Here is a 71134-nt window from a genome sequence, read left to right as displayed (position 1 = left end):
AAACCACACTCAAATAATTAAAATTATGCACCAGCATGAATGCAACACCAAAGTTTTTAACCTTAGACAAAATTTTAATTACTTAAGGAACAAAATTGAATTAAATGCCATACTAAACACAATAAACCTTAGAAATTTAAATAAAGCCAATTAAATTTATTAATAAATGCTGAAATTTAAATTAGGGTGTTACATACCCTACCCCCTTAAAGAAATCTCATCCTCGAGATTTAGCTGGGCTGGCTAGCAAAGAGATCTGGATATGTCTTCTTCAGCTCATCTTCTCACTCCCAAGTAGCCTCAGCTTCACTGTGATGACTCCACTGAACTCTGCACATCCTGATGCGCTTGTTCCGAGTAACCCTCCCTGACGTCTCCAGAATCTTCACCGGATGCTCAGTATAAGTCAGATCCTCCTGGACATCTACTCCATCCAGGGGTGCCTGCTCCTCGGGTACTCGCAGACACCTCTTCAGCTGAGATATATGGAAGACATCATGAACTCCCGAGAGGCTGAGAGGTAACTCCAGGCGATAAGCAACTTCGCCTTTCCGCTCTAGCACCTTGAATGGCCCCACATAACGAGGTGCTAACTTCCCTTTGACATTGAATCTGCGGATTCCTCTCATCGGAGACACCTTCAGATACACATAATCACCGACACTGAAAGTCAGGTCTCTCCGTTTGCCATCAGCATAGCTCTTCTGCCTGCTCTGTGCAATCCTCAGATTTTCTCGCACAGACTGAACCATCTGCTCTGCATCATCTATGATCTCAGGGCCAAAGAGCTGCTTCTCACCAATCTGATCCCTATAGAGAGGAGTCCTGCACTTTCTGCCATACAATGCCTCGAAGGGAGACTTCTTCAGACTGGCCTGATAGCTGTTGTTATATGAGAACTCAGCATATGACAGGCACTTATCCCAACTAGTACCGTACTGAATAGCACAAGCTCTCAGCATATCCTCCAACACTTGGTTGGTTCTCTCTGTCTGCCCATCTGTCTGAGGGTGATAAGCCGTACTGAAGCACAGCTTCGTATCTAATGAGTCATGGAGCTGCTCCCAGAACCGAGAAGTGAACTAAGACCCTCTGTCAGATATGATCTTCTTGGGCACACCATGCAAGCAGACAATCCGAGAAATGTACAACTCTGCAAGTCTAGCACCGGAGTAAGTAGTGTTCACCGGAATGAAGTGAGCAACCTTCGTCAATCGGTCCACTACTACCCAAATGGAGTTGTACCCTTTCTGAGTACGAGGCAATCCAACAATGAAGTCCATAGTGATTTCCTCCCATTTCCACTCTGGAATCTTCAAAGGCTGTAACAGACCTGCTGGCCTCTGATGCTCAGCCTTGACACGCTGACAGGTGTCACAAATAGCCACGTACTCTGCCACTGAACGCTTCATCCCATACCACCAGAAACGTTCCTTCAGATCATAGTACATCTTCGTGCTGCCCGGATGAATAGAGTATGCTGTATCATGGGCCTCACTCAGAATCAACTTCCGGAGATCATGCACATCAGGCACGCAGATCCGGTTCTTGTACCACAAAGTACCCTGATCATCCTCTCTGAAATGAGGAGCCTTGCCCTTCTTGAGCAACTCACGAATCTCCTGCAGCTTCTCATCATCTTTCTGATGCTGCCTGATCTCTGACTCTAGAGTCGGTACTGCCTCAAATGCTGCACTGGAGGTATGATGCAAGAAGCCCAGACTCAACTGCTCGAACTCCTCGCATAACTCTGGAGGCATCTGGAAAGCCACGGCCATGTTGACATAACTTCTTCTGCTCAGAGCATCCGCTACAACATTGGCCTTGCCCGGATGATAGTGAATCTCCAGATCATAATCCTTGACCAACTCTAGCCATCTTCTCTGCCGCATGTTTAGCTCATTCTGCGTGAAAATGTACTTGAGGCTCTTGTGATCAGTGTAGATATCACACCGCTGCCCGTACAAGTAATGCCTCCAAATCTTCAGAGCATGCACAACTGCGGCTAACTCAAGATCATGAGTGGGATAATTCAGCTCATGCCGACATAACTGCCGTGAAGCATAAGCAATCACTCTGCCCTCCTGCATCAGAACACACCCAAGACCATCCTTCGAAGCATCACAATATACCATGAACCTCTTCGTCTGGTCTGGCAGAGTCAGGACTGGCGCCGTAGTCAACCTCTTCTTCAGCTCATCAAAGGCCTTCTGACGCTCATCAGTCCATACAAAAGCCACATTCTTCTCCAGCAAAGAAGTCAAAGGCTTCGCGATCTTGGAGAAATTCTCAATGAACCTCCGATAATATCCTGCTAAGCCCAAGAAAGACCTGACTTCCTTTACTGTCTGCGGTGTCTCCCACTCTAGCACATCCTTCACCTTACTCGGATCAACAGCAATGCCTCCCTGAGAGATAACATGACCGAGGAATGGAACCTCGTCAATCCAGAACTCGCACTTGCTGAACTTGGCATACAACTGATGCTCTCTCAATCTCTGCAATACGAGTCTCAGATGCTCCTCATGCTCTTCTTCTGTCTTGGAGAAGATCAGAATATCATCAATGAAAATCACCACGAAGACATCCAGATAGTCCATGAAGACCATGTTCATCAGATGCATGAAGAAAGCCGGGGCATTAGTCAGGCCGAAGGACATGACTGTATACTCATATAGCCCGTACTTGCAGGTGAATGCCGTCTTCGGAATATCCCCAGGACGGATCCTCAGCTGAAAATATCCCGAACGAAGATCAATCTTCGAGAATATACGAGCACCTCGAAGCAGATCGAAGAGATCCTCAATACGGGGCAGTGGATGCTTGTTCTTGATAGTGACTGCATTCAGCTCACGATAATCCACACACATCCTCTTCGAGCCATCCTTCTTATCTACCAGCAACAATGGAAAAGCCCAAGGAGAGAAACTGCGACGGATATAGCCCTTGGCTAGCAACTCATCAATAGTCTTCTTAACTTCTTCATGCTCTATAGGTACCATACGGTAGGGCCGCTTTGCAATAGGAGCTGTGCCAGGCAAGAGATCAATACAAAACTCAATGGCGCGTTCAGGCGGCATACCTGGCAGATCATCCGGAAAGACATCCGGGAATTCGGACACCACGCAAATACCATCCGTGGGTCTAGCCTCCATCTGATGAAGAAATCCCGAAGGCTCTACTGCACTGATAACAACCTCTTGGCCACTGGAAGCTGATAGCAAGACTGTCCTCTGAGCACAATCTATCCGAACTCCCCACTTGGCCAGAGTCTCCATTCCCAGAATGACATCAATGCCCTTGGTGTCTAGCACCATCAGATCAGTACAGAACTCTACTCCCCTCAAGGAAATACTGACTCTCGGGCAGTAAGTGTGAGACCTCAACTGTCCTCCCGGTGAAGATACTAACAGGCACCTCTTTAATGTGCTAGTATGAATACCATGATGCTCGACAAAAGACTGAGTAATGAAGGAATGCGTAGCACCAGTATCAAAAAGCACTGTAGCTGGATATGAATTAACCATGAACGTACCAATAACCACGTTGGGAGCCTCGGCCGCTGACTCGGCCGTCACGTGGTTCACTCTGCCCTGAAGTGGCGCCCTGGGCTGAGCTGGGCGCCCCTGCTGTCCCGCCTGCGCCTTCCGGGGGCAAGCGTTGGCGTAGTGCCCCGGCTGGCCGCAGTGAAAGCAGGTGCGAGGAGGTCCCTGAGCCTGCTGTCCGGTAGGAGCTCCCGGACGTGGAGCCTGCGGTGCTGGCGGAGCTGGTGGAGCAGCACGAGCCGGAGTTGCCGGTAACCTCGGGCCCTGACCTGCCTGCTGCTGTCGAGGCGGGTACTGCTGCGGTGGCCTCTGCTGGTACTGCTGAGGAGGCCGGTACTGCTGCTGGTACGGCTGAGGCTGCTGGAGTCGTGGACGAGTGTTGCTGCCGGAAGCAACGGGGACAACCTTCCTCTTCTTGTCCTCCATCTCCAGGTGCTTACGCTCAGTGTTGAGCGCGCTGTCAACCAGATGGTTGAAGTCGTCGAAGCGGAGGTTGAGCAGCGCGTACTGGAGGTAGTCCTCAAGACCCTCCATGAAGTGCTCCTGCTTCTTGCGGTCATCCGCAACCTCGGCAGGGGCGTAGCGAGCCAGCTGAAGAAAGCGATCACGATACTCCGTGACCGACATAGTCCCCTGAATTCACAAAGACAGATAGATATCGGAAGATTAACTCAAGATTCATAAGGATAGAACAAGGGGCATTAGCTCAAAAGAAACCGCTGAATGATTATATTTAAGATTACCTGCTTCAGTGCAAGGAACTGCTTCTGTTTCATCTTCATAACGCCCACGGGGACGTTGTGGCTGCGGAAACGCTCCCTGAACTGGAGCCAAGTGAGAGACTCGCGGTCATGGACTGGGTGGGACTCCCACCAGTCCAAAGCTGCCCCTCGCAGCTGTCCTGCTGCGTACAAGACGCGTTCACGATCATCGCACTGGGCGATGTCCAGCTGACGCTCCACTGCACGGAGCCAGTCGTCGGCCTGAAGAGGGTCGGACGTGTGAGAGAACGTCGGCGGGTGACCCCTCAGGAACTCAGCACGCCTGTCGCGAGGCTGCGGCGGTGGAGGAGGCGGAGGCTGAGTGTGAGCCTGCTGAAGAGCCTGAACCGTGTTGTTCAGGGTAGCCATCATCTGCATCTGGAGCTGGAAGTACTGCTCCGGAGTCAAAGGTGGAGGCATCGGGATCCCGGTACCCTGGTTGTTCTGACCCTGCTGCTGGCCAGAACCGGAACCGGTGCTCCTGGTGTTCACCATCTGATTTGAACAAAAGATTTCACGAGTAAGGATATTGCAGGAATAAATTCAAATGGATATGATAACTCTTTGCGGAAAAAGACTCAGCCATGATAAAGTAGACAGGATAGAGTTGATTGTTTTACCCCCAACGATCTAACTCATTTTATTAATTAGTTAACTTTACATCTGAGTGATTTTCTTTTCACAAAATTAAACTACTAAGCTATGCAATCATTCAAAAATCCAAATCAACCATGTAGCATAATAACAAGCAGACAATTTTCACGACTTAGCCGAGTTTAACAAAAGACTCGACTAACACAACGCGTCGCAGAACGTGCTATCGTGTTATTATAAAAAGGTCACCTAGCTAACTCATGGTGGTCAGATGACTGATTCAGGCCAAATCTACGAAAACCATTCTTCAGAGAGAGAAATCAAGGCAAGAAGGGTAAAAGTCATAGAAGTCAAGGGGTATAATAGTAAAATAGTTTCAGCAGTCAAGGATTGGCGAGAAGAAGTCCTAAAACTCGACCAGTTCTATCTAGGCTTCGTCCTACAGTCGATACGGCTCTGATACCACTCTGTAACACCCGGTTTATAAAAGAACATAAACCGAGCAATCATATACGTGCCAGGATCAAGTCACACGTATATACAACAGAATGAATAGTATATCATAGCACATATCACGTAAAAAGACATAATAAAGCGAATACGAATGTTATTTATTACAATAATGACAAAATGTCTGATACAGCGGAAGCGAAGTACAAAATACGATAAAGCTCTCCGAAGATGAAGCAGGGCGCCACAGGGACGTCGACTGGGAGACGAACGCCTAAAAGTCCTCGTAGTCCTGGTAGCGCTGGACAAACTCCCTCGTGTCGGCAGGAACTGAGCAGCAGTAGCGTAGCCAAGAGGAAAAAGTAGAGAAGAGGCAAGAGTGAGTACACAACTTGTACTCAACAAGTATAACACAAACTATGAGGCTCTAGGCTGGCTGACTCAACTGCATTAGCTTTTAAGTGTTGGCAAAATTTTATTAAAACTATTTACTACGAGTTGATGAATTACCATTAACCCAGTTACATAGTAATTAATCAGGATTAATTAAGAAACTACTGGGAACCAAACCGAAACCAAGCCACCAAGGTAACCCCGAGAAGCACCTCCCTCGTCGGAAGGAGATAACTTCACTAATCAAAAGGAGGATCTGGGCCGCTCATAACCGTGAGCACGGCTAGTATACCAGTTTTACACTCTGCAGAGGTTGCACATCTTTACCCACAAGTCGTGAGCTATGCCAGTTGTTCATCACACTTCCTTAGGTGAGATGGCCAGCGACTCACTACGAGGCCTTTACAAAGAATCTCGTTGGTAAGGCGTAACCGCGAGAGTTAGGTCGGCGACGATGGGGCCCACCTCCGGGGGTACAAGCACAAGAGCGCAATCCAAGCACAGACCAAGCCGGAGGAGCAGGGACCATTGAAGCTTACTACTCTTGCCCCGCAGGTAAGTTACTCCAAACCAAAAAGATCTAATTATTACGCCAAGTCTATCCCATTCTAGCCTTGTGGTAGCGCTGTTGTCCCAGGTTGTCGCTCTATGAACCGGTCCTTATGGAGAGTGGCCAACCAGGCAGTAAGCACCATGCTGGCCCCCTAAACCATGTTTCTACAAAAACCATCTTTTAACGAGACGTGAGCCACTCAAGCCACACAGAGTGCCACTCTCAGAATTAAGTTCAAGTAAACCATTAATCAATTTAATTAAAAAGGACCAAAGTGTGTTATAGCACAGCAACCTAGCACAACTAACCAAAATGCAACCCAAAGGTATACTTAAAGGATATAAACTGGCTAGGAAATCCTTAAAGGCATACAGTATTAAAATGCAGTATGAAATTGTAATTAAAGTGATAGGTTGTTCATGTTATACTTGTCTTCCTCGTACTGCTCCTGCTGCTGCTCAAAGTGGTCAGAAGACGGGTGCTCCGGGTACTGGTACTGGGGCTCCTCAACTGGATCAGCGTCTACTCACGAACACATGGCCGAAACAATGCACAACAATAAGCATACAAGCAAACTCTAACAAAAAGCTAAAGAACAGTACATCAATACATAAAAACAGCAAGAAAAAACTAAGCTAAAACTATTCTACTCGTTACAACGATCGCGTGGATATAAAGAACGCTAAAAACGGAGCTAAAACGCGTTTTCTAGGCTAAAAACAAGTTCTAGGGGCTTATTTGTAAGAAAAACTAAGTTCCAGGGACTTTTCTGCTAAAACCGAGGGCCTAAACGTAATTAAACTAAAGCTTCAGGGTCTAGCTCGCAAATCTACCAGAGCAGGATGGCGGGTTCTATTTTAAAGAAGCTCAGGGTCTAAATCATAAAAGGAAGGGCAGATTTGGAATTATTTTTCAACTGAGGTGGACTGCGGGTTAAATAAAGAAAAACTGAGGGCCTCTTTAACAAAAGTAACGCGCGAAGGGGTATGCTTGAATCTGGGCGCTTGGATCTGGATCGGATGGCTAAGAACAGATTGGATCTGGCTCTAATCGTGGCCGTCCATCCGAGATCGGGCGGCCAGGGGGGTTTCGGGCGCGTGGGGGCGGCGGCGTGCCACCGCCGGCGACCCTGTTTGCGGCAGCGGGGCGCTAGGCTCGCCGGAGCACGCGAATCCGGCGTTCCCGGGCTCCAATTGGCACGCGGTCTGGCCTAGGATGGACTACGCGCCATGCGTAGTCCACCTGGGGTCTTCTTGGATCTCGGGAAGCCCCGGAGTGGGGAAGGCAAGGGCGACGGTGGCCCTGCGCACGGCGGCGCTGCGCCGTTCGGCGTTCTGGGCTCGGAAAGGACCGAAGGGTCTCGACAACCAGCGCAAAAGGAGGAGAAGAGGGCACTGATGCTCACCTAGGGGGTCTGGGCGAGCAGGGAGGCCGTGAAGGGCGTCGGCATTGCGGACCGGCGGCGAGGTCCGGGCGGCGCTCGGGGTGGTCGTTGCAGTGGAGTCCCGGGCATCAGGTCCCCGCGGATCGATTCGTTGTGGTTCTGCAGAGGTGGAAGGAGGTCAGGGGGACTAGAGCTGGGCCGGAGGCGAGGAATTTCAGTGAGGAGCAACTCACCGGCGGTGGACTTTGGGTCAAAATCCGGCGAGGGCGTGACTTGGACCGGGGCGAGCGAGCTCGAGAAAGCTCCCTGGGTGCACGGCGGTGCTCCTGCGAGGGTCTGCCGGGTTGGAGAGGTAGCGGGGTGGCGTGAGCGCGGCGGAGCAGAGCCTCCGCGCGGCGGAGCAAAGGGAGGCGGCGGCTAGGGTTTGGGGCGACTCTGGTGGCGGCGGATGGGAGGAAAGATGGAGGCTCAGGTCTCTTTTGTAGGGCGGCGGCTACCTTGGCGTGCGTGCCCGGTTTGGAAGGCCGGCGAGATCTCAGGCGAGGATCGCGGGCGGGCGTTGCGGGAGGAGGGAGACGGACCTGGCGAGCGGGCCCGGGCTGGCAGCGAGCGGGTGGAGCTGGCGTGTGGGGCCGGGCTGCAGCGGGGCGGGGAGGCGTCGCGCGATGCGGGCGACGCGCTGGCGTGCGGGCCCAGGGGAGCAGGCCGGCGCGAGCGCGTGCTGGGCCGCGCGTGAGGGAGAGAGGGCGCGCGCGACTGGGCTTGGGAAAGAGTGTGGGCGCGGGCTGGCTGAGGCGCTGGCTTGGGCTCGGGCCGGACTGGGCCGCGGGAAAGGAAATGGGCCGAGTTCTGGGGTTTTAGCTGGGTTTTGGGTTTTCTTTTCTATTTCTATTTTAAACAAAGTTTGAATTCAAAACAAAGTTTGAATTCAAACCACACTCAAATAATTAAAATTATGCACCAGCATGAATGCAACACCAAAGTTTTTAACCTTAGACAAAATTTTAATTACTTAAGGAACAAAATTGAATTAAATGCCATACTAAACACAATAAACCTTAGAAATTTAAATAAAGCCAATTAAATTTATTAATAAATGCTGAAATTTAAATTAGGGTGTTACATGCAAGCACGTTCGCGCTACCAATGTCGGTGTGGTCACGAGAACGCCTTTGTCGGCGACGCAGAGGGGAAGCGGCCCCGGAGTCTGGAGGAGCATCCTGAGGTGCCTGCACAAAAATATATAATATGGAGGAGTGTTGAAGACCGAAAATGTGTACAAAATCACGTTTTCTTTATAATGATGCAGTATCACCTCTAAGTTAAAACATTTCAATTAGACATGGTTACCTGGCTTGATTTGCCCTGAGTCTGCGTTCCTAGGGGAACATCAAATAACTGAGACATCCTGAGTACCTGAAAGGTTGGGTCTTCATCTTCTGAGTTGTCCTGGCGGTCGGACTCTCCACTAATTTCTGGTGACTGGATAGCTTTCCCCCTAGACATGGCACGTGATGCCGTCCTCGAAGTGGACCGCGAACGACTTCTGGAACCGGAGGGCAAAGGAGTTGTAGCGGTCACAGCACCGTAGTGAATTGGTGTACGGTTGCTTGAGGTGGGGCCACGTGCACTAGAAGCTCCCGCACCAGGGGCCAGTGGACCAAAGTCCTCATCAGGGCGAGCCATGCAATTAAGCTTCGCGGCCATCCGCCTGTAACTCCTGCGTACCCTCTGTGTGCAGCCATAAAATGTTAGGCAAATACCGTAAGGAAGCATTACAAAGATGGTGACAGTATAACTAAAAATAAATATGGTTACCTCGACAAATACCCTAAAGTGGCCCCCTCCATTATCTCCTTCGCTTGCATGGGCCATTGCCTCGCCTGCCTCGTTAGCGAGACGGCCGAGTTGTTGTGCCTGATAAGATTGAGTTAGTCCTAACATAATTGAATTTGTGAGTTTATTTCTAAGGACACAACATTCAGAAAGCGTTGATTACCATGTAGTTCTGTAAAGGGCCCCTCTCGGGTTGCACTCCTCCGCGTGCGATGTGATCGTACTCGTCGACGATGTCATCATCATCATCCGTGTCTGGATGGTCTTTTATAGGCTCAGTTGACCGTGGCGGCTTGATTGAAACTCTAGTGACTGAATGGAACCAATGAAGGTATTCCTTGTAATGGTTGTGCCTATGTGCTGGTCCAAGTTCCGGATCCATCCTTTGCCTCTGGTCCCACTGCGCTAGAGGCACTGCGTGTTTGACACGCCAATCATTCTCAGTGTAGCGTTTCTTCCTGTCAATTCTGACATATGAGCGTTATGTTAGTGACATTATATTCGCTAGGACTAATAAAATTCAAATTAAATACAACGTACCGATGCAATGCCTGGGAAGTAGAAATAGCCTCCGGAGGGAAGTCTTGCAGTCTTGAGAACTGTCTCTTAACACGGTGCGGTAAGTGGAGCTCGACTACGAAGTAGAAAATCAAAGGAACACACGTCCTCCACAGTTCTGCATCTCTTCTACAAATCTGACTAAGTCCCAACTCCTCCAGCTTGTCTCGACTATACGGTGTCCAGAAAATCTATGTAACGCGCAAGCATTAGTTATTGTGAGGACAGAAACATTTATTTAAAAACCCCGGATGCATATATTACCTGATTTTGTGTGAGGCAGTCTAAGTCGTCCATGTAACGCATGTACCGGCGCAAAGGATCCCCTCTAACAGCTCCAATGTTCTTCCAGCAGTAAGCAACGGTGGGCCTCGACTCAGGATCATGGTGCGGCCACGCCTGCAAAGGGAGGCATATTAGGGTTAACAACAACAAATAATGTGCACTAAACTCAAAATTTAATTATAAGCCAAGAATTACCTCAGTTCACCATGGTATGGCCGGCCGATTGGAAACCGCTCCCAAATCCAGATTTGCAAGAGGTATGCACAACCTCCTAGGTTCGAGTCATTGCCAGCACGCCTACATGCGTCACAAAGCTGCCGGTAAAGCCAACCTAGTGCTGCCGACCCCCAGCTATACTGAGCGATGTTCTCCCACTGCTGCCAAGAATTGGAAGGACCACCCATGAGATGGTGTTTCCAGAACCATCGGGAAACAGGAAGCCCCCTAACATGTGCCACAACCACACGCGAGCATACCGCTCTACAGCCTCCTGAGGTGCTCCCTGAGGACAATGGTTGAAATTCTGCTTCCACCAAGCCGAGCTAACCCCTGAGGTCTTCCTGTTGTTGACTCCCTCAGGTGGTTCTTGAGGTCGAATCCCAATGTGTGCCTCCACCATATCCCTCCATCCATCAGTCTGAATCATGCCGATCACTGCATTGCCCTCTAAAGGTAGCCCGAGAATCATCGCCACATCTTGCATATTGATGCTGACCTCCCCGCAAGGTAAATGGAATGAATGTGTTTCCGGCCTCCATCGGTCCACAAAAGCAGTCAAAAGAGGTGCATCCATAACTGGGAGCCCCGCACAGACAACACGCGCCAGAGGAAGCATCCCGGCCCGCGCGAAGGTACGGCACGTACCACTCATCCCACCGAAGTGGGGAGTGGGTACGTGGGCGGAGGGGCTGAAGCGCATGATATCATAGCAAACGAGTCGTTACAGGTCAGGAAAATTTTTTATAAATGAAGGTGTGCTCGGTAAAACAAATACAAACCTTGCCACGGTCAACTAGGATGTGTGCTCGGTGGTTGGAGTTGTAGAACGTCTCCAGTAGGGGGAACCTGGGGTGTGCCATCCTGCAGTGACAAATCAAAACATGATCAGTTAGAACCAACAGAAAAATGAACCAAAAAAGTATTTACAATGATCATGGTAATTAAAACAATAAGTATAGATGATCAATAATTAATATTGCAACAACGATTGCTGAGTAATAATGAACTCTATATAAACTTGTATTGCTAATTATTATTCATACTAAGCACAAACCTGTGTGCTATGTCTTTTTCTCTTTCTCGGGTTAGGTTGGGCCATTCTTTTTCGTTTAGATTTCTTTTTCTTCTTATATTTGCACTGAGAACAAAATCTATGGCACTTGGAACAACGGTTTTGGCTCTTGTCCTCATCAAAGTCACCGGTTCCATAGTCTGCACTAGCCCGACCTTGCGCCTCATCAATATCACCTTTGAGCCTTTTCTTTCGCCTCCTTCCTTTCTTAGGTTTCAACAGTGACGCATCCGGCACGTACTCTACTCCCTCGTACTCCGGCCATTGAGATGGATTCAGGTAAGGTTCAAAACTAGCCTCCCATATTTTAATCGTGTTTGACCGAGCGTAGTACGGACTCAAGTAAGTGGGGCTTTTGAAACAAAAACCGCGGGCCCTACATGCCGTTATTAGGTGCGAGCATGGAAGGTGTAACAATTGTGGAGTCATGCAAGTACAGTTTCCAGATTTGAGGTCCACTTTGTAATGGCATCCTCCATGACTCTCACCTCCTATATTTGTACCACCTGCTCCTCTAACACCATAAATCATTCTTTCAGGCCCGTAAGTAGGGCTGGAAAAAAAGCTCGTTAAGCTGGCTCGGTGGCTCGTTTCAAAATTGCTCCGATTACGTTCGTTCTTTTTTTTAAAATAAAGATTAGTCGATTTGGAACAAAAGTCAATTTTGGCAGGCTCGGCTCGGCTCGGCTCGTTATGCTCGATTTGAAGTTGCATATCAAACAACGCGGGAGACTATAATAAATATGAATATATTGATTTCGAAGAAAGCTCGAAAAAAGTCGAGGCTCGGCTCGATTCCACCCCTACCCGTAAGGCGCTGCAAGTTGGTTCACCGATCTATTCTCGGCATCCCCAAGGTGTTCATGCGCTATTACTCCCCACTGTTGACACTTGTCCAACAAACTCCGAGCTTTCCCCCATCTATCGACGAAGTACTCGTTCAACTTTTCGAAAGAGAACTCTACAATGCCAGCAACAGGTCTTGATCGAATACCTTTGAATATATTGTTCACTAACTCAGCGTTGTTTGTGGTCATGATACCGTACCGCCACCCCCCGTCATCATAAGCAAGAGCCCATTTGTCCTTGTTCACCATTTCACCTTTCAACCACTCCTTGGCCCTCTCATTCATGTCCTTTTCTAAATCAGCAAGTTTTTCTTCAAAAGCTTTCTCTGTGCGCACTGAACACAACAACTTTAGTTTCCCAATTAGTTCTTTCTTTTTCTGACGCCTCCACATATTTGCTGCAAAGTGTCGCATGCACCACCTATGCACAAGAGGTGGAAATCCATCCATGTGCTCTTTAACACAGTTTAGGAGACCATGGTGCCGGTCAGATATCATACAAACTTGCCTCAAGGGACCCAACACATACAGCCGCACCAGCTTCATAAACCAAGACCAGCTGTCATTGTTTTCTCCTTCGGTCAAAGCAAATGCTAGAGGGACTAGTTGCCTATCAAGGTCCACGGCAACGCCCATCATTAGTGCCCCCTTATATTTAACCGTCAGGAATGTGGCATCCACGAGAATCACAGGTCGGCAATGCTGGAATGCTTCAGCACATTGGGGAAAACACCAGAACACCCTTTGTAAAACATGCTTGTACACTCCGTTATGAGGGAGCATCATGTTTCCCGTGTACGTGAACCATCTTATGCTTGGATTGAAGAGAGACATGCCCGTCAACACCTTGGGCACCCTGGCATATGACTCTAACCGATCTCCCCACAACAGAGCTATAGCATGTTGCTTTGCACACCACGCTTGGAGTACTTCACCCGGTAAGAACTTAAAGCGAAAATAGACTCCATAAGCGATGGAACTGAGGTATCGTTGTCCTTCTGAACAATACCAAGGATCCGATGAGCAAGGTAACGTGCGGTGCACTGTGCATGAACTTGCTTCGGCTTCGACGATGCACATGTGTGAGGCTATTTTACATTGGTGATCTTCCACTGACCAGTGCCACTAACGATACATGCCCAAACACCCCAAAGGCATCCCTGCTTGCATAGCACATCGTAGCGTACCCTCTTGTCTGAATGAACCACATAAAATGGTCGGTGGTGACGCACTGCATAATCAGCCAAGAAAAACTGCAACTCTGGAAGGGAATTGAACTTCATGCCCTTTCGAATCTCCGGACAGTCACTATCAATTACACACTCACTTTCAAAAATAGTTGAGTCACAAATGGCTCTATCGATCCTGCTAAGGTCCTTAGCATTTGATACCGCAGGGACTTCAACATGGGCTAACTTCAACATGCGCAACTCCTTGGCGGTATAAATAAATCGTTGATCATCATCAATTGCATTGGCTCCATCGCCGGCATCATTTTCCTGCTCTACTTGGGCCTCTACACCGTTACCCTCCCATTCTTCTACCCCGGTGTCTTCACCATCGTCGTCCTCATCACTACTATCGTATTCACTGTCCTCCGAACCTAAAGAAATATCGTCATCATCTGCAGCATCCATGTCATCTTGTGCCTCGAAGCTATCTGGCCCCAAATGATCGGAAGCGACTGCCATATCGTAATCCGAAGCACAAGTGGGATTTGGGACATCTTCTACAAAGGTTGACTCTTGAGTCATATTCTCAATAGGAAATGGAATTTCATCTACTCTCCTAACTGGTTCTTCTAATCTTGTTCTACGGGTTAATTCAACAACCACCTCCAAACAAATCACATTTGCACGAGCTACTATATCCTTGTACTTTCTCCAATGCATCTCAGATTCCAATATCATCAAAACATAATGTGCTCTAGCTTTACCGTAATCAAATATACCCCTCAGAGATATTTCATCAATTCCACATGAATGTTTTGAAACCACCCGGTCTACCAAATCCTTTAACAATGGAGGACTATCGAACAGTTCGATATTCTCTACCATATTCTCAAACTCTCCATTTTCCTTAACCATACCACCATGAAAAACCCGAACTAATTTGTCCATCTACAACAAAAAAGAAATCGGAGTACCTTCATCACTTATACAAAGAAATCAACTACAAAAACAATTCTTCACGGTGCCTAGTATCCATGAGTGAAACCCATATTAACATCCCCACTACTCAATCCTAGAAATAATATTAATCGATGCATGCACATACTACCTCACGTCCAAATCGAGAGCAGAGTACCATCTACGCATCATCTAAAGCACTAATCATGACAAAACTATCAACTACGACATTATTTTTCAAATTAAGAACCAAACCCTAATCACCAAGAATCGCTAATATCTACAAATGTGCATGGTTAAAGGAGGAAAAAATGGGAGCAATACCTTCGGGGAAGGGTGGGGAACGTTTCCCCCCACTTTCCCCCCCTCAAAACGCCGGATTTGGGGGGATCTGGGGAGGGGGGGGGGGCGGCGACCCTGGACACGCTGTGGTCGGGGTGGAGTGAGGGAAGGAAAGGGAGGGTGGGGGAGAAGGGGCTGGCGCGGGCCCAGGACATTGGCCTTGTCACGCCAGCCCCGCCTGGCGCGACAAGATTGTCGCGCCAGTGCATGTGGCGCGACAAGGTGGCCACGCTGGCGTCGGCGATGACGTGGCCCTCCCTGTCGCGCCACATGCACTGGCGCGACAGAGGCTATCTGTCGCGCCGGGGCAAGTGGCGCGACCAAACGGGCTACTCCCTGCAAATAAAACCCAATACGGGTTGAAATTAAAATAATATTAAAAAAAGGTTAAAAAAAATTCTAGAACTTTAGACACCCTACTTATAGTAGCGGGTCAATTTGGAACTGAATTGTACTGTGCACTCCAAATTTGTATTTTGCTCTCATTTGTTTGTAAGTACTCTTGTGATGGATATGTGTAATTCAGATGTATAAAACGCTTGATTACAGTTCAACTATTCAACTTTATGTGTAGTGTGGTCTACTATAAAGTGAATATGAGACCTCTCAGGAATTACTACACCTGGTGGCAAAATTTATCTACAATTTTCCAGTCACCTCACATTCCATGACCTTATTGACATAAAAACATGCCATTGGTTTATAGGGGTCACTATGCATTCTGTACGCGCACATATTATCACTTATTTGCAAATGTGTGTTATTCTAGTCTCAGCACTACGAATTATGACAGGACGGTTGGTACAAATTGCATTTCAAAATTTTCCCAATGTCATGCAACTCAGTAAAAAAAACACACGGCAGGTAGTTTCAGATATGCATGCATGCTAGTCAGGCATGCACGATGCCTGATTTCTACTCAGGGCGACCTATACGCCTTAGATGTGGTTGCATTGAAACGGCTAGATAGACTAGGGGTGGCCAGCGAGCCGGCTCGGCTCGGCTTGGATCCCAGCTCGAGCTGGCTCGTTGAGACGATGGCCGACAATGGCTACCTGGCCAGCGACGACAAGCACAGGCGGTCTTGCCTCTCCCTGCGTGGATCCACTAAGCAACAGCATTGGTGGCGGTGGCGGCGCGCGACCGAGGTGGGAAGTGGCGCAGCCGAAGCGGGTGGTGGCGACGAAGGTCCCGACAGAGGCCGATGCGGTGGTGGCAGTGGCCGTTCAGGGTGAGGATGGTGCATGCAGCCGCGGTCCGAGTAGAGGACGCTGGGTGGTCGGTGGTAGCGGCGGTCCAAGGGGAGGCCGATGGCGAGCGACCGTCCAGGCTTCGACTTGTGTGGGCGGCAACGGCAGGGGCTGAGCAAGGTGTCGGAGTCGGGGAGCGGGGCCACGGTCACCAGCAGCGGTCGATGCTTGCTTGGTGGCCTTGCGGCTAGTAGCTAGCCGGATTCGTTTGAGCACTGCGAGACATACACACACGTACCGTACAGCCAGGCGTCAAATTTGCAAGTCCTCTACTAGGCGTGCAAGGCTGCAACTGCAAGCTATGTTAGATTCTGAAATTCTGAGATCGACTAGGCATACAAGACCAGAGGGGATCGGTTCTTTAATTGAGAGTAAAACATGTGTTCATCCTTGGGTACATCAACTAGAGGGAGAGGAGAGGTAGAAATCCAGACCATCAAAGTTGGAGAAGGAAGAGCCGTCTGTGGCGAGGTCGGGTTGGTGACGACGTGGATCCGGCGGTGGAGTATGGGCGGCGGCGGCCAAGGGCTCCGACGCGGCGGAGCAGGTGCAGAGGGCGGTGGAGTACCGAGCGACGTAGTCGTAGACGGGCGGCAGTGGTGAGCTTCCCGTCGGCCAAGCGCACCCCTCTCAGATCGGGTTAGGGTTGAAGGTAGGGTACTGTAGTGGCGGCGGTAAACCTCGTATCCTGTGCCACGGCCCCCACCTGTTCTTTATAGCACTGGCGACATAGGCCCACCAGCCACTGTTGGGCTGGGCGCCCCCGATCAGGGCGCGGACCATGGCCTGGCCCGGTCGTTGGATTGGGCCAGGGAGAGATCATTCTAACAATCTCCCCCATGATCTCTCCATGTAACTTGTTCTTATATTCTTAATTTTTCTAAAACTTCCATTCCATTACAGATCAGTATATGGAGCGTGCCTCGTCATGACGGTTCGTACTATCAAATTAACAGCCACAATACACCTCTCCGTTCTGGAATTAATTCTCCTTTTGGGCCCTCTTAGTCCAGGAATCATAGGCTTTCCCTTAAACCCATGCCGGCTAAGTGTTCTCTGAACACATTGGGTGGTAGGCCTTTTGTAAGCGGATCCGCTAACATTTTCTTTATACTGATGTGTTCTAAACAAATAGTGTGATCCTGGACTTGCTCTTTAACAACATAGAACTTGATGTCAATGTGTTTGGCAGCACCACTTGACTTGTTGTTATGAGCATAAAATACTGCCGGTTCATTATCGTAGTATAACTTCAGTGGTCTTTCTATGCTGTCGACCACTCTTAATCCGGGTACAAATTTCTTAAGCCATGTAACCTGCCCCGAGGCTTCATAACATGCCACAAACTCAGCATACATCGTGGAGGATGCTGTGAGTGTCTGCTTGGAGCTTTTCCACGATATTGCTCCTTTTGCAAGAGTGAAGATGTATCCTGGCGTGGATTTTCTTTCATCTACATCTCCTGCAAAATCGGAATCTGAATATCCTTCTATTTCTAGAGATTCTGATCTTCTATATGTTAGCATGGGGCCAGTTGTTCCTCTCACATAGCGTAAGGCTTTCTTTATCATTTTCTAGTGCTCTATGCTTGGATTGCTCTGATATCTGCCAAGTACCACAGTAACAAAACTCAAGTTAGGGCGTGTGCACACTTGTGCATACTGTAAGCTTTTGATAGCTGAAGCATAAGGAACCGCTTTCATTTGCTCAAGCTCATACTCATTTCTGGGACACTGAAATTTCCCAAAACTGTCGCCCTTGACTATAGGGGCAGGCGTTGCCTTGCTTTCATGCATACTATACTTCTTTAGTACTTTCTGAAGGTATGTCTTCTGTGATAATCCTAATACCCCTTTTCTTCTATCTCGAAGAATCTCAATTCCTAAGACAAATGAAGCCTTACCGAGATCTTTCATGTCAAACTTTGAGGACAAGAATTTCTTAGTCTCCAGCAGTAGATTGACATAACTGCTTGCTAGCAGAATGTCATCCACATACAGGATGAGGAAAATAAATTTCCCATTCTTAAATTGCATAAATGCAGTTGTCCTCTTCATTTTCTTTAAATCCAAACTTTCTGATGGTTTCATCAAACTTCAAGTACCACTATCTCGAAGCTTGCTTTAAGCCATAAATGGACTTCTTTAGATGGCATCCCAACTTTTCTTTTCCTTCCACAGCAAAACCCTTGGGATGTGCCATGTACACATTTTCATATAGATCCCCATTTAAGAATACCGTCTTTACATCTACTGATGCAATTCTAAATCATAATGCGTCACTAATGCCATTATTATTCTGAAAGAGTCTTTACATGAGACTGGGGAAAAAGTCTCATTGTAATCTATTCCCTCTCTTTGGGTGAATCCTTTCGCCACAAGTCGCGCTTTATATCTGTCAAAATTCTCTTTGGAGTCACATTTCGTCTTGTAGACCCATTTGCAGCCTACTGTTTTGGCTCCATTAGGAATTTCTTCTAAGTCCCAAACTTTATTGGTACTCATGGATTTTAATTCATCTTCCATGGCTTCCAACAACTTGGATGAATTAGCGCTTCTCATGGCTTCTTCATATGATGTGGGATCACCCTCCATCTCAGATTATTCGCTATTGTAGACTACATAGTCTTTTGAAATAGCAGATTTTCTTGCTCTTTGAGATCTTCTGAGTGTCTCAGCTGGTGGCGCAGTTTCTTCTTGGGGCTGCTGTTGCTCTCCCTCATCTGTGACCACAGGTTCTATAGGATCCTGAGGAACATGTTCCTCATTCTCACTTGCTGTCACATTGGGAGGACTAACAGCAGGTGTAGGCACTGCAGTGTCCTACTCTGTTGCGGTATGCTGCTCTATAGGTGCCGCAAACACAGGCAACGAGAAAAATGGCTCCTGAATCATCGGAGTGGGCACGAATACCCGCTTCTCTTCGAGATCAATTTTTCTCGGTGTCGTGCTCCCCCTGATCATTTGATCTTCTAAAAGGATGGCGTGTCTCATTTCTACAAACTTGGTGTGTCTATCTGGACAGTAGAAACAGTGGCCCTTAGATTTTTCTGGATAGCCAATATATTGGCAACTCACTGTCTTGGGATCTAATTTCCCAATGTTTGGATTAAATACTTTAGCCTCAGCTGGACAGCCTCGTACGCAAAAATAATTAAGCGAGGGTTCTCTGCCTGTCCATAGTTCATACGGTGTTTTCGGCACCGACTTGCTTGGCACGCGATTAAGAATATGAATGGCGGTTTCTAAGGCCTCCATCCACAACTTGATCGGTAGCGTGGAGTAGCTCATCATGCTTCTGACCATGTCCATTAAGGTACGGTTTCTTCTTTCAGCCACTCCATTCTGTTGAGGCTCGCCCAGTGTAGAATACTGGGCTACTATACCATTTTCCTATAGAAACCTTGCAAAAGGTCCAGGAACTTGGCCATACAGGGTATACCGACCGTAGTACTCTCCTCCATGATCGGATTTTACTATTTTAATCTTTAAATCATGCTGTTTTTCTACCTGAGCCTTAAATATATTGAATTTATCCAACGCTTCTTATCATTCTTTAATTGGATAAATGTAGCCATAATGCGAATAATCGTCTGTAAATGTTATGAATGAATCATAGCCATCCACAGTAGTAACAGGAAAAGGTCCACATATATCTGTGTGGATTATTTCTAAAATTCCCGCACTTCATTTGGCATCTTTCTTTATTTTCTTAATGTATTTTCCTTTAATGCAATCAATGCATTGTTCAAAGTCTGAAAATTCTAATGGCGGTACAATTGATGCTTTCGTTAAACACTGTATTCTCCCCCTCAAAATATGGCCTAAACGACAATGCCATAATTTCGATGAGATAGCATCAATTCTTTTTCTTTTCTTAGTTACCGTCCCTGAGAAGTCATTCTCATTCTTATTCTTATTGCACACAGCATAAACATTCTCAGAAAATGATAACAAATATAACTTGTCTTGTCGGAAGGCAAGACCAACACACTTTTTCTTAATCTTAATCTGGCACTGGCCATTTCCAAAATGGCAATCAAAGTCATCATCGTCTAATCGAGATGCACTTATTAAGTTTCTTTGCAAAAAGGGTACATAAAGAACATCCTTAAGATGAAGTACAAAGCCATCAATTAATTCTAAATAACAATCTCAATGGCTTCGACATCTGCTTCTACCCTATTTGCAACTTTAATTAGCCTTTCTCCTCTTAGCAGAGTCTGGCTCATACTTGCCTCCTCCTCTAAGAAATCTCTTTAGGAAATCTGGGCAACCTTTTCCTATGATGTCCAGTCTTTCTGCACTCATGAGTGCTTTTCCTGAGGACTTGGAGGAGCCACTCTCCCCCTGATTCTTGCCTGGTGGGAAGGGTCTCTTGTTATTCTGATTGTTGTTCTGAAAAGGCTTCTTTGCTTTCACAGCCTAGTCTTAAGCTTGTTTGCCATATGGTTCATTTCTAAGATGTGATCTCTGACTCCATCTCTAATGTATTTCTTGTTTATGAGCATCTCAATAAGATCAGCATCATTAGCTTTTGAAGAACAAGTGAACTGATTCTTCTCTTTTTCTAAATAGGCACTAGCAGTAGTGCATTCTGGGATAGATCCTCTGATGGATTATGAGATGGAGTTCTTAATGGTCAGCAAGCACTTGCGATTGAAACCAATCCACTTAGCCTTTTCTAAGTCATACTTCATGACAGCCGCAGGATGAACATTTTCTCTTGCAGCCCAAAAATCATCTGATTCATTCTGAGCCCTCACCGGTGGTTGTGGTTCTGTGGGACACGGTGAGGTGGTGGCCCAATCAATATTAGCCATTGCAAGTGCTGGCTCCAGCTTCTCATACCACTTCCCATAGATATTACCTCCAGACATTAAAAAAAATGAGAGAAGTGAGGACATAATCTTAATGACAAATGCATGTTTCAAGTTAACGTTGGTCAAAAATGAAGCATACATTAACTCTTTGTATTAAATCTAAATCACCTTTGTGCAGAAATAGAAATAACACATAAAATTCTCATAAATTACAATGTTGCTATCATCAACTTTGGTCAGAAAATAACAACATGATAAATGATCTTAAACGGAAAAAAATTCTGACTTCTCTAATTAAATTCTCCCGTTGGTTCAAATTTAAATAGAGAAACAATTTTGAAACTTGCAGCGGAAACATGTAAAAACAAACTGTATTCAGAGGCATTTCTGTACACATAGATCTCTAATCAATTTATCTCGTTGGTTCAAAATTGAAAGAGATTCAAATTCTAGTGAAAATTCTTCAAATTATATTGAAAGAAGCCTCTGAAATAAAAGAAAAACTCTAAAATGTTTTTCACCTCTCGCGGCCCAAAAACCAGAATTCAGCCCGCGGCCCTCTCGGCGCTCAGCGCCACCCGCGTCCCAGGCCCCAACCTGGGCCTGGGCTGGGATTCTACTCGCCCGCATGGCCCTAATCTAGCCCGGTCATTGCTGGCCATTAGATCTCATCCGACGGTAGTTCGTCGATACCGGCGGAACCAAAACCAGCGGCGGCCGACCGTTTGATCCGAAACCCTAGCTCATTCTTCCTCCTCCCCTCTTTGTGCAAGCGGCGGCGGCGCCTGCCGATGCGGCCGGGGAAGATGGCGGTGCGGCGGCGTCGCCGCCGGCGACTTCGCCGGCGAGCGCTCTCTCCCGTGCTGTTCTTTTGTTCTTCCTCCCCCTTCCTCCTCTCTGAAAATTGACAAGCGGCGGTCGGCCCTTGGCAACCGGAGGATGAGGATTGTGGCGGCGCCGCCGCCGGTCGCCTCGCTGGCACACGCGCCCACCGGAGGGTGAGTGCGCCGCCGTCGAGTGGTCTAGCGGCGCTGCCCTTGTGTGCGCAAGCGACGCCGGCGTCCCGGCAACACGGCGATTTTGTTCCTCGGCGCACGTGTGCGATCATGCCGGCGTCCCGGCGGCGCACGACGGCGTGGTTCTGCTACCGGCACGGCGTCGACGACAGCCGGCGGCGGCTCTCTCCGGCGGAAAAACCAGGTAATCTCGCTGGATCGAGTTCTGTTCTAGGGTTAGGGTTTCTAATCTATCTGAAAAACTCCGATTCACCTTCTTCTACTTGCTGATCTACACGATCCCCTACCGGATCTATGCACTAGGTAGGCTAAACTGATATCAAAGTTAGATTCTGAAATTCTGAGATCGACTAGGCATACAAGACAAGAGGGGATTGGTTCTTTAATTGAGAGTAAAACATGTGTTCATCCTTGGGTACATCAACTAGAGGGAGAGGAGAGGTAGAAATCCAGACCATCAAAGTTGGAGAAGGAAGAGCCGTCTGTGGCGAGGTCGGGTTGGTGACGATGTGGATCCGGTGGTGGAGTATGGGCGGCGGAGTCCAGGGGCTCCGACGCGGCGGAGCAGGTGCAGAGGGCGGCGGAGTACCGAGCGACGTAGTCATAGACAGGCGGCGGTGGTGAGCTTCCCGTCGGCCAAGCGCACCCCTCTCATATTGGATTAGGGTTGAAGGTGGGGTACTGTAGTGGCAGCGGTGAACCTCGTATCCTGTGCCACGGCCCGCACCTGTTCTTTATAGCGCTGGCGACAGGGGCCCACCAGCCACTGTTGGGCTGGGTGCCCCCGATCAGGGCGCGGACCATGGCCTGGCCCGGTCGTTGGATTGGGCCAGAGAGAGATCATTCTAACAAGCTAATCACCTCGCCGTCCGGCCTCTTGAGTGTAGCTGATGAGTAGCTCGCGCACGCGCGTGGTTATTTGCCACTTGTTGATGATCGAGCCCGCGCGCCTCCGATCCTCCTGGCGACAGTGGCGAGAGAACAAAGCGGCGACGACCATGCCTCTACCGGTGTTAGGACCGAGACACCCGAGGAGGGGGGTGAACTAGGGATTTCTAAATCTATTAGGCTTTTTGCACAAATTAAAACCTACACAATCCTACCTAGATGTGCACTACGGTTTCCCTAGTGTGACTATCTCTAACGCACAAGATTAAGCACTCAAAAGGCCTAAACTAGAACCTACACAAGGCAATTCTAGTAAAGGAAATGCGGAAGCTTAAATGCAATAATTAAGTGCGGAATGTAAAGAGATGAGTCAAGAAGCACTCCTGGCACGGCGATGTTTTCCCGAGGTATCAGAATCTCATGCTTCCCCTAGTCCTCGTTGGAGCCCCTCGCAAGGGTCAAGCTCCCGGTCGAGTCACTCCGTGGATAGCCCCGGTCATTCCCCACTTGCAAATGGGTCTCCGAGTGGGCCTCTCCCGGATGCTCCCCGCTGTCTTCACTATCGAGCTTCCGGCCAAACCGTCGAGGGCCTCGTTCCCCTAGTACATGGTGGCGGCCACACCACAAACGCGGTTGGTGTGATCTCGCAAGACTACAAGCTCCTCCAAGTACAAGCACGGTGCACGCAAGCACCAAGAGTGTGAGAGAGTTCTAATCTCACTAAACACTAAGCCTAAGCCTAGAGCAAGTGCTAAGAGTGGGTCTAACTAGCCTAAGCACTTCGCAAAGCACCTTGCTAATCACCTAATCTTCACTTAAGCACTTTTGGTGGTGGAGGCTCTCAAGTGGTGCACAAGAACACCCTATAGCTTCAGCATACTCCAACAACAATGGCAAGGCCGGGGGTAAGGGGTATATATAGCCCAAGGATCAACTAGCCGTTGGGCTTCAACTGCCCAGTCATGACACTCACCGGACGGACCGGTGGGTGCTTGACATGGGGCACCGGTCCATCCGGTGAATGCCTTTTGGGCACCCCAGTCAAACTAGCCGTTGGCCCTACCAACTCACTGGACCGACCGGTGTGGTCGTCCGGTGTACTCACCGGTCCCTCCGGTGAGTGTCTCCTTGCCATCCTTCGCCGACTAGCTGTTGGACCTTCACTGTTCACCATCAGGTGACTCCGTCCGGTGCAGCACCGGTCCATCTGGTGCTCACTTTTCACAGTTCCTCGCGAACTTGGCTGAGTCCTCTTCGGCCGACCGGTGCTGCCATCCAGTGTGGGCACTGGTCCATCCAGTGCGTGGAACACCGGGCCTTCCCGAAGTCGCCCTCTCCTATGTTGACTTGGACTTGTCGACCGGTGACACTGTCCGGTGCTATCACCGGTGCCTCCGGTGCACCATCCGGTGCATTCTTCTCGACAGGATCTTCTCCAATTCAAGCTTTCTTTGATTCGGGCTTTCATGGCTTCCTTTTCCTAAGCATCCCTGAGACTAAACCTTGCACACTAGCAAACTTGGTTAGTCCCAATGACTATGTTGGTATTAATCACCAAAATCACAAGGGCATAAACCCCCGAGGGTTCTTCAATCTCCCCCTTTTTGGTGATTGATGCCAACACAACCAAAGCAAGAGATAAAATAGAAATTAAGTGAAACTACTTGCTTGGATGCAATGCGAGAGCAAGATTAAGGATGCTAAATGAAATGAACATGAAGGATCATGAAATTATGCATACCTTGCTCTTACCTTGTTATTCCCCTCTTGTGGTCAATATGGATTTGTGGCTCCCACTTAATCCATTGCCACTTTCTCCCTTTCTTTGAGCCAAATCTTGCAAGCATTGCTTCATAGGACCTTCGATCTCCCCCTAGCACTTTGCTTGCTTTGGTCTCCCAAATTCTCCCCCTTTGGAATCAAACACCGAAAAGGAAGACATTAAAAGCACAAGGGAGAGTTCCATAAATCTTGACCCTTTGGATGTGGAAGGCAATTAGCATCACAATTCATGAAACTCACATAACATAGACTAAGCTCCCCCTAAGTGTGTGCATAAATATAGTGGAAGGCAAAACATATGCACAACTGGACAATTAAGTCAAGATTGGGAGTTTAATCTATATTATGCTTGGAGGTAGCTACACAAGAGTATATGATAGACAATTGAGATCAATTGAAATTGAGTTCAAGCATACCTCCGGGGATTTTCTTTTCTTCCACACATGAGACTAAACAAAAATAAGCTTGCAAACTAGTTAGTCTCGAAATCACAAACTATAGGGCACCCTCCACCTAAAGGTGTGCATACAAGTATTTGAATTACTTGTGAGAGCCATGCACTTGTCAATTAAGACAATTTAGGAGAATATCCTATAATTTGGAACTTTGGCACAAAAGATAGGAATTGAAGAAAAGTGTCAAAAAGGAACACAACAATTAAACCATGTAGGTTGCTCATGGGTTAGAGAGAAGCACAAGCAACCTACCATAAGATAAACTACCACTAGGCATTGCAAGAATTTTAAAAAAAGCACATGCAATCCTAGACAAGCAAAGGTACTAGATGCAAAACGAAATGCATGGAATTAAATCCAGTTACCTTGCTTACTTACCTAGGGAGGACTCGGGTATTGGATTGATCAAGAATTTGTAATGAGCTTCAATCTTGATTAAAACTTGGCTTTAGCTTCAAAGCTTCATCTCCACTTGTATGCCAAGCCTCCAAATCCTCCCGAGCCCCGCGGGCTCTATGTCGCCTTAGGAATCCAAACCTTCTTGGAGCCATTCATTGTAGCAATGATTTCCTTGGGCACCCAAATAGGTTTGGTCCAACCCCTTCCTTGCTTGTTGACCTTGTGAGCCACCACCTTGTCATCTTTCTTCTTCTTGAGAATGTAGGGAGTGCTCTTCTTCTTGTCAACCTTCAAGTAGGACTTGGCATTGGAGTTCGTCACCTTCTCTACCTTCTTCTTCTTGGTCTTACACTCATAGGACTTGTGGCCTTCTTGATGACATGAGTAGTAAGTCACGGTTTCTCCTCCCTCAAGCTTCTTCACCATCTTTACCATCTTGGGACGATTATCTTGAGGGAGTTGGCCCTTGCTCTCCGTCTTTTTGCCCTTCAACCTTCTCAAGTCCCTTGTGAGCTTGCCCACTTCTTCCTTGAGCTCAATGTTCTCCTTGGCAATGAGGTCATCGCAAGTTTCTACAATGACATTCTCAACACAACACTCATTGCAACAAGGTGAGCTAGATACATCAATTAAATCTATGCAAGAAGTGGAGGCATCCTTCTTAGGTTCAACATCAAAGAGAGAAATGGATGCCTTAGGCTTATGAGTGACTTTAGGCAATTGCTCAAGTTCTCTAATTTTCCAAGTTAGCTCATCATTCAAGTTCATCATCATGTCAAACTTGCAAGCAAGATCTTTATAATTAGAGAGAGTTTGAGCTATCTTATCTTTTAGAGACTTGTTCTCATTTTTTTAGGTTGCCTAAAGCCAACACATATTCCTCAACAAGACCGGCAAGCTCATCAACAGAAGGAGGCGAGTCATCATCACTTACATCGCTTTTATTTTTACCTCTTGCCATAAGGCATGTGCGGGATGACCGTGATGATGAAGAAGAAGTGCGCCGACGATGATGGGAGTCATCACTTGAGATTGATTCATCAACCCGTCTTCCAATTGAAGTGAGCGCTGTCTTCCTCTCCTTTTCTTCTTTGTTCTTGGGCTTGCTTCTTCTCTTGTCCTCCTTGGGCTTGGGCTTGTAGGGACAATCTTCAATGAAGTGGCCTTTCTCACCACATCCGAAGCACCCTCTCTTTGCTTCCGCCTATCTTCATAGAAGATCAATTCCTCCATCTTGATAGGAATGCCCCTTGCCTTGAGCTTCTTGAGGTTTTTCTTCATCTCTTTGATGAGATATTCGGCTTCTTCATCGGAGATGGTCACCTCATCACTTTCATCATCATCATCATCCTCCTCTTCTTCTTCTTCACTTTCTTGACTTTCCTTATTATCACTTGAGGAAGAGCTTGGTTCTTCTCTTCTCATCTTGTTCTTCTTATTGCTAGCTAGAGCAATATTCTTGCTTGATGATGAGGGAGCATCTTGACCAATCTTCATGGTTAGCTCAAACGCCATGAGCTTTCCAATTCACTTGATCGGGGTCATGTTGCTCAAGTCTGCCGAGTTGTGAAGAACAGTGATGAAGTCTTTGTACTTGTCTCTTGGAAGCACTTGGAGGATCTTCCTTGTCACATCTCCATCTTCCAACTTTGTCAAGCCTAGGCCATTTAGCTCATTGACAATAACATTTAATTGTGAGTACATGTCATTAGCTAATTCATTTGGCAACATAGTAAATGCATCATAAATTTGCTTGACATTGTTAAATTTTTGTTCACGCACATCACTAGTGCCCTCATGGAGCCCTTGAAGTGCGAGCCAAATTTCATGAGCGGTTGCAAGAGAGTAAACCCGATTAAAGACTTCAATGCTAAAGGATTCATACAAGGAATTTTTGGCGATAGCATTGAATTGCAATTCTTTTTCATCGGAATGAGTGGGATTTGTTGGCCTCTTAAGAGGTTTCATGCCAACATTGGTGACTCTCAAAACATCCAACCCCTTGGCCTCTAGATAGCAAGACATACGAACTCGCCAATAGGGGTAGTTAGTGCCGTCGAAGGGTGGAGGCTGTCCTATGTCCATCCTCACAACCTAGAACGTCTTTAGCTCTCTTGACGGTGAAACCAAGGGTCCAAATGAGCCACAAGACTCTGATACTAATTGTTAGGACCGAGACACCCTAGGAGTGGGGGGGTGAACTAGGGATTTCTAAAACTATTAGGCTTTTTGCACAAATTAAAACCTACACAATCCTACCTAGATGTGCACTACGGTTTCCCTAGTGTGACTATCTCTAACACACAAGATTAAGCACTCAAAAGGCCTAAACTAGAACCTACACAAGGCAATTCTAGTAAAGGAAATGCGGAAGCTTAAATGCAACAATTAAGTGTGGAATGTAAAGAGATGAGTCAAGAAGCACTCCCGGCACGGCGATGTTTTCCCGAGGTATCGAGAAGCTCACGTTTCCCCCTAGTCCTCGTTGGAGCCCCTCGCAAGGGTCAAGCTCCCGGTCGAGTCACTCCGTGGATAGCCCCGGTCATTCCCCACTCGCAAATGGGTCTCTGAGTGGGCCTCTCCTGGATGCTCCCCGCCGTCTTCACTATCGAGCTTCCGGCCAAACCGCCGAGGGCCTCGTTCCCCTAGTACGTGGTGGCGGCCACACCACAAACGCAGTTGGTGTGATCTCGCAAGACTACAAGCCCCTCCAAGTACAAGCACGGTGCACGCAAGAGCCAAGAGTGTGAGAGAGTTCTAATCTCACTAAACACTAAGCCTAAGCCTAGAGCAAGCGCTAAGAGCGGGTCTAACTAGCCTAAGCACTTCGCAAAAGCACCTTGCTAATCACCTAATCTTCACTTAAGCACTTTTGGTGGTGGAGGCTCTCAAGAGGTGCACAAAAACACCCTATAGCTTCAGCATACTCCAACAACAATGGCAAGGCCGGGGGTAAGGGGTATATATAGCCCCCAAGGATCAACTAGCCGTTGGGCTTCAACTGCCCAGTCACGACACTCACTGGACGGACCAGTGGGTGCTTGACATGGGGCACCGGTCCATCCGGTGAATGCCTTTTGGGCACCCCAGTCAAACTAGCCGTTGGCCCTGCCAACTCACCGGACCGACCGGTGTGGTCGTCCGGTGCACTCACCGGTCCCTCCGGTGAGTGTCTCCTCGCCATCCTTCGCCAACTAGCCGTTGGACCTTCACTGTTTACCATCAGGTGACTCCGTCCGGTGCGGCACCGGTCCATCCGGTGCTCGCTTTTCACAGTTCCTCGCGAACTTGGCTGAGTCCTCTTCGGCTCATCGACGAGATACTCGACTCCGTGCTCATCGACGTCCATCGTCGTCTCGGCGTACCCCCCAAGCGGCGTACTGCTCGCGGACGCGAGCCAGCTCCGCGTGGAACGCCCTGAGGTTGTCGATGGCCCGGACCTTGCGGCCGCGCATCCTCTCCCGGGCCTCGGGGTCCTCGATCACGTTGTACTTGCTCAGGTTGGACATGACGGGAGGCACCACGGGCGGCCACGGTGTGATCGCCGTGATCCTCCTGCACTGCTCCTCCGACAGCCGCACGACCTTCCTCGTCTTCCTCGCGTTATCCACGTCCTCACCGGCCTCCACCCTCGCCAGCATCTTCAGCACCATGTTCTGCAGGATTGTTTCCTCGACGCTCGCCGCGGCCGCGGCGGCGGCCGTCTCGTCCTTCTGCGGGGACGACGAGGAGTCCATCGACTAGCTAGCTCTTCCGGTCTCGAACTCTGATCCGCGCGCTCCTGATGGAGGAAAAAAAATCTAGATCCAGAAGGATTGCGTGAGAGGGTGGCGGCGGCAGATTGGGTGCAAGGGTTTGGAGACGCGGACCGTATATTTATTGCCCCAAATGTAGCTAGCCCTCCATGTTGATTTCCATGTATACGTACATTCTGCATGTATCCGGAAGGATCTCGTTTACGTCAGCGCCAAGCAAAGAACAGCTAGCTGCCGCGGAAACCTCGCGCCAAGAAAATCCACTGGCGTCCCTCCCGGTCTTGGACTCCAATTGCAACTGGTCGCCAGAATCTCTTCTTCTCTGCTGTTCCAGCCTGCTGGGTGTGGATAACCTATGGCCCCTATACTGTGCCCAGGGCGGGGCGCCACCCACCTCTCTTTTCTGGTGTGATTTTAGAGCTCAATAAAGATGAGTAGCAACAAAGAGAAGCAAGTTTCTATCAACAGTCAAATTTTTGGTCCATTGTGGGCCTCATAGACCCACCTATCAGCCTCACAGGCCCGACGTTCGTCGCCCAGCCCCGTCTCCGATTCCCCTTGATACCAGTGGCGCCCACCATCAATTCCCCTTCTTCCGGATCTGCCTTGTAGGTGCGCGTGGCCACCGTGCCCTTCGTGCTCCGCCTCGGTGACCCAATGATGTGGCTGCAGAGGCGGTCGTGCTTACTCAGACGGTCCGTTCGGTGGTGAGACGAATGGTCAAACTCATGATCAGAAGTCAATGACCATAATTATTTTAGATACGGAGAGAGTAGTATACTTTCATAGATATGAGTAGCCAAAAAATTTGTGTCCCGTGGAGCATGTTGATTTCCTGCTGGACTTGTTGTATTTGGGATCAGAGGAACTATCACGATGTTGTTCTAATAATAGAATTGTCACTTAGTCAATACACACAACACAATTTTTATACCAAATGCAGCAGTCCCAGCAAATCTAACAAATTGCCAAATTGTTCAATTTTTCAGCTCACTATTTCTTCAGCAATCAAAAATCTTATGGAGGAATTGTGCTCTAAAATCAAGGACCAGTTCTTTTGGTTCTCCCGTGTGCATTTGATTAAGTTCCAGAAGTGATTCTAACTAGCCTATTAGTTATCACTACTACAGATATGGCTATCCATACCGACTCATCACTGCCGGTTCACCTAAATCCGATAGTGATATAGGTATCATTGCCGGTTAATAACAAGAACCGCAGTGATAGGCACTGTTCCTATCACCCGGCAGTGAAAATGCCACATCACTGCCGGTTCATGTTAATAACCGGCAGTGATAGGCAGTGATGTTGCCCATATCACTGCCGGTTATTCTTAATAACCGACAGTGATGTGTTTTTGAAATTTTTTGGAACCCATGAATTGAAATTTTAAAATAATCTCAGATGAAAAAATAGTCTATATAGAAGTTGTAGATCTTGACGAGATCTACAACTTTGTAGTTGGCAAGATTTTGATTTAAGGTCGTTTTGGTAATTATATTTGCATGTCATATTTCAGATTTGAAATTTCAAAACTTCGAAATGACCTCCGATGAAAAAAATGAGCTATACAAAAGTTGTAGATCTCAACCAGATCTACAACTTTGTAGTTGAAAAGATTTTAATCTGAGATTGTTATGGCTATGAAATAGGTCATATAAGATATTTGAAAGTTATGTTAAAATGAACCCATCTCACTTCTAGTCACAAGTGAAGCTGTAGCCTGGTGGTGGGGAGGGGACGCGCGAGGCCTCATGTCATGGGTTCGAAATATTTGCGCGAAAATAGCACGACTTGCGACTTTGAGACGCGAGCGCGGTGGGGGGCCTCCCGGATAATTTCAAATCTTTTTTTCCTTTTTATTTCAATTAATATCGTCCTAATTTTTGACCTGACAGTGATGTTCTATCACTGCACTGACCGGCAGTGATGAGACCTCATATCACTGCCTAAAACCCTGTGCCGGGTCAACATCCGGCAATGATATGGGGTTATCACCCGGCAGTGACGAGCTGTTCTGGCGTAGTGTATGTAAATCAACAGCCATCTTTGTTGCTAAGTAGTGCAATATTCTTCCAAAGTTGGTGTTACATACCCTGCGCAGTTGCGCTACATCTAAAATGATAACAAAAAAGTGGTGCACACGTCGATAGATGATGATGATTTAGGCTTATAATATGAAATGTGTAAGCTAAGAACATACAGTAATCCTGCAGTGGTTGCACTACTGTTATGTATTAAGATGGGCTCAAAACCCGTCCCAATGCACATGCATTTTTTTCTAGTTATCTGAAAAATAAGATTTTCTGCACAGGCTAAACAAACTACAATTTTGCAGAGATGATATTACTAGTTGCCGAACTTTTTGTCGTTGTTAGGCCAGTTTGGATGCCTAACATTGCCATGCCAAATTAACTTTGGTCATGCCAAACATTCTGTGGCTTGCGTTTGGATGATTGTTTGGACCTATATATATATGTCATAGACTCGTGCTGATGCCTAAGTTTGCCTAATAACTTGTGGCCAGAAAAGGTGTGGCTTGCCACACTTGCCTAATACTCCGTATTAGTTATCGTATCCCCTTCTTGCATTGTTTCGTTCCTGGTCCCCTTCTCACCTCACGTACATATACCTCCATCCTGGTACGCTGCAGGTCCCAAATCAAGCTTATTAGGTTTGTGAAGATTCACCACTGCTTTTCACTAGCCTACTTCCCTTTCTAACCCTTGTCCCCATTTCACAGATGGATTAAGTGCTCCAATGGAGTTCATTCTCTCTCTAGGTTTGCGGATCTGATAGATGTGTTGATTCATACTCTCGTGTGAGAGATGTTCCGTGGACTAACTTGAGTCAAGTCGAGGACTTGTGCTCAGACATGGTCGTGTGTTTCATGTGCTCAGACATGGTCGTGTGTTTCATGTGCAGGTGTTGCTTGAGGACAAACGTGGCCAGTGATGGACTGGAACTAGGTTCAGGAGGAACTAAGGTTTCGGGACTAAGTTGAGGGAGGAACTGAGGAAGTCTCTGGGTTTGGCGAGGTACTGAGCATGTACTTGCATCCATGGCGCATGTATGCGTATGGCAGCTCCGCATATGTGCAAGCATGCATGCGTGCAGCGTACGTGCTGGCCGGGTAGCATCATGCAGCGGTGGTGGCACATGCATGCATGCGGCTATGCGAGCTTTGTAGCGGGCCGCGCACATGCGCTTGCATGTGTGCACACAGCGGCAGCAGCCGGCCGGAGGCGTCCGGCCCAAGTGCGGCCGGCCGAAATGCCGAGTACGCGTACTGAGGTGGCCACGTATAAAAGGGCGAGACCGAGGCAGCTCGAGGGTTCTCAACCAGCCGAATTCTCCCAGCAGTCTGCCGCGGACAAGAACAGAGAGCAAAAGACGAGCAGTTCTGTTCTCCACTTCTCCTATGGTTTGAAGCTCATCATCTCTTGTTTTTGTATGATGCTTTTGGTAGGGGGCACTACTTGTGACATGACTTGATCTATAAAGCTCACTAATTTCCATACTGTATTGCCTCCATGTTCGAGTTCATCTTTCCTACAGTTTCTAATATACTGGTAGGATTTGAGAACTAGACACTACAGCTAGGGACATCACCGCCGCCACCTTCACCGCCGGTTTACTCCCGGGCGGCGGTGATGCACATTCACCGCCGGCCTGGGAGTAGGTGGCGCCCGGAGCCGTTGGGGCCGGCGGTGAAGGTGGCTATCACCGCCGGCCGGTGGCTTTAAACCGGCGGTGATGCCACCTCCGGACCAAGCCGCCGGTTGGTGGCTTGGGCCGGCGGTGAAGCCCCTCTATCACCGCCGGTTCTTGGCTTGGGCCGGCGGTGATTAGGGGGGTTATATGTATATTTGTTACATATATATTTCTAATTAATTGGAATACTATATTTTGGTAGATGAATGCTATTTAGTTAAGTCATAGGACTTCCACGGTTTTGCTATCATTTGGAGGACCCTATAATTTGGTTAAGTCCTAAATTTTACTATCATTTGGAGAACCCAATACTTTGGTTAAGGCCATGATATTGCTAATATTTGGAACCCCATGTTTTTACTATAAGTTGGAGTCCCAAATTTTGGTTAAGTCCTAGATTTTGCTATGAGATGGAATTACTGTGAGATGGAATTCATAAGTAATATGACTTGGAAGTCCATAATTTTTTGCTATGAGATGGAATTCATAAGTAATATGACTTGGACGTCCATAATTTGGTTAAGTCAAAGGTTTTGCTATAGCATGGAAGATTTCATTTGGATTTTAGTATATTTTGAAACATTATGATTTGGAATCTCATAATTACTATGACAAAATCATATTGATCCTAGATTTTACTATGGTTTGCTATGAGATTTTACTGTGTGTGAATGCTATGAATTGGATGTTACTCTCTTTTGGAACATTATGATTTGGAATGCTATGAATTGGATATCAATAGATTTTTCTATGATTTGGATTCTCAAAAGTGAATATTCAAATATTTTACTATCATTTGGAATTCCCGAAAGTGTGTGCCTTAGTCATTCAAAATCATGAGATTCCAGAGTATGACTTAGCAAAAATATGGAGGAACCAAATCATAGTATATGAAATTCTAAATCATAGTATATGAAATTCTAAATTTATTCAAGTATTCATTGTGCAGCTCTGAAAATAAAAAAGAAAGAAAAACTTCAATATCCCAAGCTGGGCCGCATTCAGCCAAGCCCAGCCGGCCCAAGGAGCGCCGACCGTCCGATCCAGATCGGACGGTCCAGCCGCTCCCTTCGAACCCTAATCTATCTTACGCCACACTCTCCCTCACGCCGCCTCGCCCCTGCTTCCCGCACTCTCTGCCGCCGCCTCGCCCCTGCTCGCCGCCCGGCGCGGCTCCCTGGCTCGCCGCCCCGCGCCCCAGTTCCCCGCTCTCCCGCCCGCCCACCGCCGCACCCCAGTCGTCTCCTTCTCCCTCCGCACGCAACCCTAGCCGTGTCCTTCTCCCTTTCTCCCATTCACAACGGCGGCCGCGAGCGAGAGGTGCGGCACGGCGGCGAGGGGCGCGCGCGTGGTGGAGGTGCCGCGCGGCACTGGCCTGCGCGCGTCTCCGTCGAGCGGCGTCTCGACGGTGCCGTAGGCATGCCCATCCGCCGGCCGTGCCGCCTCCACGGAGCTCGACGGTGCCCTTTCGTCGGCGGGGCGCGGCTCTTGCACGACGCATAGTGGGCTTCAGCACCGCCGCATTGGACGACGGCAGCCGAAAGCCAAGGTAAGTCCGCTGCCCTTCCATTTTCATGCTAGGGTTTGGGTAAATCGGGAAAAATTAGGGAAGATTCAGTCTGAAAGGTTAATTATTTGCCTGTGCATCCTTTACAAGCCCAACTTCAGAAGGAATTCATTGGATGAATGATTGAATGGTAGATGAATGCTATTTAGTTCAATTTCATTGGAAAATACATATGTTGCTGATTAGCTGATTATTACCGTCTTACCTTATACTACACAAAATTTCAGTTGGTGTTGGTATTATTTCAAGGAAGGAACTGGATGTTGCTGATTATTTCTGGAATATCAGTTGGTATTATCCATTTCTTTGGCCTGAGTAACCCGGCTACCCCTTTCCCTGCCCTGTTCTGCAGCCGCCACGAAGCCTTGCGGGTTGCGACTCGTCACCGTAGAGCTCGCCGCCGCCGACGTGACGCTTCTTGGCCCCCTTCCGCCACTTGAGACCTTCCCTCGCTGACATCTAGTCGCCGCCGAACCGCCCGATGGCCCACGACGCCACGTCCGAGCCTGAGGAGGAGTGGTCGGACACTGACCTCGACGACGCCTCGGACACCGAGGTGGGCGACGCCCTGGACTGGCTGGACGCCGTGGAGGGCCCCGATGGCTCGGCGCGGCCCTTCGCGGCGTTCTCTGCCGCCGGTGGCGCGGGCGCGGCGCGCAGGCCCAACGCGCACGGCGGCGTGCTCTCCCGCCCCCTCCAGCCACTCTCCAACCGCACCCAGAAGCTCGCCTCACACATCCGTGCAGCGCCCTTGGAGGTACGCAGCTTCAACTTCTCACTTCATTGGCTCATAGTAGAAGTATACTTATATTTTTCTTCTGCTTGCGCTGTGTATGCAAGAAACGCGCTGTCTCGGTGAAAATTTTTATCTTAGCAGTTATAGAATTCTAAATATTATCTTATAATTAGCTAATAACATTTACACTTGGGAATTAGGAGCTGAACCTTTGAAATACTTCCGTAAATCTCACGTTACTTTGCGAACTACCAATAACTTCATCTGTTCGAATTTGTGATCTCAGTGTGAGCACCTCTAGTGATGCTCACTGCAAACAATAGCAGAGCACTAGTATGGTAGATGGGCATGATATGTACAGTTGGGTGCTGCCGTTACACAGAATTAAATGTTTAATGCAATGTGTTTCGAATGATTCAGGAGTGGGAAGGTAGGATGAACGTGGGGATGTCCAATTCGGTAACTACCGCTATCAGGGATAGCATAAGGGAAACAACAATTGGGAAGATAAGGAACACGGAGAAGGCTGACCGTGCTACAGTGGAACAGGTTTGTAAATGTTGGCTGCATGCCCCCCACCCCCTATTACTTTTCGAATGGAACACTGTATGCTTGCAATTGCATGATCCTGTAGTACCATACTATACAATCCCTTTCAAACTGGCTAGCTTTCCTCTAATTTGGCAGCTGTTTGGATTGAAAATTCCTTGCTGTAGCTCCTTCCCGTATCACTAATGCAATGTATAATGTTTCTTTATAAATGCATTGTATATGTAGTTAGGTTCAAATTGTATTAGCTCATGTCACCCTCTGCTCTGCCTTCCATCACAACGCATCCCAAACTCAATGCATTTCCAGTTATATATTTGAACCAAATGGGACCAAAAGGCAACACAATCTCTTGTCCATTGTAGCCCTGTTGACTACTTAAGCAAAACTTATTGGGCTTGAGTAATCTTTACCAACTCGCTAATTTCTAGGCCATCTTCAGTTCTAAATTTGACTTTTACCATCTACCGGCTGTTGTATACGCATGATTGGGAGGCAGAAGTTTAATCTCTTGCCTAAGTATTGAGTATTGACCATGCTCTGTCATGCTTAGTACAATTTATCATGACTCTTGAAGAACCTTTTTGAGGCATGGCTTTTTTTCTTATACGCAGGCTATTGACCCAAAAACACGCATGGTTTTGTTCAAGATGTTAAATCGTAGTGTTTTTAATAACATAAATGGTTGCATCTCTACAGGGAAAGAGGTAACTATTGAAAGGCTGTGCATTTTCTATCAAAATTGGCATTTTATTACTTCAGTGCAGACCTAAAAATATTATGTGAGTAATAGAATACACAGCTTGGGATATAGGCAAAGACACAGGGTGTTGGTTATAGCCTGCTAGTTACAGTCTTACAGCTCCCAATATTCCTAATTAGAATTTCTGTTAACGCAGCCGGTGTTTTTTTTTTCTCCATGCAGGCAAATGTCTATCATGCAACAAAGGTGGAGGGTCAGGAGTTAGCAATTAAAGTCTACAAAACCTCTGTCCTTGTTTTTAAGTAAGATTTGAATTGCCTGTTTTGTTTCCTGATTGGAGAGACTGTTGAAACCTAAGTGCCGAAGACATAAATGCTGATTATGTCGTATGCTCTTTAGCCTCTTATTACCTGTAAAAAAGTATTTGATCTGAGAAAGTACGAATTTAGGAAACTTATCATTTATTTATTGCAGGGATCGCGACCGGTATGTTCAAGGAGATTATCGTTTTAGGCATGGTTACTGCAAGCATAATCCACGGAAAATGGTTAAGACCTGGGCTGAAAAGGAAATGAGAAACCTTCTACGGTAAGATGTATTTTCGTGGCATTCCTTATTCATCTTTTTACCTAGTAAAATTGGCATGCTGCAGCTGGTGTCTTTGATTTTTTTATCTCTTAAACTTCATGTGTTTCTTATCTCCTGAAACTTGCCTAAAAATGCTTTTTGGCAAACAATAAACCTTGCATATCAAATTGAGCAGCCATTGAAAGTCAAGTGAATTGGTGGTGCAGTGGTTCTAATATTTTAATCCGTCCCTTTCTTACTCGTTACAGAGTGAGAGCAGCTGGAATCAGATGCCCTAAACCGTTGCTATTGAGGCTTCATGTATTGGTGATGGAATTCATAGGTATCGTTCATGTCTATTTATTGGATACTCGGTTGATTCCCCTGGCAACGATGGTGTACTCGTACTAAACATGCTTATGTTGCTTGCATTGGAGTACTTTAATTTGTATTATCTGAATATGTTCTAATTAAAATTAATTTGGTTATTCCATCAGGGAGAGGAGGTTGGGCTGCTCCTCGTCTTAAGGATGCTGCTTTGTCAGATGACAAGTTGCGTGAAAGTTACTTTGAGGTACATGATATGTCAGAAATCCTATTTACAACTTTGTAATTATTGGATCCATTTGTACGGAATGGTTATGTCACCAAAGATAGAAGATATTTTCTGTATGACTAACAAGATACTAATACATATGTGGTAGTCGCTCGTGATTTCAGATTAAAATATTTTACCATGGTCTAAATATATATTTTTTTGGGCTGTCTGTAGTTGGAACTTTGTACTTAATTACAATGGTTATTTTTCTACAAGCTGTGATGCAAAAATATGTTTTGATACTTCTCATATATGAGAACCCATTCAGAGTGTCTAGAGGTGACCATAGGCTCATAGCTATCCTTTATTTCTGTTGCTGATTTTTTTGCATGATATTTTCCTTTTACTGTTAAACATCTTGTAAATATACTGTATTGCCTTGCACTAGATGGGTGAAGAGAATCAATACAGACATAAAACTCTTGTTAGCTTTCAGCTTTTGTGTGTCATTTATATTCAGTTTTTTTTAATATTCTTACTGCACCTTGTTTTCAGATAATTACAACAATGCGGACACTTTACCAAAAGTGCAAGTTGGTCCATGGAGATTTGAGTGAGTACAACATTCTTTATTTCGAGGTAATTGGAATCAAGCCTTTGCCCCCCCTAAACATCGTCATTTCCGTCCAATTGCTGAGTTTTATCTTCATCCCAACATGTCTGTTGTGTAGGGCCACTTGTACATTATTGATGTTTCACAATCTGTTGACCTTGATCACCCTTCAGCATTGGACTTCTTAAAGGAAGATTGCTTGCATGTTTCTGTAAGTGAAAGTAGAACTGCTCACCACATTGGTATTCGTTAAAATGTTAATTAAGGTGTCTAATATGTACAACACTATATGCAGGACTTCTTTAAGAAACGAGGCATTGCAGTCATGACGGTAACAGATTTATTTAATTTTGTTATTGACCAAAACATTGCTGATGAGGATGTTGATGGTTACCTGGATAAGGTATCTAGTGTGCTTGCTTATAATGCATTACCTTTCAATCTTTCGTTGCAGCTATCACTTTATACAAGCACATTCCTGCTGTATGATGCGTGGAAGATCTGATGGTTTAATAATAGAGTAAAATGCACCAGAGGTCCATCAACTTGTACGAGGGTGTCACTTAGGTCCATCAACTTCAAAATTGTATTTTTGGGTCCATAAACTAGTAATTTGTGTCATTTAGGTCCACAAACTTTGAAAGTTCATTTCTAGGTCCATAAACTTGTAATTTGTATCACCTAAGTCCATACCCCTCCACCTAGCCTTCATGCACTGATATCGCACCAACATGAATCTACACGGTTCCCACACATTGCTGGAGTTTCACTAGAATGGTAAAATTTGAGCCCAATTCCAAATCAAGTGCATAGGGAGGGGTGAGGGGGGATGAAAGATTTATTTAGGAGGTTATTGACATGTATTGGGATTCAAAGGAGGCTTCCGGACTGCCATTAGTGAGTTATGGAGCTTACATCCAGATATAACCCCGTAATATGGGTGGAGAGTAGGGGGTGATTGCTTTGGAAAGATGGAGAAGGTTATAGGGGGACTCAACAACATGTATAGCGTGGTAGGGGATATTATATCATCCGTGGCGTGGGTGGCCGGATATGGTGGTGCAAGGTGTTGTGGCGAAAAATCTTGTGATGACGTTAGACTTGGGTCAACCCAGAGTGGTTCTCAGTGAGGGGTTGAAAGATATTCATGGACAGCTATATCGGGGGCGACCTTTATGGGTCTATAGCCACACGATTACTCATGGATGAAATTCAAGAATCTAAAAATGCACTTTCAGAGTTTATGGACCTAAGTGACACAAATTACAAGTTTATGGACCTAAAAATACACTTTTGTAGTTTATGGACCTAAATGACACAAATTACAAGTTGATGGACCTAAAAATGCACTTTTGGAGTTTGTGGACCTAAATGGCACACCCTTACAAGTTGGTGGACCTCTGGTGCATTTTACTCTTAATAATATTTGTGTACATCACAGGTTCAGCAAAAGATCGTGGAAAACGGTGGTACAGATACAAATGATGAAATTTGTCCAACAGTCATGGTGCAAGTAAGATTAATTTTGTCTTGTTTTCTTCTGAGCTTTGCCATAATTGTAGCTTCAGTTAGTAACAGCTTAAGAAATCCTGTGTCAGAACACATGTGCATTTGCTTTATTTTTCTATCCATCAATCCTTAACATTGGAAATAGAAAATGTTCCACACATTTCGGCTGTACTGCATAAGATGTGATCACTCATACCATTTTGCTATTGTGTGTTTTATTTTGCTCCATCTAATGTTTCTACTATTATGTTTAGTACTGACACACTTGATTCCTTTGTGTAGACTTTGGATTATGTGAAGCAATGCGAGGCAGATTTAGTCAACATGTCAATGATGCAACGCTCATCCTTTGGTTACGAGCCACCAGCGGATAAGCTTTATGACCAACCACTATTAGGATTTGTACGGACGAAAAATGCACACGCTGAAAATCAGCAAAAACAATTGCCACAGAATACAATGGAAGAAACCTTGGATCTGCAAAATAAGTGCTCATTGGAGGACAAAGTGGAAGATCAAGAGGACAATAGTGAATCTTGCTCAAGTTTTGATGAAGACAGTTCGTGGGAGGAGGCTCCCAAAATGGGACCTGAGGAAAGGAAGACTGCTCGGAAAGAGAACAAGAAGAAGGTGAAGGAAGAGAAGAGAGAAGCTCGCAAGACAAAGATCCCAAAGGCTGAGAAGAAGAAAAGGAAGAAAATGGCAAAAGCAAAGTGCAAGCGTTAGAGAAAATGATTTCACAAAAGTAGTGCAACCAGTAGAGTATGCGGAATAGACATACATCTGGAAGCTCAGTGCTTCTCCCTATGAGGCAAACAAGGGGCGCTGATTTTCCAATTTAGTTTACCTATCACTTTTCTGGTTCATTTTGAATTTTGAATGTATACGCAAGAAATCACTTTTTGAATAACTTGTATCAGGGTATATTGAACTACAAGAGGCCTTTTAGGAGTGTAATGCTTCTCCTTAAGTCTTTAAAGATTGCTTTCTTGGATTTGCATTTTGCTGTGATCTTTCAGCTCCCAAATTTCCCAGTTATTTTGAAATGTATGCTACTTGCAATGAGCATAACGGCTTTGAAATCTAAACAGCATAAATTCTGCTAGTGTTGTGCTTGTGCAGGAGATCTGTCATTCAGCACAGCAGGGATCTTCTGGTGATACTCCTGCACTTTGTGTATATCTTCTCTACAAAGTTGCAACATGAGCATAGGTCTCCAATATAATTTTGAGTAAATTCTCTTAGTGCCATATAATTTTTGGTGACTTCCCCGGTGCCATAGAAATTTTGGAATTCCCCTCAGTGCCATTGAATCTAAGAATTACGCCCTTTAGTGCCACAACCGTTAGGGAGCATTTAAATGGCTATTTTGCCCCTCTAAAAGAACGGAGTATACCATTCCATGTTCGTTTCATAGTAAAATTAATGACCGTAAACCATATAAAATTGATATACATAGATAAAGAAGACAAGTCATATTCATGTCATATTAATTACGAAATATGAGCCATAAATTTGATATTATATAATTACGGACCAGATTTTTCACTAGCAGCTTGTCATATTCATGAAACATGAGCCATAGCATTCTCATTACAAATGAGTTCATATTTTCCACAGTGGTGTAATCATAACTGCCATTAAGTGTGATGCTTACATGAACATGCAGGCAGTCGGTCTCCAGCTCTCTCTCCACCTCTCGCTCTCTCCTTGACTGCAGACCGCTCCTAGCCCTAGGGTTGGGTAGCTACGGCGCTCCGCAGCTGGCGGCCGGCGCCTAGGCTCGCCTCGATGCCTCGGTTGCTCGACGAGCAGGCGACGGTCGGCGGAGGTGCGGCGAATGGGTGGCAGTCGGTCGAGGTGCTGCGAAGGGGTGGTGGTATGCGGAGGTGCGACGAAGGGGTGTCTATATGTTAAACCTGCTCTATGGATGAAGAGTAAAAAGGGTATTTCACACCCCAAGCTGACTGCGTGGTGATTAGAGGAGCCTCTGTGGCGTGCCACGTCAGATACTCAGATTCAAGGATGAAGTTGGGCTGGTTAGGATAGTGCAGGGACTAAATTTGACGTTTTTATAGTTCATGGACCAAATTGAGTTGAGCTCCATAGTTTAGGGATGAATTTGACTATTTTCCCATACTAGCTCAGTTGGCTATTTGCATATGGTCTGTTCCAATTGTCCAATGTCCATGAGTTAATCTTGTATTTAATTAGGTAAATGGCAGATCTTTGGCTTGTCTATAAAGAACTCAAAAATCAAACTGTCAAAAAGAACGCTGGACACATATTATTCGAGTTCAAGCATTGAACTCCAATTCCAACCACCAATGAGAACATTGGTCAATTGAAAAAAAAACCTTGGGTGGAGTTTAGGCACTCAGATATCATTGATGATCTAGGAGACCGCAAAGCAATTGACGAACATCCCCCGAAATTGGGGATCAGTTAAGGAGGGCATATGCTCTTGGTGGTCCAACCCAACCTAGTAATCATAGTTTTCCTCGTAAATGGCAAAGTGGTGAATGGAGATCATTTCAGAAAACTTGGTTTGATGAATTTGATTGGCTGGAGTACATAAGTATTTCAAAAGATGCGGCTACTGCTTGAAAAATTTGGGAGTAGTAATGTATTTGAAATTTGGGAGTAGTAATGTATTTGCAAAGCAAGGGTATGTTAATTGGAAGAAAGCTAAGGATACTTTTTGAAATCACCGTAGTTGCAAGGCTCATATGGATGCTAGGCTGAAGTGTGATGACTTCGTGAACTAAAAGACTAATGCGGATAGAAAATTCGATAAAATTAACAAAGAGGAAGAAACATGGGCGGATCTACAAGGGGCTGAGGGGGCTCCAGCCCCCCTACAGCCATGAAACTCCATTGGAGCAAGAGGTGGATGGAAGAGGAGAAGGGAGGAGGAGGAAGAAGAGTGGAAAATGAGATGAAGATAGAGGTGGAAGGGGAAGAGCCCCCCTAGCAGCTTGTGCTGCGTCTGCCACTGGGAAGAAAAATGATATAAGATTCGACTGTCATCTTCTGTACATGTTGCAAGATTTCTCATAATGCAAGGTGATGCTTTTCGTGGACATGATGAGTCATCTACTTCTCTCAATAAGGGTACATTTACCGAGTTGGTTGATTGGTACAAAGACAAGGTTGAGGTAGTGAAGGATGCATATGATAAAGGTACTAAAAATTGCTATATGTTATCTCATTATATACAGAAGGACCTTACAAAATCTTGTGCAGAGGTAGTGATGGAAGAGATTATGGATGAGATTCGTGGTAGGAAATTTTCTATGCTCATTGATGAGTCTCGAGATGTATCTATAAATGAGCAAATGGTTGTGATTTTGATGTTAGTAGTTGAGACTTATTTTTTTTGTCTAATTTCATATTATGTGCTAACTTGGAATAAAACTTGATATGCAGATTTATTTGTGAATGGTGAAGGAAAGGTGTTGGAGAAATTCTTGGACTTCAGTGTAAAGAGAGATGTATAGCTGTTGCTTTCAAAAAAGCTTTGCTTGGTACACTTTCTAGCCACAAGTTAAACATCTCTATGCTTCGTGGCAGGGTTATATGACGGTTCTTCCAACATGGGAGGGGAATTTAATGGCGTGCCTAAATTGATTCAAGATGAAAATTTCTAGGCTTTTTATGTCTATTGTTTTGCTGCTGGCGCCTACCAACGCCTCTGCTGATCGCCAGCGATGACGCCCGCAGACGCCAAGGGGTTGGCAGGTATTTCATGAACCACGAATAAATTCGCAAGCGTACGGAATACTGCTGTAGGATTTTACCCGGGAGTATACCAGGGTGTCATTTATATTTCCGAGGAAGGCGGCAGTTGAAAGTGCTAAGGCTAGTTAATGAACTGATCTAGATTGGATATTCAATTGCATAAAATAGGGGTAAGATAAATAGCAGGATAGGAGGTAGTGTGACACACACAAGTTTACACTCAACTCTAAATATTGTATAGGCAGGGAGAAAGGAAAAAGTTAGCAGCTCGAGTCAAAGGTACTAGGCTAGCTATATCTATGCTTTCTTATGGTTAGATCAACAGAAGATTAAACTGATACAATAGGGAGATCGCTACTAGCTTGACGGGAGGAGCCCGAGCAAACCATACGACTCTTTGTGGACCTCCTACCCCCAATCCAAACATGGAGGATTACTGGGCACGGACAGGGATATCACCACCTACCAGTTACCTCTACAAACCATTAGAAAGGGCGACATCCAGCAAACATACTGGAGCAGTTGTTAAAGTTATAAAAAGCTAATATGTCGACCATCACAAGCATATGGCGATAATGCAACCAGATCACTAAACATATATCCGATAACTCAGAATATAAATCATGCAGATATCGGTAACCATAGTTTAAATCTATTACAAACGACCGTGAATTACACAAGAGAACTAGAGATGAACCCATACCAGAACTCCTGAGCAACTCCGGAGACTCGATTACTACTAGACTTCACCTAAACTCCACTAACCCATAGAGCTAAAACAAGAGATTGCATTGAGCTTCACTTGAGGTGTGTGTCTCATTCTTACCCCCCTCTTATATTTATAGGAGGGAGCCACATGGTGAGCTACATTAAATCGATGTTGAGGGCCAATGGGACGCCTGAAACTTTTACCTGTATATCCTTATGTTAAGTGCTCTTAACCTCTATACCCCTATTTTTTTCGATCGCACATGTATGTCCTACCGCCAACTCATCTTTACCCCTATACCCTTTTGGACAGAATGAGCACTAACAGTGCCTAACGGAGATGTGAAAAGATAATTTTGCCCTTATGTGGAGGAGGGTTGCACTGGAAAGTTTTTAACCTGTATGCCCTTATGTTAAGTGCTATTAACCTGTGTACCCTTGGGAGGTTTTAGATGGTTGAGTTCTGTGCTGTCCTGACGGTGCAATTTTTTATTTTTAATTTCAGATCTAATAAAAATAAAAAAATTCTGAAAATAAATAAATAAAAAAGAAAAACCCGTGAGGGAGGGTAATGGGGGGAGGTTGTTCACCCAAATTTTTTTAATTTCAGATATAAAAGCAATAAGAAAAGTAATATAAATAAATAGATTACAACAACAAGAACATGGAGACGCACATCATTTTTCATTCAGCAATTAGACCAACAATTAACAGCAACAAGTACTAAGTTGACTAGTTTTTATCACATAAGTACTAGGTTTGCAAACTACAATTGCCTTAAAGTACATGACCATGGGATGAAATATCACAACCAAAGAAGTAGTTCCATGCACTGCTCGATCTTATCGATGGGCTGGCGCGTGTTCTTCTGGTAGATCTTGTTGAGGCGGTCGCGCATCTTGAGGATCTCCTTGGCCTGGATGGCGATGTCAGTGGCCTGCCCCTGTGTGCCACCCGAGGGCTGGTGGATCATGACCCTGGCGTTGGGCAGGACGGGCCTCTCGCCGGGTACTTCGGCCGCGAGGAGGAGCAAGCCCATGGAGGCGGCCTGGCCGATGCAGAGCGTGGTGACGGGGCCGCGGATGTACTGCATGGTGTCGTAGGTGGCGAGGCCGGCGGTGACGACGCCCCTCGGGGAGTTGATGTAGAGGTGGACGGGCTTGAGCGGGTTCTCGGACTTGAGGAAGAGCAGCTGCGTGACGACGAGCGAGGTGGTGTCGTCGGTGTTGACGGTGCTTAAGTGCCATTTTTAACCGTCGACTATACTCAATAATAAAGGGAAACTACATGTCTTACTCACATATTTGTATCACTAACCTTGCTCCACAGTTGTTTTCGAGTTTTGTATATTTCAGAATATAACTACGCAGAAGATCGCATCCGGCGTCACCCACTTAAAAAGAGGGCCCATCTGGCAGAGCAAACGGGTGCGCCACACATAATGCATACAAGGAAAGATACGAGGGCCCACCTGTCAGCCTGCCAGAGGAGGATAAGGACGAGGGCCTGCCAGGTGGGGTCGGCCGAACCTGGCCTGGCTCCCGTCCAGGTGCATTTTGAGGAGGAGTCACCCCCAAGGCACCTGATCACCTTCCATACGTGCATTGGCAGGAAACCGACCTCTAGAGCTATAAATAGGCCTCTCCTCCACCCCCCTCAACACACACACACACACACACACACACACACACACACACTTCATTCCATTCTCTCCAAGAAGGCTCTCCTCTCTCTTGCTCTCTTAGCTAGGTAGTGGAGCTAGGCTAGTTCTTCTTTAGCGAGCAAGTCATCCTCGGAGTCGTTGAGCAATCCTCGACTCCTGGTATGGCTTTGTATCCGATTTGTCAGACTTCTATTCATAATATAGAGATATGCCATGGTTGCTTTACTATCTTGATAGTTTATCAATCCATGCTTAGTTCGTTCATGAGTTATGCAAAGGTCTTGGTTAGGCCAGATGATCCGGGTACAGATAGAGGTTCGATGTGCTTTCAGGCTTGCTCTAGTGTTTTATTTGTCCATCCGAAGGGTGGGAGACCTGGGGACACTAGAGTAGTGACTTCATACATGAGCGTGGTGCTCGGGTATGCGGGATCCTTCGGATATGACCGTGCTCCACGGTGTGACTGGGATAGACGGCAGGTGGTGACAGCCCTATCCGTCCGGCGTAACAGCGGTGTTGCGTTTAGCGTACTCCCCGACGTTCGGGTTCGGTGTAGGAGTTCATGCAAAGAGGTAACGGGACTGGATGTACTCTGGTGCGGGACCTTCTCCCCGCTATCCCATTTTCCTGGCACCTGTAGTCCTAACCATGTCCTAACATAACCCTAGCTTTGAATAGAAGCACTAGGACACCTAACCTAGCCTAAGCTCCAGCTGACTTAACGTAGAGTAGAGTAGTTCCTTTGTTTTGTTGTTTCTCTCTTTTATTCCTTCCTCTTGGAATGTGGATGTGTGCTGTGTTGCATTACCCTTATTTATTCTTTTCCTGGACTTACCCATGTTAGAGTTTTGCCTATTGCTTGAGGCACAATGTCATGGTTAATGTTAAGTACAATACCTTTGCCGCTGCCGTCCTTTGGGACACAAATAAATGACGATACCCTTACTCTCCAGGTGAAATGCTACAACGGTATATCCGTGCGCTTGCGGATCCATCTATAATCGTATTGATTATACCACGAGAGTGGCATCCCTTGGGTGCAGTTGCTAGGATGGGTTCGACGCCCTCATTTCTAGTGATTGCACTAAGAACCGCCAACAGGCAATTCTGAGGAGGTTACCAAGGTCATCGCAAACCTAGTATCGACTTAAGAAATGCCAACAAGCATTTCTGGCGCTGTTGCCGGGGACGCCATGTGAACAAGGATATTGTACTAATGTTAATCTAGGCTTTGTACTCAGGATATAGTCTTTACTCTTTCAGGCTAATGTCACTTTATGTCTTCTTTTATTTTTGATTTGAATGAAGACAGGGGTAGTGTATGGCTGGTTTCTCCTTGCCGGAAAACTACACAGACAATCCAGAGAGGCTCGTGAGAAGGGCATGACCTCGCGTCGTTCCTCCTCTCGCTATCCTCCCGACACAAGAACCCATTCAGGAAGCACCACTTGTTCTTGAGGCTATGGCTAAAAAGACTCTCTGCGAGTTCTCCGTCCCCTCCACCAACAATGTGGCCACTGGCCCCAACATCAACGTTGGGGATGTGAACTTTGAACACAAATCAAGCCTCATTAACATGGTACAGGCTAGCCCATTCAGCGGCAAGCCGAACGAGGACGCAAATGCTCATTTGCAGAACTTTCTGAAGCTCTGAGACACTGTTGTTATCCGCGGTGTCGCTGCCGACGTTGTCAAGCTTCGTCTGTTTCCCTTTTCCCTCTTGGGGAAGGCAAAATAGTGGTTTTATAAAGAAAAGGACATCGACACCTGGGCCAAATGCTCCAAGGCATTCCATGCAAAATTCTTCCCGCTGGGCAAAACAAATGCCCTGCGCGGGAAAATATCAAGTTTCCAGCAGACGGGGATGGAATCCATCCCAGAAGCTTGGGAAAGGTTGCAGGAATACATCCTGGCCTATCCTCACCACGGCATGGACGAGTGGCTCATCCTCCAAAGCTTCTACAACGGGCTCACAACAATATCTCGAGCCAACATTGATGCTGCTGCTGGAAGAGCCTTCCTCGACCTGACCATAGCCAAAGCCAAAGAATTGGTCGAGAAGATAGTCTCCAACTAGGGGTGGAGTGATGAACGACTCCAACCCCGCACGAAAGGCATGCATACCATCAAGGAGATGGATATGATCATTGCCAAGCTGGACCTCCTACTGAAGCATCTCGGCGAAAGGGCCGAATTCAAGAATCATAGAGAAAACTATGCTCGTGCCATGGAATCACACTTCACGTGCGAAGTCTGTGGCAATGAAGGACATTCGGGGGCACGACTGCCCCGAAACTCGTGAAGACTGTGCCTACCTCAACAACAACAATAGCAACGGGTACCGTCCACCACAAGGAGGCCAGGGGTGGAACCAGCCACGTCCACCTTTTCAGGGAGGTAATAACTACAATCCTTCTTATAATTCGAATTTTAATTCGAACCAACCTCCCTTAAGAGATGTTGTTCTTGACCAAGTTAAAATTAACAAAAATATAAATAAAAAGTTGTTGGCCAATGATAAATCCCTGGAAAGTTTAAATGTTAAGCTTGAAACTTTGTCTTCAACGCTCAAAAATCAGTTAAGTTTCAACAAAATGATCAAAACCCAGCTTGCACAAATTGCTGCTTCGTTACCTGCTGTTGAGAGCGGGAAGATCCCGGGGCAACCCGAGTCTCCCATTGAGAATGTTAGCATGGTGTCTACCGGACGGGGTAACTCGTCCCGGAGGCCACCATGCAATAACCATGCAGGTAGGTACAATCCTCCAAGGAACGATGTCTGGGATGGCATGGTGGCAGCAGTGCAGGAGGATCCAGGGGTCCCCATGATCAGTTGCTTGATCTACATCAAACACTTCGAGCGTTGCCTTTGCGATCTGGGGGCAAGTGTGAATATAATGCCCGAGGTAATATATGAAGCACTTGAATACCCTGCTCTTTCCCCAACAACTATGCTTGTACAGCTTGCAGATTCGACCATTCGATATCCCAAAGGGATAGCCGAACACGTTTTCGTACGAGTACGAGACTCCTTCGTCCTTCCCGACGTTGTGGTAATGGATATGGAGGGCGACCTCGGAGTCGACCTCGTACTTGGGCGACCTTTCCTAAGGTCCGCCAAGGCAAGGATCGAGTCGGAAAGGGAGAAATCCGTTTCCGTGTCGGAAGGGAGGATATGTTTTTCAGGTTCAAAAAGAGGGAAGAGCAGCGCTTCATGATCCAACAAGACAGTGAAGGGCAAGCACTCTGGAGTGCACCAGAACCCCAGCCAGAACCCTGTTGGCGCCTACCAACATCACTTGCGATGACGCCCATAGACGCCAATTTGGGGTGGCAGTATTTCATGAACCACGAATAAATCTGCAAGCGCACGGAATACCGTTGTAGCATTTTACCCGGGAGTATACCGGGGTGTCATTTATATTTCCGCAGGGAAGGCGGTGAGTGAGAAGATATATAGATTAGTTGGTGAACTCTATCTAGATTGGATATTCTCATGCATAAACAGGGGTAAAATAATAATATGGTAGGAGGTAGTGTGACACACACACAAACTACCCTCTTGGATAAATAAATAAAAGAAAGATAAAAGATGCTTTAGGCCGGGAGCAAGGCAGAAGTTGGAGCTCGAGTCAGCTGTGCTAGGCTAGCTATATCTACACTTTCTCATTGGTTAACTCGTCAGAGATTAAACTACACAACAGGGAGATCGCTATCGAAGCAACGGGAGGAGCCCGTATACCCCGGCGACTTTATGTACCTCCTACCCCCCATACCAAACGTGGAGGATTACTCGGGCTCGGACAGGGCTGTCACCACCTGCCGGCTACCTTTACAAACCGTGGGTATAGTTGACATCCAGCAACACTTAGCTAATCTAGACACCATGTCTACACTAGTAAGGGATACTCTAGTGTCCCACGCGGAGCCTCCACCCTTCGGATGGACAGACATCACACTAGTCATACGAATATTGGAGTAGTTGATAGAGTTCTGAGAACAAAAGACTAACCATCTCCAGCACAGGGCGATCATACAATGCAAGCATGGAATGATAACGCAACCATATCAAGAAGCATATATCCGATAACTCAGAACATACTTCAATCAGATATCGGTAACCATAGTCTAATTCTATTACAAACAACCGAATATTACAAGAGAGAGCTAGAGATGAACCCATACCAGAACTCTCGAGCAACTCCGGTGACTCGATGACTCCTAGACTTCTCCTAAACTCCACTAAGCCTAAAGACTATGCAAGGAATGCAAGAGAGGAGAGATGTGAGGTGTGTGGTGTGTGTGTGTGTTCTAATCTCTACCCCCCTTGTATTTATAGCAAGGAGCCACGGGGTGAAGCCATCACAACCGACGTAGGGGACCAATGGGGAGACGCCACGTGCCCTGGTTGAGGCGGTGGGGCCCACGGGCCAGGTCGGCCGACCAGGTAGGTTGGTCGGCCTGCCCGGGCCACCAACCGCCCCCAACTTCTTCTGGCAGGCTGTCTTGGGCCTCCTTGTCTGATCCACATTGGGGTTGGCCTGTCTTGACTTGTTTGAATTGGGTTCTTGCATCACTTTTGGTCCACCTGAGCCTGAATTGGTGCTCTGATAATTTTTGTGATTTTATGTCGGGCCAAAGTGAGCTTGTAACCTGCATATTAGCTTGAAAACACAACTTGCATATTCTAAAAGGTAAAGTGTGGTTTAGGGACTTTATTGGATAAGGATGCGTGTAAGAAATGCAAACTCTCATGATTTTCTGATCAAGTTGATGTCTGGAAATGATCGTTAGTGAGCGTCAACAAACCCCGACCCTTCACACCTAAAAGAAAGAAGAAGGCAAAGAAGGTGTGGCGGAAGGTCGAGAGTTCGGCCTCGTCCAGTTCTCCAGGGCGAGCCGACGAATGGTAAGAACGATGGAGAAAAGTCGTGCACGTCGGACTATAAATGACACACCCTTGCCAAAGGTAAATTGGTATTTATCTCATATTTTCTTTCTCCGTTTTTCAAAATTTTCCTTTTACCTCATTTGTTTTTCCCCACTGCATGTTTGAAATATTCAAATTTGTTTTCTGCATGCTGGAGTTTTTCTAGCACTTTTCTCTTTTCACAAAAATACCAAAAATATTTTTTGAGTTTTAAATCCTTTGGGAAAAATAATTTGGATATCTTTTCGAGCAAACTTTTGGCCGTGCACCATATTTTCAAAGTTTATGACCATTGAGGAATCACCTAGCCAAAGGGGGACACCAGGGGGCCCACCCTGGGGCCGGCCGACCCCACAGGTGGGCCGCCCCAGGGCCAACGGCTCCTAGACCCCACCTTCTCCAATGGCTACTTGACCGTTGTGCCTGGCTTCTCCTCGGGTACACTCGTCCAGATTCTTTTAAATAGAGGCCGAGAGGGGGTTGAGGAGCTCTCATGCTCACTCTCTTCACTCTCACTCCCTCTCACACATTCTTGCTCGTGTTTCCCTTGGATTTTGGCTCAAGTTTGATTGCAAGAAAACTCTCTCTCTCATTTCTTTGCTGCAAGTTTGTCTACACACTTTGCAGAACAACTTTCGGGTAAGAGTTTCATTTTCATTTCACTAATGTAACCCGAATCGAGTTGTTCTCGTTCGTTCTTGTTCATTCTTGTTGCAAGCATGAGGGGTGGAGGACGTAAGATTTCCGGAGCCCTCAAGAAGATGACGGGGTTAGGCTCGTCCCGTTCACGGGGTGAGTCAAGCTCTTGCCATTCTTCCGAACCTGCACCAACACCAACCACGATGGATTATGAGCAAGACGAACAAGAAGAACAGTTCGAGGAGCAAGCTGCAGAGCCGCAAGCCGAGGACATGGAGGTAGATGAAGATGATGCACTGTACCTCGACTTGCGAGACGACCACGAGCGTCAAGCCTACGCTATGATCAAGAATCGAAGCTTTGGTCATACCAGAGCCTTTGATCCGGACCTTCTCTAGAAAACAGGTATGTATGTTGACTTCGCTCGTGTTTGGCATGCGGTTGAATGGGATGGTTTTGTGCCCGTTGAGGAGAATGGTTCTCATCTCCTCACCATCCAGTTTCTTTGCACTCTTTGGGAGGTGGACGATGGTGTTTCTTTCCGAATTTTTGGAGTTGAATGCTATTTTAATTGGAGAAATTTCAGCCACCTCCTTTGTTTTAGCGCGCGCTTGCCAGTTTCCCTTGCAAAAGCTTGCCACGGTTTTGATCGACATGAGTTTTGGGGTTTGATTTTGGGTCAAGTTGTTCATGGCAAGTTTGCACCGCGGTGCAATGACATTCAGAATCCGACTCTTCGTTTGATGCACAAGTGGGTGGCTATCACTCTCTTTCCAAGAGATGATCCATGACAAGTGCGAAACGATGAGTTGATGATATTATACGCCGTGGTCAATAAGATCCGAATCTCCCTCGCACAAGCAATGGTTAAGCAATGGCTCACAAATTTTCGGATGACGGGTCCTATTGAATGCACTTCTTTGGTTACCCGCATCACATCAAACATGGGAATCTTAGACGGGAACCCCGTTCCTTTAATTGAGATGCCCCGTGTTATGATCAATGAGGCGTACTTGGTTCAAGGCCACACACTCAAGAAAGGCCCGAATGACTTCTTAATTTTCTTTTCACTTGGTTATGCAAATAAAATTCCGTTGCCAAACGCGGGATATCACTTGTATAACTGTCGTTCGCTAACCATCCCTCTTGTTCCACAAGAGGAGAGCCGCAGCCATAGTGTTTCTGGTCTTCCTGGCAGGGTTACAAGAAGCAGGGCCAGAAGGGAGGAACTCATGCAGCAACAATCTCAGCCTCAACCACAGCAATATGAGGCTGGAGGTTCCTCATGGCAGAGTGCCAGCTCCATCGAGTGGGCATGGCAGGCCTTAGGGCGCCGGTCCACCAGCTCCAGCTCCAGTGGACCCCTGCGACGTACAGCTTCGTCCAGAGGTTTCGCCACTCTGACTCGGCAGATGGGTGAGCTGAACATGCGTACCACCAACATCGACGAGTCGCTGGGCCAGCACATCGAGTCAACTCAGAACTGGCAGCGATACACAGGCGAGAGAATCCGTAACCTGGAGCAGTAACAGCAGCAGACCCAGGAGGAGTGGAGGGCCTACTACCGTTGGGCTGGGTTTAACCCCAACCAACAGCAGTGAGCCTGAAGCTAGCTTGGGGGAGGACCCCCACGAGAGGTACCTTGTATCAAACTCTATCTTTACTGCTTTCAAAACCTTGTATGAAACCAAACAAAAATTTGCAAAATTCTGAAAAACCATAAAAATTTGCATAACTAAAATCAAATAAAAATTGGCAAAACCTAGAAAAAACCCAAAAATATTTACTTGCTTTCCAGTATGTGTAGTAAGCATGCGTAGTTTTTCCTTGTTGAGATGATGAATAGTTGCTCTGTTAGTTCCTTTCATATGTCTAGTTACAACCTTGTGCTCTTCCTAAGTTTTGAGTTTGGTGGCTAGTTGTTCAAACCTTAAGCTTGAAACTTGTGGGTAGCAAAAAGCAGAATTCGAATCTAGGATGTTGCGGGTTATGATATGGCTGAAAAGAGTTGCTATGATCTTCTCCTATGTGATGCTTGATATCCGGAGTATTTCTTTTCAAAAATACAAAAATAAAATAAAGTTCCTCGGTGATATGCAAGTCCCATCCAAAGTCGTATGAGTTACAAGTTTGAAAAGCCTTTCCACATATGCAACTTGTCTTCTCATTGAGCTTTGTCAAATTGTTGTGACCCTTTGAGAGAATCACTTCATACGCCCATGATCAAGATCACGTACACGTCCACTCACATACTATACTTCTACACTTGGAAGATAGCAAGTACATCCACCATCCATTCACAAATAAAACTCCATGCTGTACTATGTCTATCTCTCTCCAAAGTTATCATCATAGTGTATGGGCTATACAAAAAGAAATAAAAGATGCATACCCAAAGAAGGTATGCCACATGCCCATAAGGCATGTCAAAAAAAAATTCATACCCAAAGAAGGTATGCCACATGCCCACAAGGTGTGTCAAAAAAAAAGAGAGAAAAAGAAAATATAGCCCATACCAAAAATCTTACAAGGGAGAGAGAATTCATATAAAGGAGTTTCCATCTATCATCCACCAAAAATATCCACACACTTGCACATCTTGATCAAGGCTTATGACTTGTTTCTCCTTTGGATCCGATCTTTGACTTAGCAAAATATGAGAAGCAAGTTCGCCATCATACCCTCCATACCTACAGATCCACCAAAAAGAGCCATTAGAAGTAGGATGGAAAAGAAAGGCACATAAAAAGGCCTTGGTAAGGAATGAAACACAATTTGAGCGATCCGAGAGATCACCCGAGGAACTTACAAATTTCTTTTCAAAAACTTTACAAAACCTCCGGATTGACGGTTGAACAAAGGAGTGGTAAGTGGTACTCTACAAGCTGTTCTGACCCTCAACCGCCAAAGATGAGGATGATGCTATAAGCCCCATAGGAGTAAGGTAAAAGGTATGAACAAGGCCAACTTAGTCAGAATAAAGGTAAGAACACTCGGTTGTGCCTTGGGCATAAGTCAGGAATGCGACATTGCAGCAACTCCTAATCAACAACCTATGTCTAAAACTTTGCTCGGGATGAGCAAAGGGCTAGCTTGGGGGAGTTGTTGATAGTGCTTAAGTGCCATTTTCAACCGTCAACTATACTAAATAATAAAGGAAAACTACATGCCTTACTCACATATTTGTATCACTAACCTTGCTCCACAGTTGTTTTCGAGTTTTGTACATTTCAGATGAGCAGGAGCGAAATAAGAAGAAAACACGCAGCAGACACCACATAACTAGGCAGAAGATCGCATCTGGCATCACCCACTTACAAAGAGGGCCCATCTGGCAGAGCAAACGGGCGCGCCACGCATAATGCATACAAGGAAAGATACGAGGGCCCACCTGTCAGCATGCCAGAGGAGGATAACGACGAGGGCCTGCCAGGTGGGGTCGGCCGAACCTGGCCTGGCTCCCGTCCAGGTGCACTTCGAGGAGGAGTCACCCCCAAGGCACCTGATCACCTTCCATACGTGCGTCGGTGGGAAACCGACCTCTAGAGCTATAAATAGGACTCTCCTCCACCCCCTCAACACACACACACACTTCATTCCATTCTCTCCAAGAAGGCTCTCCTCTCTCTTGCTCTCTTAGCTAGGTAGTGGAGCTAGGCTAGTTCTTCTTTAGCGAGCAAGTCGTCCTCGGAGTCATTGAGCAATCCTCGACTCCCGGTATGGCTTTGTATCTGATTTGTCAGACTTCTATTCATAATATAGAGATATGCTATGGTTGCTTTACTATCTTGATAGTTTATCAATTCATGCTTAGTTCGTTCATGAGTTATGCAAAGGTCTTGGTTAAGCCAGATGATCCGGGTATGGATAGAGGTTCGATGTGCTTTTGGGTTTGCTCTAGTGTTTTAATTGTCCATCCGAAGGGTGGGAGACCTGGGGACACTAGAGTAGTGACTTCATACACGAGCGTGGAGCTCGGGTATGCGGGATCCTTTGGATATGACCGTGCTCCACGGTGTGACATTTAGACGGCAGGAGGTGATAGCCCTGTCCGTCCGGCATAACAGCAGTGTTGCGTTTAGCGTACTCCCCGACGTTGGGGTTTGTTGTAGGAGTTCATGCAAAGAGGTAACAGGACTTTATGTACTCCGGTGCGGGACCTTCTCCCCGCTATCCCATTTTCCTGGCACCTGTAGTCCTAACCATGTCCTAACATAACCCCAGCTTTGAATAGAAGCACTAGGACACCTAACCTAGCCTAAGCTCCAGCTGACTTAACGTAGAGTAGAGTAGTTCCTTTGTTTTGTTGTTTCTCTCTTTTATTCCTTCCACTTGGAATGTGGATATGTGCTGTGTCGCATTACCCTTGCTTATTATTTTCCTGGACTTACCCCTGTTAGAGTTTTTCCTATTGCTTGAGGCACAATGTCATGGTTAATGTTAAGTACAATACCTTTGCCGCTGCCGTCCTTTGGGACACAAATAAATAATGATACCCTTACTCTCCGGGTGAAATGCAACAACGGTATATCCATGCACTTGTGGATCCTTCTATAATTGTATTGATTATACCACGAGAGTGGCACCCCTTGGGTGCAGTTGCTAGGATGGGTTCGGCGCCCACATTTCTAGTGATTGCACTAAGGACCGACAATAGGCAATTCTAGGGTTGTTACCATGGTCATCGCAAACCTGGTATCGACTTAAGAAATGCCAACAGTCGGCGATGAGGCCGTGGAAGCAGACAATGCGCTCCTTGAGCAGGCGTGACAAGATGTCATAGGCGCGCTCCCTGCGGGAGGTTGTCTCGATGACCATGGGGACGAGGCCGTACTCGCGGAGCGGGGAGAACCCCTCCGACTGGGGCGGCTGGTAGGGCGACAAGGAGAAGAAGGCCCGCGGGGGCGACGCCGCGACGAGCCGGCACGGCCCGAGCCCGGCGGGGCCGGGGCTAGGCTAAGCGAGGCGGGCCTAGGCAGTGGCCGGAGGCGGGGCGGGCCGGAGGGCGTCGGCCAGCGGCGGGGGCCTTCGGAGGGGGGCGGCCGGCGGGGGGGGGGGGGGAGGGATGGGGGGGAGGCCACGGCCGGTGGCGGCAGGTGGGTTCGTCGGGGGCCTCTCCTGATCCGATCCGATCGGGGAAGGAGGTCTGTTTTTTTACTTGAGAATATGAGTAAAGAGGTACCAGGGGCAATAGGGTCATTTTTATTGTTGAGTCCCACCTGTCAGGGCTTTGCTCCCGTTATCTTCTAGCAGAACATGGACAGAAGGGTATAGGGATAAAGATGAGTTGGCGGTTGGGCATACAGGTGCGACTAAAAAAATAGGGGTCTGGAGGTCAAGAGCACATAACATAAGGATATACATGTAAATGTCTCCTAAAAAGTTCAGTCGCACCTGCATGCCCTTGCACAAACTTTTTTTGACCTGTGTACCCTTTTGGACAGAATGGACACTAACAGAGTCTGACAAAGGTGGAGAAATACAGTGGGGGTCAGTGCAATAGAGCAGAAAGACCGTGCGAGGGTGCGGGCACCTGTGACCAGTCAAACAAAGAGCTGCGGGTCGGCACTATGTCTGCCAAGGAATATCCAGTATCGCTTTATGTCGTACCCAGGGGGGAGTGCACTAACCACACAGACTGTATCCATAGCGGACGGACAGAGCTGTCACCACCTGCCGTCTACCCCACAATACCAGCTGAGCATGAGACAAACAAAGGTAATCTAAGGCCCAGACACCACGCCTATGCCTTCGATTACTACTCTAGAGTTGCGCAGGGTTATCCCGTCTTTATCAGGGGCCCTCTTCTAGAGTATCCTCTACGAGAACAGACGATGAACCCGCGAACGAATGAGAACAAAAGAATAACTTTACTAGAACTCACCGAATAGAAGAACCTGGATATGTACTCCAAATGTACCATATCCGTAGAGGTACAGAGCCGAAGAGATGCCGACCAGTCTGGCTCTTCTCCGCACTCCTTCCTCACACACTCCCTAGGCTAATGATACAAAGAGGTGGAGCCCCTCTACTCTTCTCCTTCACATATGAAATGGTGTGTGTTGTGAGAGGTGGAGGGAGCTCCCTTTTATAGTCTTTAGGGTCGGTTCCCGCCAAAAGCATATATGGAAGGTGATCAAGAGGAGTAGGGGGCACGCCACGTCGAAGTGCACCTAGACGGGAGGCCGGCCAGGTTCGGCCGACCTAGGGGGGTCGGCCGGCCCCACCTGGTCGCCTCTCGTCCTTATCTTCCTCGTGGAGTCTGATCTGTGGGCCCATGTCAAGATCCCGTGGTGCATTTGCCTTGGTTCCCCTGTTTGCTCTGACATGTGGGCCCTCCTTGTAAGTGACACGTTTCAGTGTGGATCTTTTGTGCATTTTCCTCGTGTTCACTTGTGTTTTCCCTCCTTTACAGATGTGGATGCCTGTAGAGGACAATTCACCAAAACTCGCGGAAATGGTTAGTTGTAAGCCCTATATCTACGTTTCGTGATTTTTTTGGTGAAAAGCTGCAAGAGTTGATGGTCGAAAACGACACTTAAGGACCATCAACAACACCCCCACACTTAGTCCTTTGCTCATCCTCGAGTAAAGTTTGAAGGACCAAGGTGGATGCTACTCCTTGAATTCAACCTGTATACAAGTTATTCCAAGCTTCTTCTTATCCTTGTGAATTTTTGTCTGGCTACCATGCAGTCTTGGGTAATTGAGAAATGGAACGACTCAGAATTCAGGCTCTTAGCTCTTCCTGCTTAGCACTTGGAGATTTTTATTTTGAAAACAGAAAGATAGCCTTGCTCCTCAAATTACTCTCTAGATCACTCTTTTTGTTTTATATCCTCACCAAGGCAAAGATGCTGCCGTCCTTTTCCTACCATCTACTCAGGCTTATGTGGGGCTTAGGGTAGGAGTGGAGAGGCATGTTTGCCTTGCTTGTATTGCTGAGTCGAAAACAAGATCCGAGCAGAAACGAGTCATACAACCTGATCAAGATGTGTAAGTGTGTGGACTATTTTGGTGATTCATGGATGAACTCCTTTTGCCTGACTCTTTCTCCCTTTGTTAATTTCAACCGTGAGCTATCAACATTTTTTTGACATGCCTTTGCAAGCATGTGGCATAGCTTCTTTGGGTATGCATCTTTTCTTTTCTCTTTTTTTTTTTTGACATACTCCATGAGCATGTGGTCTACCTTCTTTGGGTAGACATCTTTATTTTCTTTTTGCATAGCCCAAGTCGTTTTGGAGAGCAAGGTCATAGAGTTCTTATTTTTGTGGATGGATGTGGCGACTATCTCCCAGTGTGGAAGTATAGTATGTGTACGTGATCTTGATCAAGAGAGCATGACAAATCTCTAACAGGGGTCGAAGAATTTGACAAAGCTCAAAGCAAAGGTAAACAACATTTGAATGTTGAGCATGAAAACTTGTCTTTGGCTTTGGTAGGAATTCATGATAATTTGAGGAGTCAAGCTATATTTATTTTAACTTTTGAAAAAGAAAACAAGTGCTTTTGCAAGGAAGAGCATGATGCCATCAAACCGAGTCATATCTCATTGATCAATTACTTAGAAAGCATGGGGTCCCTATAGGAGTTTATTCACAAGGTTAAAAAGAAAGCTAAGAATAAAATGCATGCAAGGTTTTATATTTTTTTTTGAAAGCATAAGGAGTTTGTGATTTTTCTGCGAAGAAATTCATTGAATTTAAATGAATGCAGGGAGGTTTAAGGATTTGGAGACGCAAACCAACGATCTGGAGCTGGGTGGAGTCGAGTGGGCTTCACCAGGGGCCGGCCGACCCATGGGTTCGGCCGCCCCTGAGGTGGGCCCTCTCGCCCTCCTCCTTTGCGTGCTGGTCGTGCCAGTTTTGTGTCGCATTTTTGCGAGGTGCATCCCCCACACTTGTTTCTGTGCCTGTACAAAATCTCAAGACAAAATATGGCACAAATAAAAAGGGAACTCTACCGGATTGGAATCCGGGGAGCTCAAACTTTATTATATTGAAATAAAAGGGTGCTTATTACATGATGCAAAGGTAAACTCAAGAACTAAACATGAAAAGTAAATGCACCCTGTCGTGTGGTGGAGGCATACACCTAAGCGATGTCCTTACCCTTCTCCAGGCGTGAGATCCTGGAGCTGAGGCCATGGCAGAGGGTATTGAGGTCGTCTTTGACCAATTTCAGCTCTAAGGACAACTCCGCCAGTTGGTCGCCCTGCTTCTGGTTTTCTTTCTTTAACGCAACTATAGTCTTCAGAAGCTGGACAACCTTAGGCCCCTTTAGGACCTTCTCGTCCTCACTCTCGTACTACCCCCCAGGATGTGTGATGGGAGGAGGAGTTAGGTGCCTTTTCACCCTTTTAGGGGTGGATGCAACGGATTCGGCCTCTCCCTTCTCCTTGGGGGAGAGCGCGGGAAAGAGGCCCTTACCGTACCCCCTCTCCGAGAGTCCAGACTCCTACGACCCTAAAACGTTTTGGAGTGTTGTCACTAACGGGGGTGAGAGAGGTGGTGTAATGGTGGCTAACTACGTCGCCACTTTTGTTCCTCACGGTGTAGGCGTGTTGCATCCCTTCCTCCATGGGCATTGGAGGCGTCGGGTCGGTGAAGAGGCGAACGACGACATCCTTTGGGCGAAGTTCGCCCGTCGTTGGCCTCGGTGTAGTTCCTGGGCGCCCTCCCCTGCCCCTCCGGGTAGTGGACTTCTTGATGGTGAGTCATGCCGAAGGGGAGGCCGAGGGGCCTCCTCCCTGGTTCGGCCGAACCAGGGGGTCGGCCGCCCCCTCCTCGGCGCCCCTCGGCTCCATCTTCCTCCCAGATGGTGGCATGATTGCTAGCGGTGTTGTGGCAATGTGCATTGCCTCTTCTTCTACTGCTGGACTTGCTAGAGCTTGATTGGCTGGAGACGGCTCGCCGTTGAGGCCATACGTGGACTCGGACCCAACGAACGGGATGATGGATTTTCCGGCCATGGTAATGGTGATTTGCAGGTGAAAAGAGGCTGAGGAAGAGTGGAGTGATTGGACTTTGGATGAATGAGAAGAAGGAGAGGAGAGGAGATGAATTTAAAGGGAAGAGAGGATCAAAATGGTGCCAAACCTTCCGAAGTTCAGCGTCTCCACACAAGGAAACATGAAAAGGGATGTTGGAGGGTTTAAATTTCAAAGGTTCAGCACCAACGGCCACGAGATGTGGCCGGCCGACCCCTAGGTTCGGCCGCCCCCCTCTGGGCTCTACTGGGCCCCAGATTCTTCGTGTGGGCTTCTAAGGTCGTGGGCTAGGTGATCAGGTAGTGCATGAGCTTCATTTCTACAGAGAAGATGTGTAGAATCGAAATCTACTAACTTAATTTCATTGAAAACTTCACCGGGTCGGAAAGGTTCATGAAAAAGTTTAAGCCGATGGCCATTTACCTTGAAGTACTCACCGTCATCATCCTGGAGTGTGATTGCCCCGTGAGAAGATGTGTTGACGACGGTGTACGAGCCCTTCCATTTGCTGCGAAGTTTTCCTTCTCCGAAGAGTTTTACCCTGGAATTGAACATTAATACCTTGTCACCTGGCTTGAACTCCTTGGGGTTGATCCTCTTGTCGTGCCATCTTTTGGTATGATCCTTGTATAACTTGGCACTATGGTATACCTTTTCTCTCCATTCCTCTAACTCTGCCAGCTGCATTTGTCTATTCCTCCCAGCAAGCTTGTAGTCCATATTCCATTTCTTAATGGCCCAGTGGGCCTGTGCTCAAGCTCAACTGGGAGATGACACGTCTTCCCGTAGACCAGTTGATATGGTGACATGCTGATGGGGGTCTTATATGATGTTCTGTATGCCCAAAGTGCATCAGGTAGCATATTCTTCCATCCTTTACCCATTTCGTTCATCGTTTTCTGCAGAATACTCTTGATTTGCTTGTTAGAAGTTTCTGCCTGTCCACTGGTCTGAGGGTGGAAGGGTGTAGCAATGTTGTGTCTTGCGCCAAGTTCTTTTAGGAAGCGACGGAAGGTCTCGTCGATGAAATGGGACCCCCCGTCACTTATAACCATCCTTGGTATTCCGAAACGAGGGAAGATGATTTCATGAAACATCTTCCTCGCATGCTTGGCATCTACAGCTCGGCAGTGTAACGCTTCCACCCATTTGGAGACGTAGTCCACAGCAACCACTATGTACTCACAATCATGGGACTTTAGGAATGGTCCCATGAAGTCAATACCCTAGACATCGAATAGTTCAACTTGGAGATTGTATGTGAGGGGCATTGCATTGCTAGCAGTGATGCCTCCCTACAACTGGCATCTTCGGCACCTTCGAATAAATTCTCTGGTGTCTTCATACATTGTGGGCCAGAAGAAACCACTTTGCCAAATTCTTGCTTGTGTTCTGAAAGCTCCAAAGTGGCCTCCATACGCTGCAGTATGGCATTTCTCTATGATCTGTACCCCTTCTGCTGTAGGGACACATCTCCTCAATAATCCATCCGTACACACCCTGTACAGATATGTTGGATCCCAAAGGTGACGTATGCTCTCGAAGATCAGCTTTTTCTTGTTTTCCCCAGGTGGTACATAACCTGTAACCATGAAGTTCACAATGTTTGCGTACCATGGGTTGGAGTCCGTCTCCTTGAACAACATGCCGTCGCGTAGAAGTCATTGATTGGTGGTTCCTGCAACTTTTATTTCAAGGTCAAATTCTTGGAGTAAGAGAATCCACCGAATCAAACGGGGCTTAGCATCTTTCTTGGTGAGCAAATATTTCAAAGCTGCATGGTCAGTATAAACAATAACCTTTGCTCCAACCAAGTAAGATCTAAACTTATTAATAGCAAAAACAACTGCAAGGAGCTCTTTTTCAGTAGTGGCATAATTTAATTGTGCTCCTGTTAGAGTTCTGCTAGCATAGGCAATTGCATGATGCTTCTTATCTTTGGTTTGGCCTAGGACCGCACCAACGGCATAGTCACTAGCATCACACATTATTTCGAACGGGAGGCTCCAATCTAGGGGTTGAATGATTGGAGCTGAGATGAGTACCTTTTTTAGGATTTCAAAGGCGCGAAGGCACTCATCCGTGAATTCGAAGGGCGCATCCTTAGCTAAAAGGTTTGTAAGGGGTCTAGCGATCTGAGAGAAATCTTTAATGAAACGGCGATAGAACCCCGCATGACCCAAGAAGCTACGGATCCCCTTGGCGTTAACTGGATGTGGGAGACGTTCTATAACATCGATTTTTGCTTTGTCCACCTCAATCCCCCTCTCGGACACAAGGTGTCCAAGGATGATGCCTTCGCGGACCATGAAATGACATTTTTCCCAATTCAGCACCATGTCCTTTTCGTGGCATCGCTGCAAGACCCTATCTAAATTTTTGAGACAATGATCAAAAGTTTTTCCATAGACGGAGAAATCGTCCATGAAAACTTCCATGATTTCCTCGATCATGTCTGAAAAGATAGACATCATGCACCGCTGAAACGATGCGGGAGCATTACAAAGCCCGAAAGACATCCTCCGATAAGCATAGGTTCCGTATGGGCAAGTAAATGTGGTCTTGCTTTGATCATCAGGGTGGAAGGGAATTTGGTGATAACCGGAATACCCATCAAGGAAACAAAAGAAAGAATGCTTGGCCAACTGCTCTAACATTTCGTCAATGAAGGGCAGCGGAAAGTGGTCTTTCTTTGTGGCCGAGTTAAGTTTCTGATAGTCTATGCACATCCTCCACCCCGTGACAGGTCTTTGAGGTATGAGTTTGTTCTTGCTGTTCTGAAAGATCGTCATACCTCCCTTCTTTGGTACAACTTGTACCGGGCTCACCCACTCGCTATGTGGCACAGGATAAATGATCCCGGCGTGCAAGAGTTTAAGGACCTCTTTCTTAATGACATCTCTCATCGTGTTGTTTAGCCTACGCTGAGGCTCCCTAGAAGGTGTGCAGGTAGAGTCAATAGGGATACGATGAGTGCAGAGGGTAGGACTGATCCCTTTTAGGTCCTGGAGTGAATAGCCAAAGACGGATCTATGCTTTTTCTAATACGGCTAAGAGTTTAGCTGTCTCCTCATCGGAAAGGTGACTACTAATGATAACAAGAGTTTGTGTGTCACTATTGAGGAAAGCATAGCGAAGACCGTCGGGAAGGACTTTTAGTTCTATTGGAGGTTGTGTCGGCTTCTCGTGAATGGGCAGTTCGAGTTTTTCCTCTAATTCGTCCTCTTCTTGGATGAAGAGTTCAGCATCTTTTTCTAAAGAGGGTTTAGAGTCATCATCTGGCATGACAGCCAGCACCTCCTCAATTGGTCCTTCTTGGAGAACAGATTCGGCCATGGAGTTTTTTGCTTGGCCTATAGGCAAAGTGAATGGTTTTCCCCCAAGAGACACCTGAAGTTCTCCTAGATTAAGAACATCTACGAAGAGCTTTTCTACGGGATGCCCTATCAAGAAGTCGAAGTCCTGGACTTCGAAGACATGGAAGTCTAGAGCAATCTTCGTTTCCCTGTGCCAAACTGGCACTTCGTGCATAATCCCAATCCCCTTAATGTGGAACGTGGCCCAGTTCTAAGGATTTTGTAGTTGGAGTAACACGTCTTTCGCCTAAGCGATCAGAAGCGAACAAAACAGAACTAATGTTTACTCCAACCGTGGGATTGTAAAGAGCCATGACTGCAGTCCCTTCTCTAGAACATGGAATAGTTAAGGAGGGGGCATGAAATTGGATTATTTCGGAAGATGTTTCCCCTTCCTGTACCCATTCATTGCTCATGATAGCGGTCACCCTTTTTACGGTCTCTCTAAGGGAAGCCTAATCGAGACCGCCCGATGGGTCTAAAGGGACTGGAGGCCTTTTTTGGAGGGGATATAATGTGGTATTGCCAAAGTCATAGAATATATCCTCCTCAATGTTAAACGGGAATTCCGGAGGCAGAATTTCTTCCTCCTCCGGGTCTTCTGGTTCAGGGGAAGGTCTGGCCGATAATTCGTCATGGGTTACTAAAGAGTGAATGGGCTTAGCTATCGAAACTTCCTCCTGGCTTGAAGGTTGTACTACTGGGAGGGGTTCTGTGAAGGAGGTGTTCTCCAGAATACGATCCAGGAGTGCCACCCCTTCGAAAGTGGTTTTATAGGCGAAAGATCCTCCAGCGGTGATATCAAGCTGTTGGGATGTGTCATTGTTCAGCCCCAACTAGAAGTGCTGAAGCAGCACATGGTCGGGAATGGCCTGACGAAAGTCGAGGATTTCTTTATGCAGGGAAGCGATATGAGAAATAGGGAAGAATGTGAGACAGAACCTGTTCCGCAATTCCTCCCATTCTCCGTTTACCTTTTCTACATTATGGGTGTACCATTGTTTCGCTTTCTCAGCAAGGGAGAAAGGAAATAACTTCCACCGAAATGTTTCTTGTGCCATGCCTGCAATGGACAAGCAAGAACACATTTGCTCGAACTCTCGTAGGTGATGGTAGGGATTTTCTAGCTCCTATCCTGAGAAGGGTTGTTCCCGGACCATGGCTATAAAGCCAGGGCGGAGTTCAAAGGCTGAAGCTGTGATTGGCTTGGATGACTGTGGTGGCTCTAAGAACTCGCCCAAGGGAGCAGAGAGTTGGTGGATAGAAAAGGTATCCATGGAATAAGTATAAAAAGTGAAGAAAGAATAAAAGAAAGGATACACGAGCAACTAGGTTCGAAGACAGCTACGGCAACCGTTCCCCGGCAACGGTGCCAGAAATGCTTGTTGGTATTTATTAACTCTTACAGAGGAATCCGCAAGCGCACGGAAATACCGTTGTAGTACTTCACCCGGGATTATTCAGGGTATCGTATTTTCCACGAGGAACGGGTGCGTAACTGTCTTCTATCTAGATTACCCCGAAGAAGATAAGAGATAAAGAGACCTTAGGGTAGTGTGATTCTGATCTATGGATAGGTTCAAGCGAAGATACACTAATGTTTCCACTCGAACACTTCAGGCACCGGTTTGACCCTGGTCTGCCAAGGAATATACGGTATCGCTCTATGTCGTACCCAGGCGGGGGGGGGGGGGGGGAGTGCACTAATGTTGACGCTCCTTAGAGCGCCAATTTACGTACCGCAAGCGCACAGATCGTGTAGCTTTTCCCTTAGAGTATTCCCCCAAGGTTTATCAATCCACGGAACAAGTGTATTACTATGCTTAACTAAGCACTAATGATGTTGGTAAAAAGGTCTATATTGAATGATTGAGTGTGAAATAGATCTAATCTAACCAATCTAATCTAATCTAGACTAGTGAGCAATGGTAGGTGTGTGCACAAGATATGAAGAGTATTTGTCCATAGGGTCTAGGATCACTAGAGATGTAATCGCCAAGCAACGAAGAATGGATCTAATCTACCAAAGGTGTGTTCCAAGATCAAAATCTTTCCCTCCCGCATACTGTCACTACACGAGGATAATCGGTAACGAATCAACAAAAATACGATAGTTGATGTAATCTAAGTAAACCATGCAAGAGCAAAGCAAACCCAAAGCCAAGTCGCGAACTATTAGGCATCAAAGCATCATCAACAAGAATCGTGATAGATCAATCTCATAAAGGATTTGGCAATTACAACTCAAGATCTCCTTACAACCCCATGAACAAACGAGGACTTTACCCCATGAAGCTAGGCGAAGCGTAGTCGATCATGGTGACGAAATCTCCGGCAAGGGATGGATCCCTTGCTATCCTCCAACTTGCAGCGGCGCCGAGGGACGATGAGGCCTCCGGTGTCGCCTTTCTCTTGTGTCTAACTCGAATGGATCTCTGAAACTCGTCTCTGGATGCTTCCTCTCTCTGCGATCCTCTAGATGCCCCCTCTTTGACGGCGGCTTCGGGGTATTTATAGGGTTGACGCATACTTCGTGCTGAAGAAAACTGAGACCGATTGGGCTCCGAAATGGGCTAGGCCGGCCGGCCCAAGGGCTCCAGGCCGGCCGGCCTGGGCCCTTTCTGGCCCCTTTCAGTCCCATCTTTCACGTGTGGCCTCTTCCTCTTATTCCTCATCTTAGCCCAGTTGTAACCATGCGTCAAAATATCTCCGAAAATGTCCAATTTCCTGTCAAAATGCAACATGCTCCAAAATCCAGGACAAAATCGAAAAAGGTCAAGTTCGGGTGCCAAGTGGCGGGTTAGTACATGAATCATCCCGAAGAATTTACCAAAACAACTCCTAATCATATAGTAAAATGGGTACTTAAGGAGCGCCAACATTCCCCCCATGCTTAGCTTTTGCTCGTCCTCGAGCAAATCAAATCATCAAATCCTTCCAAGGGTTGCTCAAGAGTTCTCGAACTACAAAATTTACTTATGCAAACAAGTCTAACAATATTTCTTCAAACAAAGGTCAGAGGAGCAGCGAGGATAATCATATCATGGGTGTTTAAAAACTCATCCAATATTACTCCACGACTCTTACCTTTAACCGGCAACTCGAATATCGACAACACTTGCTTTTCTTGCCATCCTTGGAGGGTTTTTCTTTTTTTTAGAAGCAAAATACCCTGCAACAAAGGTTAGACCAAAAATTATTGCACAAGTCCTTTCATGTCTCTCGATATAAGTGGCTATCCTATTATTATTTACAAACTCTCATCTCCCAAAAGTCTCTCAAGTATAAAGTGGGGCTATAGGTGAGGCTAGCAAAGTATATACATATATTGTCAAATTAAGAAAACCTTCTAATGATTGCTTACCTTCCGAGCCAATGATCATGAGAGTTTCTCCATAATGTAAAGGGTTCAAGGGTAAGAAGATTTAGAATGGTGGACATGTGCAAAGGCATACAAAAAGATTGACTTCAAGGCACAAGCATCGTCCTCGTTATCGGATTGCACATGGTTGGAATTGAGGATATTGTTCTCAAACAACAAGGTGACATCTCTTTGCACTTCTCTAACCATAGAATCCCTTCATTTATTCTTTTCTTCTCATACATTTTTTCTTTCTTTCTTTCTCCTGAATTTTCTTTCTCTTTTCCGAACCTTTTCATAGGACACTTTCTATAAAACATAGATAGGCAAATCTCCGAAGTGGCTCCCTGAATTTTTGGAGCCCGAGCCGAGGCCAGAGGGGCCTAGGCCGGCCGGCTCAAGGGGTGTAGGCCGGCCGGCCTGGGGCTTTCCCAGCTCGGCTTCGGTCCATTTTTCTAGTACTCCTTCCTTTCTTCATCCCAAAATTATGTTTTATACAAATCATGCACAGAAACAGAACGTATCCTCACAATTGGGTTGTGGTCAAGAAAGAGGATAATAAACAAGATAATCTCAGGTTCGGGTTTTGGAATCCGGTAGATTTCATGAGTTGTTCCAATGAGGAATTCTCGTTACCGAATATTGACGTGGCTAGCAATTCAGAGATGAAAAATATGGACATGATCATTACTCGAAATTAAAACTCCCAAGAGAAAGAAATCCTAACTCAACTCAATGCACATCCAATACTTATGGTGGAACGAATATAGCGTTTGGATGATAGGATTTTTACTCTCAACTTGACAAGAACTTGATCAACCTTATGCTTGTAGGGGTTTTATTATTTTTATGAAATTAAAGTCCTCCAAATCATGCCTTACTCGCAAGCGTAATCAAAACCAAGCGCAAGATCAAAGCTCAAGTGTGGGTATTAACATGGACGAATAATATACTAAGCTCCACAAATACGAATTAATTTTCATGACAACTCTCGTGAACAATTGCTTTAAAGAAAATAAAGTAAAACTGAATGCATAAATAAAATTGCACGATCCAACAAAAAAACAAAGACTTTTTTTATTTTGTTTTCATGACTCAACACTAATTTAAGACTCACTCTCACACAAGCGAAAAATAAAGCACACAACGCTAAACTATGACTCTCACACATGCAGAATTAAAGACACGCACACGACGAACTTTCGACTAAACAAAGACTAACAAAATTCAATCTACGACGTCACACATTTCCCCCCCATGCTTAGATTATGCGGAGTCCTCGTCGCAATGATATAAAATATGGGTGTGACGCTTGTCGGTGTTCTCAACGGCACCTAGGGCAATTGCACCTAGGGCGCCCTCTTTCTTTTAACTCCGAGGAGGCGCAAGGAACACCTAGGCACGGGTGGCTTTTTGTCTTGTCGCTTCTCGTCTTCGTCTTCGTCGCTGCTGATGATGACGACCACCCTTTGGGCTAGAGCTAGCTTCTCGTTGCACCATTGAAGGCCCTTCCCTCCGACGCTCATCCTTGCTTGAGTATTGAATTTCTTCGGAGGGGCCTTCGCTTCGCATCGCTTTGCTTCGACAAGGAGGGACTGCGCACCGGTTGCCGAGATGGAGCTAGGCGTCCTTGGCGTGGGGGTGTCGGGCGTCATGCCCCTCTCATTGATCTCCATCGCTTCAATCATAGCTCTTGCGCTCGCTGGTCCGGTCATTGTCGACGTCTCTCACGAGGTGGTGGTGTAGATTGAAAAGTATGAGAGAATAGATCTAACCCGCGCCTCTATTTAAGTCCCGAAAAGACTTGGAGGAGAAGTCCAATATCTCTTCGGTTTCGGCATGCGAAATTTATAAGGCATAGGTTTGAAATTTCCTTATCTCGTACCTACCAAAAATCGAGACCGAATCGCTCACGAGGAGCCTCAGGCCGGCCGCCCTAGGGGTGTTGGGCCGGCCGGCCCAGGGGGTTTTTCAGCCCCCTGGACTCCAACTTTTTACGAGGTGCTCACCAATAAATTAGAAGCCTATGTTTTACTCAAAGTTCATCCAAAAAAAAATTAAACTATGAAAATAAAATCTAAAAGAGAATATTTACAAACTTACCTTGCTTAACGTTGTTAGGCTTGACGTTCCGGTTCCTCCTCCATGGTGTATATGTCGATGTATTGAAGGGGCACGACGTCGGGCTCCAAGAATACCTTTAGTCGTTGTCCGTTCACCACATATTGGTCGTCTTTCACATCCATGATTGTCACCGCTCCCGTGGGTGAAACCGAGTGTACGACGTACGGTCCATCCCATTTGCTTTGCAATTTTCCTTTGCCAAAAAGTTTGAATCTTGAATTGTAGAGTAGGACCTTGTCTCCCTCTTTGAATTCCTTGTTTTGTAATCGCTTGTCGTACCATCTCTTCATCCTTTCTTTGTAAATTGATGCACTATTGTACGCTTTCAATCTTAACTCCTCCAATTCGCTTATTTGGATTCTCCTTTTAATTCCAGCGGCATCCGCATCAAAGTTCATCTCCTTCATCGCCCAATACGCCTTATGTTCTAGCTCAACCGGCAAGTGGCATGTTTTTCCATAAACAAATTGATAAGGAGTCATACCAATCGGGGTTTTGTGTGCCGTACGATATGCCCATTGTGCATCATCTAGTCTCTTCAGCCAATCTTTTCCTCCTTTTACCACGGTCTTCTTTAAGATATCCTTCAATTTCTTGTTCGAAGTTTCCGCATGTCCGTTTGTTTGGGGGTGATAAGCCGTGGACACTCTATGTTCAATTCCCAATTTCTTCAGGCATTTACCAAAGTCCTTGCCCATGAAGTGTGTTCCTCCATCACTTATCAAGATTCTCGGGACGCCATATCGAGGGAAGATTACTGATTTAATCATGTTTATGGACTCTTCCGTTGATGCCTTCCGACATGGCATAGCTTCAACCCACTTTAAAACATAGTCCACCATCACCAATATATGCTCAAATCCATGTGAGTTCACAAATGGTCCCATGAAATCAACTCCCCAGACATCAAATAGATCTATTTGCAAGTTGTAGTTCAATGGCATGGCATTCCTTTGTGAGATATTCCCCGTCCTTTGGCATTCCGGACAAGTCGAAACAAATCTTTTCGCGTCTTCATGCATCTCGGGCCAATAGAATCCACTAGCCCATACCTTAGCTTTAGTTCTAAAGTGCCCATAATGTCCTCCATATCCCGACGAGTGACACTTCCTTAGAACTTCTTCACGTTCCTCCCTCAGTATGCATCTTCTTAGGACTCCATCTTCTCCATATCTATATAAGTATGGTGGATCCCAATAATATTTTCTTCTTTCCGCGATCACTCTTTTCCTTGCATTCTTGTCCAAGTGATCCAAGGGCATCCCTTTTATTGCCCTTATTATTTCATTCATCCAACTATCTTTGTCGAGAATTCTATATAGGTGATCATCTCTCAATTGATCCTCGATCGGTTCTTTTCCATCATCTCCATGGTTCATCCTTGATAGGTGGTCGGCCACAACATTTTCTGCTCCTTTCTTGTCCCTTATCTCCACATCGAATTCTTGTAGCAATAGGATCCATCGAATCAAGCGTGGTTTAGCATCTTTCTTGGACAAGAGATACTTGATTGCCGCAAGGTCAGTATAAACTATCACCTTTGAATTTACTATGTATGATCTGAATTTTTCGAAGGCGAATACCACGGCAAGCAATTCTTTCTCCGTTGTTGCATAATTAAATTGGGCTTCATCAAGAATCTGGCTTGCGTAGTAGATAGCATTTACCTTCCCCTCTTTTCTTTGTCCAAGAACGGCTCCTACGGCGTAGTCGCTTGCATCACACATGATTTCAAAAGGTAGATTCCAATCCGGAGGTTGCATGATAGGAGCACTTATGAGGGATTGC

General features: G+C 46.5%; 3 protein-coding genes and 1 non-coding gene across 4 annotated transcripts; 1 reads left to right on the top strand and 3 right to left on the bottom strand.

Moving 5' to 3' along the window:
• Positions 1–25695: 25695 nt before the first annotated feature.
• On the bottom strand, positions 25696–29318 carry LOC120709847 (DNA ligase 1-like). The gene is made up of 3 exons (XM_039995485.1): positions 28947–29318; positions 26755–27072; positions 25696–26361 (listed from the first exon to the last, which is right to left on the bottom strand). Exons 1-3 carry the CDS (start codon positions 29316–29318, stop codon positions 25696–25698), a joined length of 1356 nt encoding a protein of 451 aa, XP_039851419.1.
• Positions 29319–34255: 4937 nt separating this feature from the next.
• On the top strand, positions 34256–40835 carry LOC120707091 (serine/threonine-protein kinase RIO1-like). The gene is made up of 13 exons (XM_039991867.1): positions 34256–34599; positions 34970–35374; positions 35774–35902; positions 36517–36609; positions 36828–36907; positions 37080–37193; positions 37442–37515; positions 37670–37746; positions 38266–38349; positions 38442–38534; positions 38619–38726; positions 39765–39836; positions 40115–40835. Exons 2-13 carry the CDS (start codon positions 35099–35101, stop codon positions 40556–40558), a joined length of 1644 nt encoding a protein of 547 aa, XP_039847801.1. The 5' UTR covers positions 34256–34599; positions 34970–35098; the 3' UTR covers positions 40559–40835.
• Positions 40836–45086: 4251 nt separating this feature from the next.
• Positions 45087–61225, bottom strand: LOC120709846 (ATP-dependent Clp protease proteolytic subunit-like). Its single transcript, XM_039995483.1, has 3 exons — positions 60929–61225; positions 56238–56469; positions 45087–45505 (listed from the first exon to the last, which is right to left on the bottom strand). The coding sequence occupies exons 1-3, from the start codon at positions 61223–61225 to the stop codon at positions 45087–45089; spliced, it is 948 nt and encodes a 315-aa protein (XP_039851417.1).
• LOC120710950 lies at positions 47773–47876 on the bottom strand. Its single transcript, XR_005690117.1, has one exon. It is a non-coding gene; the product is annotated as a small nucleolar RNA R71 (small nucleolar RNA).
• Positions 61226–71134: the final 9909 nt, after the last annotated feature.

Source organism: Panicum virgatum, chromosome 5K, assembly GCF_016808335.1.
Source record: "Panicum virgatum strain AP13 chromosome 5K, P.virgatum_v5, whole genome shotgun sequence".
Classification (NCBI taxonomy): Eukaryota; Viridiplantae; Streptophyta; class Magnoliopsida; order Poales; family Poaceae; genus Panicum; species Panicum virgatum.
Note: the sequence above shows the minus strand (reverse complement) of the source record. Positions and strands in the feature narration are given on the sequence as shown.

Excerpts from the sequence above, each read along its gene's own strand:
- LOC120709846 (XM_039995483.1), bottom strand. The coding sequence starts at position 61,225 with ATGGACTACAAGCTTGCTGGGAGGAATAGACAAATGCAGCTGGCAGAG. Across the intron at positions 56,470-60,928 it reads ATGACGGTGAGTACTTCAAG|CCTAGCCCCGGCCCCGCCGG; the intron begins GTAAATGGCCAT and ends CGCCTCGCTTAG. Across the intron at positions 45,506-56,237 it reads CTGCTTCCACGGCCTCATCG|CCGACGACACCACCTCGCTC; the intron begins CCGACTGTTGGC and ends GCACCGTCAACA.
- LOC120707091 (XM_039991867.1), top strand. The coding sequence starts at position 35,099 with ATGGCCCACGACGCCACGTCCGAGCCTGAGGAGGAGTGGTCGGACACT. Across the intron at positions 36,610-36,827 it reads GCATCTCTACAGGGAAAGAG|GCAAATGTCTATCATGCAAC; the intron begins GTAACTATTGAA and ends TTCTCCATGCAG. Across the intron at positions 38,350-38,441 it reads ACAACATTCTTTATTTCGAG|GGCCACTTGTACATTATTGA; the intron begins GTAATTGGAATC and ends TCTGTTGTGTAG.
- LOC120709847 (XM_039995485.1), bottom strand. The coding sequence starts at position 29,318 with ATGGACTCCTCGTCGTCCCCGCAGAAGGACGAGACGGCCGCCGCCGCG. Across the intron at positions 27,073-28,946 it reads AGCAGTACGCCGCTTGGGGG|ATTGGTCAAGATGCTCCCTC; the intron begins GTACGCCGAGAC and ends CTAACCATGAAG. Across the intron at positions 26,362-26,754 it reads GAGAGGGTGCTTCGGATGTG|TTTGACATGATGATGAACTT; the intron begins GTGAGAAAGGCC and ends CTTGCTTGCAAG.